The sequence below is a fragment of the Pungitius pungitius genome, chromosome 6, assembly GCF_949316345.1.
Source record: "Pungitius pungitius chromosome 6, fPunPun2.1, whole genome shotgun sequence".
Classification (NCBI taxonomy): Eukaryota; Metazoa; Chordata; class Actinopteri; order Perciformes; family Gasterosteidae; genus Pungitius; species Pungitius pungitius.
Window position 1 is genome coordinate 1,287,239 of NC_084905.1, and position 72,089 is coordinate 1,359,327.

At 41.6% G+C, this 72,089-nt stretch overlaps 1 protein-coding gene across 6 annotated transcripts; it reads right to left on the reverse strand.

Annotated features, from left to right (window-relative positions):
* Nucleotides 1-6,225: 6,225 nt before the first annotated feature.
* lrrc4ca (leucine rich repeat containing 4C, genome duplicate a) lies at nucleotides 6,226-42,776 on the reverse strand. Of its 6 annotated transcripts, none has more exons than XM_062563025.1 (4): nucleotides 42,072-42,776; nucleotides 41,468-41,548; nucleotides 22,394-22,457; nucleotides 6,226-11,192 (listed from the first exon to the last, which is right to left on the reverse strand). In XM_062563025.1, the coding sequence occupies exon 4, from the start codon at nucleotides 11,139-11,141 to the stop codon at nucleotides 9,195-9,197; it is 1,947 nt and encodes a 648-aa protein (XP_062419009.1). In that variant the 5' UTR covers nucleotides 11,142-11,192; nucleotides 22,394-22,457; nucleotides 41,468-41,548; nucleotides 42,072-42,776; the 3' UTR covers nucleotides 6,226-9,194. The 6 variants fall into 6 exon arrangements, with proteins under 6 accessions (XP_062419009.1, XP_062419007.1, XP_062419008.1 ...); XM_062563023.1 differs by adding an exon at nucleotides 11,584-11,653 and having other exon boundaries at nucleotides 41,468-42,776; XM_062563024.1 differs by adding an exon at nucleotides 20,026-20,094 and having other exon boundaries at nucleotides 41,468-42,776.
* Nucleotides 42,777-72,089: the final 29,313 nt, after the last annotated feature.

Consider the following 72,089-nt stretch of genomic DNA (forward strand, 5'->3'; position numbering starts at 1 on the left):
TATTCTGAGCCAGAGGCTGTCCTGGACTTTAATTAACAGGAGTACTGTATTTTGTTTGTCCCCCTTACTGGGATGGATGGATCCCCAGACTCTGATGAAATTGAATGCATCACTTAATTAGTTTTTCTTGGACAATGCCATGGGCTGTAACATCAACTATCAGTACAAGATTGTGAGCATCCATGACATCTGTATTTATGGTCTAGTATGATAAAGGCATTTTCACAAGTGTATGTGTGTGTGTGTTCTACCACAGGTCACTTGTACTGTATTGGATTTGCATTAATGCAGTTGACACCTGAATATCTAGACTGAGTCATTGCAGAATCCAGCACCATTAGCGTTTTGAGCTGCATCCATTCTTCTACACAAACCTGTCTAGTAAATATTATTCACAGAGTAAATTGCTGTTAACCCTATGAATGTCTACTTGGCTTTTAACTTGATATTGCACTGCAGCAAGGAGGGAAACTAAAGGGAAGCACTTACTGTTAGAAAGATAAATTACTTAAGAATATGGCGCAAAGGCAGTTTCCCACCAGAAAGACATTTCGGAGAACCATTACCTATTATTGTGAGCACTGATGTGTACTTTGATTGATAAATTTCAGTATCTTTTGAGGTTATTAGATTCCTGTGCAAAATGTTAATTTAACTTACCAATCAGCTTTAATTTAAGGTCATGCTAGAGAGAACGGGTGGCACCTTGGGATGCCAATCAGATTTCAGAGGTTGTCTTTACCTCCCTGGACTCGAGCTGCATCTCATTTTGCCGGCTGCATCCTTCAGAGGACCCAGCCTTTGCGGTCAGCATGGCCCGGGTCCTTTGGCGACCATATAGGATGCACCAGGCTTACTCTGAAATGAGACGGTGTATTAAAAAAAATCGGCCTCAGGAGGATTCGGGGCGATGGCTTCAATGATAAATATAATTTTCCCTAATGTGTGTACTTGACAACAAACAACAAAGAGTTTCTTCTACATTTTCTTCTGCAATACACCGACATACATGTCAACAGAAGTCGGTAAGTATAGGTGTATACCAGTCATTCAGTCCTTTTAATCGCTGCAGTGAAAGGCAATACTCCCATGATCTTGCAATAACTCTGTCCAACCTAAAAAGCTAGAAAGGGTTTTAATCAAGCCTTATGTTGCCCCGTGACCCTTCAGAGTTGCCGCCCCTCTTCCTGAAACAAAACTTGAGACTCAGCCGAGCCGCATATCAACCCCCCCCCCCTCCCCTGTTGGCTTGTGGGAGAAGCACGCTGCTGTTCAAAGTCTGTCGTAGTGTTGAATGTGGGTCTTTGATTTTGCCTGACTACAGAATTATGAGGATTGTTTTTGGTCCTGGCTAGCTGGGTGGGTGGGGAGATTTATTATAGCCAGCTGGGGAGAAAAATACATTTACAATCCATTACATTATTAGCCAGGCTTACTTATAGTGCAGAACAGAAAGAGGCCAGTTATGGGTGTGAAGTGACACTGTGTGGTGAGACCCAACTCAGCCCAATTTCAAGTATTAAATGTAATCATTTGTGTTCAAGCAAAAAAAAGGCTATAATTAGGTCAACTCCATTTCAATAACTAAGGTTTTCATATTAGATTAATAAGGGAAATATTACTTTATAACCTCAAATTATACATTGCTAACTACTACATTTACTGAAATAGTAATTAGATCCTCTTAATTGTGACCCATCTGTGCGTTTGGCCAAAAGTTTAAATCTCATCGGTAAATAGCAGATATGCCGTTCAAATGTATTTATTTCTAACTGTAAAAAATGCATTACTTTGCCTGTTTGGAAGCAATGCAGCCAAAAGGAGATGTTGTCTGGGAAAAAGCATGTTCAGAGCTGTTTCAAATTAGTCATGTGAATCAATACCGAAGTCAAATAAGATGTAGTGAACAATTCTCACGGTTTGGTTCTTCTTGCTGTTTTATTTTGTAGTCTCTTGTCTCTTGTGTCCCCGGGTTAGCTTCACTTCCTGCCTTGTCCTGTGATTGCCTGATTGTTTCCACCTGTGTCCAATCACCTGCACCTCCCTGGTGGATTAAAGCCCCGTGTGCGTGTTGTCCCCTGTCGTTGTTGAGTTTACCCGTCGTTGGTGCACGTCCTGAGTTTTGGGATTAAAGAGCATTTTCTTTGAAATCCTGCGTTTCCATAAATTACCCTTTAAGTTACAATTTCAATGAGCATCAGAATGCAATCATGATCAGGAATGGTTTAGGCATGCTAGAGATTTGTGTGAGTCTCTTCAAATTTTAACATTTTTCACAATTACCCTGAGATTTATGTGGAAGAACAAAGATACCAGCAGCAAATATATAATTATGTGTCATTTAGCTGACATGGAGCAGCTAGGGTTCCCGGTGCATCCTCTTCACTCCATGCATCACCGTTGCTCCAATTACCTGATTAGTAATAGGAGTGTAATATAGCTCCCTCCCTTGGAGCAGGGCATCGATTTTCAATGCTATACCAATGGCGTGCTGTTCATTTCCACACCACCCAGTGCTTTACTGCATTGATCACATCAATTTTTTAATGTCACAGAAGTCCTGTGAGTTGCGCATTGGATATATATACTAATTGTTGCTGTAGCTGGAATCTAGAAAGAAACATCCATCAACAACATTTGGAAACAAAGTTTGGAGCCTTGAAGCCGACTCTGAGTCGTGATGTGCACATAAGAGCCAACATCGTTTCGTCTTCATAATTTGAGTAATGTTACTAGAGTCCACGAGTATCCCCTCATAGCAGACTCTGAATGACCTCATGCCTTCCTCACTGGCAGATTTGCTTCCTTTTAAGAACACCGCGATACATCCAAGAAACACGATATTGACCAAGAGCATAGTAGCAAAGTACACCCGTCCCAAAGTAAATGAGCCATTATTTCATACATCAGGCAGATGATATGAGCATTTCACTCGCACAGCAGGCACAGCTCTATGCTGCAGTTTTTACTTTACCAATATTGTTCTCCTTAATAGAATTTAAAAACTGTTTAGGATAGTAGCCTGTGATAGGGAGACATAATATATATATATATATATATATATATATATATAATAAAAGAAGCTGCCAGGTGTTGTGTTGTGTGGCACCAAATCTGTAAACCATCCGGCTTTTGAACTGTGCTGCTGTTCTTTGGCCAGATGTTGTGTGGCAGTGATTTGGTGTCGATGTTATTTACCAAACAGGCTGCCAGTTGACCTGAGTGCATCATAAGCCAAATAGTTTGTAACAATCACTTTTGTATGGACATGTCTTCTTTCTAGAATTATCAGTAAAATATCTCGTGGCCCAACTGTATTTTCTTTACTAATTAGATATGGATTATTTTATTATATTTTGCTCTTTTTTAACTTTGATTCAAATTCATATTTGTTGTTCTAATTTATTGACCACGCTGAAGTTTTTTTTTACTATACTAATATTCCCTGAAAGTTGCAATGAATTAAATGTTAATTTGATTAAATCAACTAATAACAGAATCTAAAGTAGTTGGAGTGAGTTAAATGAGGCAGATTTTTTTTAAAGCAACGGTGTTTTGTGCATGATTAACTCTTGGTGTTCCAAACAGGGTCAATTAGTGCATCCTACTATCACGGTTTCCACGGGAACACGGGCTCGGAGCACTGCAGCAGCCCACGCCGTCTCCAGTGATCGCCCACACAGAACAAAGCCAGGCCATTACCACGTTGTTGTGTGTATTTGTTGGCATGTGAGCACATAAAAGATGAAGAGAGAGGGAGAAAGACGACCGAAGGGCCGTGCATCTATGGCTGCAGGTGCATTTACTGCAGCAGTGTGGTTGCTTTGCTGCATTGCTGGTAAGTTTAAACATGGTGAACACACCCCCCTGGAATTAACTCTCCTTATATTTTTTTATACTGCAGCACTCCAGGAGAGCGGGGGGGTTGAGGGGGGGGGGGGGTGTGACAGTGGGTGCACTGTGCCTCTGCTCAGTGGTATCCTCCAAGAGACGTGTTCTGGTTGTAGGACAGAATCTCCTGTCAGACGTATCAATTGCCTGCCCTTCATGCAATCTCTAAGACTACTACAATGTGGACCTCAACTTTGCCTGCTATGCTATTATAATGTGCAACCATATACTACCAATGCACTAGTACTACCATCAGTACCGAATAATTTGGTTCTAATTAAACCTGTTGCCCTTGAACATAATAATGTGGGGTTTAATGAAGTACGCTCTGCTCCCTTTTTGCTCTTCTGTATGCCAGCCACCTTTTTAGGCAATTAGCTTAAAATTAAAGTAATCTCAGGCCCACATGGTACTTTTCAATACAGTATTTAATTGAAACTGAAATCTCAAATGCTTTACCTTTATATTTTCTTTTAGTAAAAAAAAAAAGAAACAAACTATTTTTCCGGGGATTGTGGATTTTAGAGAGATGCTTAAACGGGAGGGATATCTGGGACCTGTGGTCAATTTCTTTAGTATAAACGGAATTGATGTTGACACAGAACAGTGAATTTGCCATTGCGTTCTCATGTGGATTACATAAAGATATCTTATACCTTTTAGATTATTCTTCTGAATTTAATTTACTTTAATGCAACTGTTCAATTATGATCCAATAACATCAGTGTAATTTTGTTCATTACACACGTAATAATTTGAATGAGATTTTCCTTCCTTTATTCCACTGTGTTAGTGAAATAGAACTTGTCTCTTCAATCTATTATAGTATTTTATATCTGAATCATGCTTATTGCTTCATTGTTTGAGATGGCTTTGAAAACCATCTCAAATGCAGGGATTGCTTTTTATTTCTGAAATGTCTATTTTCAGTTTAATTGAACCTAAGTGCAACGATGGCTGTTGCCTTCATACGTATATTTCACACATTTTCACTCTATTTGCTTTTATGAAACAAAATATTACACACATTAGTCAAACACTAGCACGCTGAACACCACGCAGGAATTAAGCACTCATTAATTTATTTGAGCCTCGGCAGCAGACTAAATAAGGAAATGAGGAGCTTAGTGGTGTGTTAGTCAAAAGCCAGTGGAGGAAGCCCTGGGCCTGGTTTTATAAACTGTAATAAAAACAAACCTGTCATACGCTTAAAAGAGCAGGCTGGTTGGAATTATTCATCGTATTGGAATGTTTCCTCAAACTCAAGAATGTATGCTTTAGTCTGTTTGTGTTTGGATGACAAAAATGAGCAGACATTAATTATTATCTCAGAAAATACCAATGCCATTGTTGAACGTTTGTTTGAAGAACTGTACGTTCCTACCCAGTACTACCTGGTAGAAGAGAATAGTGCGTGTTCTTTCCTATTCCTGCTGTTCAAAACAGTCTGGCGTTAGTGGCAGAATTCAACAATAGAAGAAACTCCAAGTGAGTTCTAGTCCATTGTTGTACTGGTTTGGGCCTTTTCATGGATCCAGACTCCAATAGAATTGCAACAAACCAAATGTCCATGTAAACAATCAAAAATGCAGCAGATACAAGGGCCTTTTCATTGCTGCTTGCAGCTTTGATTACGGCCAAGTTATCGTCTGTTTCTATGTTGCCATGGTTACGTAGCCGATGATTTTAACAAGTTCCTTACAGCATGTGTCGGACGTGACTGTCCTCGATCCCAGACAACTCCAATCCGCACAGAAGACATGCTGATCATTTATTGCCGTCTTCTGGACTCCAGGTTCTGGACTCCAGGGGGAATATGCCTTATCCGACCCCCCGTATCCCTTCCCCTGGACTATCCTATGGCAGGAGGGAGGTCCAATCCCCAAGGACTTGGCACAATTCATATTGTGTTTTATAAAGTTATTGTTTAATTCTGATGAAGTTTTGCCTGATTGTAATGTTTTTGTTGATGCATTTTTGTTTGCTTGTTCTTGTACTGTGTTGTTGGCCCTTGTATGGTTATTAACAAACTCAGACTAAATCAGTAAAGAAACAGTCCCTTGTGAGTACTTTATCAAACGAGAATACTCTCAACATGAATATACATTCAATACCCATGGAGAAAAATGACAGTCATCTATTAACCAAGCCCTCAAATGTTTCTTTCCACTTCCAATTATGACTGGACACAGTTAGAAATTAATATATTTTTTAATAAAAGAAAACATGTTGGTAGAAATGTGCTTTGATTTGTAGATAACGACTTAATACTGTTAGAAAATCTATCATGCTCTTGAAAGCAAGAACCAGAATGAAAGCAAGAACCAGACGATGCAGAAAAACAACAATAGTTTATTTAACCATATTTTGTGTAACTACAAACTCTGGTCTCTATAATCAATCTCCATATCTTTTTAAAGGTCTTGAAAGAATGCTAACATGAAAATCAACTCTTACTCTTTTACAGCATGTTTCTCTTTTTCAGTTTTAGAACAGGTTGTTGGCACAAGTAAAATCATTATGTATCCATTTTTTTGTTTTATTTTATTCTAAAAATGTATTTTTATATAAATCTACCACTAAAACAGCATTCCCTCTGAGAAAACATGTAAAAAAAAAAGGAAAATTGACAAAATATTTAGATATCTTACATACATGAGACAGCTTGACTAAAATGCAACAAATTGACCATGTAAATTTTCAGACAATTTACCTCCAACAAAAGGCAAAAGGGAGAATGGTTGAAGTCTCAAGTAAACTGAGTACAACTGTGATTATCCAACCATTAGCAACTGAAACACAGAAAAATGATAGAAACCCATCTCATTCTACAGAAGTGCAATTGTGGGATACGTTGTGTCAAGGGGTGACAAAAAAAATAATGATAGCAATATATCCCTCTGGCTGGACTAAAAAGATCTGGGGACTAAGAATTCAAAGTGGAATTAAACTAGTTTACTAAACAACTCCAGAATTAACTATCGTTCTTATATTTCTAGCTCATTTATTTTCCTTTTTTTTCCATAATTGAGACATCAAGTTATCGGAAGCAGCTTATTTTTTCACACATCTTTTTCGAGGATAAAACACTCCATCTAGTATTGGCTTCAATGGTGGCTGTAAGTAGTTTATTGTTTGTCTTTATTCTGAAATGTGGGAAGTGAACTCCCGTAAAACGTATCCAGCTACTCTGCTTTCTTTAAGAATGTTCAGGGGCTAGCAAATGTAGTTCAGAGTGAATTTAGCCAGATAAAGGACAGGATGAGTGCTATAATAGGCTCTACCTAAATGGACACCCGATGAGCTTGAAAGTGTTTTTGTTTAAACCAAACTGTAAAATTAAAGTTTAGAAAAACAGGAGCATGCACGTGGACAGTAGAGATATGGATTATTTAACAGGAGTAAAATCCAACCATTAACCCAAGATGAAACTAGTATTGGATCTTTGAAAAAAAAAAGCCATATACTTCTCATAAATATACCTTTTTAAGTCTATTGAGGAGCATATGAATCGTGAAATTTGGGCTTCAAGTTTAGAGGAGTGAATGGTGGCTCCAAAAAAAGCGCATGCTACTATCTGTAACCGTATTTTTTAATGAGCCATTGTCTTTTATACATGTCCTTATTGACTAAAGCAAGAAAGTGGCCTAACTTTCATATATATATTTTCATGTAAGTGGAGAAAAGACTGCAGGTATCTCATAAAAATATTCTTGGGGGCCCGCTATGTAAGTGTTGAATCTGACAAATGTCTGCCTAACCTCTGAATTGATGTTGCCCGCTGCCATTTTCACAACGGGGACTTCGAAATGGTTTCCAGTGTATGGCTGCGTGCAGAGCTGCGTTCATCCAAAAGCTATGAGCACATCAATTAAAATGGAAATTGCGTCGTTTCAAAGGGAGAGGGATAGACGCAGGTGCAACCCAAACATCTGGTTGATGCCCAATCCCACACATTCACTCCTAAAGCCTCTCACAGCATAATCCCTGCTGCTCGGGGCCAAGTCCTGTGGTTGGCAGGGGCAGGGTGTGAATCTGGAGGTGCCAGGCACTGCCCATGTGAAAGTGTGGCACACAGATGACAGGCAATGTGCTCAGGCAGCTGTATAAAGGGTTTAAGCTCTTTCGTCTGCTCATCAGTCTGCTTCTGACAGCACTCAGTCCTGCAGTATAGCAGATGAGGTAAGGGGTCCCAGCATGAAATAGATGCCTTGAAAGCAGTCTCCTTTTAAACGCCACACTACAAAGCCCTGTTATGTAAAAGTGAGGTCATGATACATTGAAAACATTTCGAGGCAGTGAAATTTTGCCATAATTTAAGATCATCTACATTCTTCACAAGACTCTCCTACATTTTTATTCACAATTATGCAGATTCTAAAGTACCAATTAATGCTGTTCCTGTATCATGTCCCTCTGAATCCAAATTGGTCTTTTAATGGAACGTTCTCTATAATGGTTAGAATACATCCACGAGAAGCTGGTAACTTGAGTCAGAAAAGAGGAGATTGGGGATAACATTTTGCATATTCATCAGAAACACAAAAACAAATGTGAGACTTTTCATAGTTAATCAACATAAGTGAATTTAACTTAAATGCGCTTCTAATGCCGAGCGTCTATTTTTACAACAGCAGAACAAAAGGACATATTCCCCACGATCCTCAGTCTTTTGATTGCAAAACAGAGCGTGCTTAAAGTGTATCTGACAGATATGATTAAATAATGAATTATGATCAAATTCTGACATTTACGTCACTCTCTGTGAGATATTGAACATGGATGTATCTTCCAACTAATCTCAGTGATGAAGATTTCATCACTTTATCCAGAGCTGGAGAAAATCACTAATGTGCTCTGATAGATAGGGGAAATTAAGTCTGATTCAAAGGTTGCAGTTTATCCAGAAACAACATGATGAATGATTTTTTTTTTTTCAGTAGGTTTTCCCCAACATGTGTTCAAACTGAGTTTGAAAATAATCCAATCTCTTGAAATGAGAGGAAGGAGAAGAAAAAAAATCAGTGCTGAAAAAATAAATGCAGAATAAACTTTTTTTCTTGATTTAACCACAATAGCTTTTTTCTTAAATAAATAACTTCTGTTATGTAAAGACACTTTTTTTTACCCTAATTCCTAAAGTCATTGAATAAACATCACCAGCCACAAATTTGCCAAAATTCTGTTCCTCCGTTTTTGAGCCATAGTTCTCAAAACCAAATAGTCTGTTATGTCCCGTCACTAATGACTTCATGTCATTCCATTAGTTAAATGTCACATTTTGAAAAAAACAAACAAATGAATTAGATTTGGGTCTCCTGTACATTGTCTTTTGAGCTGGCCCGAATTAACAAAGGTTCGTGGGCTGAACTGTGTAGAGAGTTGATAGTGGAGACATGATTGTATGCAGTCTTGTAGGCGTTGTAGTGGTTGAGGTGCTCATGCTCAAGAGGAGGCAGGGTCAGGTGCCCTTCCATGCCCTGGCCCCCAGTTACACAGTCCTCGTCCACATTGATGATCTCAATGGTGCGTGTGGGTGCATGGTGGTTCTGCTGGTGGTGCTGTTTACGCATCTTGTAAAAGATGATCAACATGACTGCTGCCATGAGTGTGATTGCAACAAAACAGCCAATGATGATCTTGGTTGTCTTCATGACCTCATCCAAACCATTCAGTGGACCATTCCCAACCAGTTCTGTGACTGGGACTGTGTAAGTCTTCTCTGTGGTGCGGGTGTAGAGGGGAGTCCGGACTGTTGTGGTTGTTGTAGAGGTTGGCGAAACAGACTCCCATGTACCAGCTGAAGGGGTGGGCCCCACCTTCTGTTGCACAGCAATGGTGAAGGCTTCATTGTGTGGTGATTCTATTGTCTCCACTGTCACTGTGGTGAAGTAGCTGAAGCTGCTGTTCTCAGTGGAGGACACATTGAGCGTGGCAGATGCTGTTGTGTTTCCTGCAGAATTACTGACCATACACGTGTATGTGCCGGTGTCCTGCATGGTAACGTTGGTAAAGTTCAGGGTGCCATCGGTAAGCACAGATATTCTGATTTTGTAAGCTCCGTGTGTCATGATGGAACCATTGGGTGTAATCCAGCTTACCGACGTCAAAGAGCTGGCTCTGCATTTCAACTCTGCAGCGCTTCCTTCTGTCACATTTAGATCTGCAGGAGGCTCCACAATAACAGGAGCATAACAGTGAAAGTGGTTCTGGTCCAGCTCGCCAATGTATCGTCCTTTGTGGTGGGTTGGTGAGCTGCAACGGGCACAGCAGCTGGTGTTAGCTGGTACCATCTCCTTCAGCCACCAGCTGAGCCAGAGGATGTCACAGTTACAATTCCACGGGTTGTGGTGCAAGTGTACCCTCTCCAGGTGATGTAAAGGAGTGAAGAGATCATGGGGCAAAAGGGTAAGATTGTTATGGGCTAGATTGAGCTCCACTAGTGACTGCAGGTCATCAAAAGAGTTCCTTTCTATTGTCTGGATTTGAGCATGCATCATCCATAGCTTCTGCAAATGGATGAGCCCCTTAAAAGAGCCAGGTCGGATAACTGCGAGCTGGTTCCCTGACATCTCCAGTTCATCCAGCCTCACTAGGGGAATGAGATTGGGAATTTCCTTCAGATTACACATTCCCAGATTTAGGTAGCGCAGATTGCTCAGCCCTTCAAAGGCACCCTCAGATATGTAGGAGAGCCGTTTGAGCTCCCCAAGGTCCAACCGGCGTAATGAGGGCACTCTGTTGAAAGCATAGGAGGGAATGCTCTCTACGGGGTTATTCCTCAGCCAAAGCTCCTTTAGTTTGGACAGGTACTCAAATGCCCCGTTGGGGATAGTGGTGAGGCGGTTATCAAAAAGCTCCAAGGTATTGAGGCTGGCCAGTCCATTAAAGGCCCCCAACTCAATTTTGCGTATGTGGTTTTTGCTCAGCTGGAGAATCTCCAGATGTCTTAAGTGCTTGAAACTGTCCACCTTTATCACCTGAATTAGGTTTTCTTGCAGGTTCAGGTATCGGGTGTTGGTAGAAATGCCATCAGGGACATCTCGCAGGCCTCGCCGGGTGCAGATGACTTTGCTGAACTGGTTGCTACAGGAGCAGACAGAGGGGCATGTCTGCGCACGCACCAGCCCTGCCACCACCAGCAGCTGGAGGGCCAGAAGCAGCACAAAAAAAGGGTCGGACAAGGCCCGGTTCCACCTAGGACCTCGCATCATCTGCTGCTGCTGAGAGGAGGTCATCTTGTTTAACATTCATAATTCATTGACTGGTTTTGCACTCTTTGGAATGAGGATTTGGCCTCGCTGAAATGAAAGAGAGAGACAGAAGAGATACATCAGATAATTGGGCTGTCATATGTCACTTCCAATCATTAGCATTAAATTACTAAGTATAGCAAATTTGAAATCTCCAAAAATTAAATGTGAGGGTCTGTGGGTCACATAATCACATACATAGAAAATACAGATATAAACTTGTAACTGTGATGCGCCTTACATCCATCTGTGTTTATGGGTACACTGTCCTCCATGCAATCTCAGTCACATAAAATAAAATCACAAAGAATATGTTCTTCTGTGCTGGATCTCTGTGGGAGGAGGACGGGAAGGGAGGAAAACCAGCTACTACTGCTGTGTTGAGTCAGTTCTATTTGAGACTCGAGAGACATAAATAACAAGGAAGCTTGCCACCCACCAATCCTTCGAGTCAAGAAATCTGGGTACGTCTGATTGCAACTCTCAGTTCCTCAAAGGCACGTATGTGACTGGAATGTCAAACAAGAAAGACAAAAGTAGTGCTGGGGAATTTGTTTGTGTGACTCTTTATGTATTTCACCAGAGGAAACTGCAGAAATACAAACATTGTAGATTTAGTTAGATTTACTGTGTGCGAAGAGCGAAGATGATGATGATGATGGTGCTTATTTAATTTATTCATTCCATTTTATGTTCCTGTGTTCTATTTGCTACCAGTTCATTTAAAGTTGCTTATGTTTTTGTGGTTGCACAATACGGTTAGAAAAGGTGCCATTCATATAATAGGAATGAAAGGTAGAAAGCAAGGAAACACTGCAAAGGATGAAGGTATAGCTATAAATAAAACCCTCCAGTGTGAAGAAAAAGTGTAGTCATATACAGGTGCTGTGAGTTTTAAAAGGGAATCTGGCATTCTCATTAACTGTTGGGATACAAAAGATGACTTCATAAAGACACAATTTAGTCTTTATCAGTTATTACTAAGTGAACACAAGAACATCGAGTAGTTGTAAGTTATTGAGTTATATATATGCGATGTGCATGCTAACTGAAGCTGTCACAATAATGTTTAGCTGGTCACACAGCCAAAAAAATTCATTCCAACATTATTTTGAATCATTGCCATACAAAAATAGATTCCTTTCACTCTCCTGAGAGAAGTTGAAGAAGAGAAGTTGAACATATAAAATCACACACACACACTATGTGTAGCAGCATTAGCATGATAGTTGATTTCTAAACAGAATCAAACACATTAAACACGTGGGCAGCTGTTGTGGGATCACAATGTGTTTCGTTTCTATGCAGTATGTTCAACGAACAGCCTAATCTGCAACAGACAGCTCTTAACTTCATGAGCAGGCTATTACTGTAACTACTGATTAATTGCTTGATTACTGACTCCATTTATTCTTCCATTACAAAATTTAAATTCCAAGTAGCAATAGCCTGAGGGTGGAGAAAGCATGTGTTTCCATGCTGGGGTCCAGGCAAATTTGACAGGGTTCATAGTGATCACATTTCTTTATTGCAGCTTAAATTTGTTAGAAATGAAAACCTTGCATTTAACAATTGAGCCTCAGGAATGAATTATAATAAAAGTGAAACCACACGCTTTTATTATTCTGTCAAATTCAATGCTTTTTCAAAGAGACCTTCCATCAATAATAAGACCGAATACAATGCACAGTATAGATTTTTGAATCATTATCCCCAGATAAGGAATCCGCATATCTCATCTCACTATCTACCCATCCTCCTTTTGAACAGATTAAACTGAAGAAGATCTAAATTATGGCCAAAACAATGCTTCCTCATGAAAGCAACACAATTAGATTCAATTAGCAGAGTGAAGGAATTTTGCCCTAACAGATTACGAACTGTCAATTGCCTTTATGTCTGGTGGAGAACAGAAAAGAATGACCCAGATTAGTGCAAAGTTGAGCAAGATCTGCAACATTTGTGAATTCATTTCTGGTATATGAAGTGGAAATAATTCACACTGAATCCAAATATAAAAATAGACTCTTCGTGTGTCTATGCTGCAGCATAGATGACAAAAAGGATATATCGTCAACATTCAATATCAAAAGACGTCAATTCAGATGATCTATATAAATGTGTTATGGTAATGAGGACAATCTTTTAATAGAAGCATTACATGATACATTTACTAGAACATCCATATTTTTGAATTTAACAGATAAATATGTGTTTCATAGCAATTGCTATATCTTTAGTCGAGAGCGTGATATTTCAATTTGAGAGTATGACCCAATGATTTCGCTTCAGATTTTGTAGTGCTTTCTCTGAAAAATCCTGTTATTACTCTAGTAATGACAGTCCCTACTTGCGCATGGATCTGTTTTTTTCGGCTCCAACGGTATGCTTGCACTCAGATATATCAGCTGTTGCACAGATTTCCTGTGCTTAAGTGTCAGAGTGTTCCTTCCACACTAAGGCTGCTTTTGTGTGTTTTTGAAATTCTTGCTCTGAAATGTCTCCCCTGCTCCTGGATTTACACTCTGCTCCTGGATTTGTTTGAGAGTTAGTTTTTATTCAGTCTCAGCTGAGCTACTTCATGCTCATCTAACACTAACTCTGTAGCACACAGCTATATTTTGTTGAAGGTCTTACACACTGGTAAGTATAATTAAACTCACCCGCAACAAAGCCGAGATCCTTTAATTGGTCAACAAATTTTTTAACTTGGTTATTGTACCAAGCAGCTTTTTTCCAGAAACCTGCCATTAGGCCACTTAAAGGTAACCAATGGGAATTAACTGTTCCAGCCGTAAAAACAATGTATATCTCTTTCCTTGATACAACTAATTAATACTCATACTGCATAATTTCAGGGTCAGTCTTATTCTTATTGATATTGGTTAGCTATCCTTCTGATTCATAGTACAGACTCACGGCATGCAATGACCACGCTTTCCAGCCCTAACACTCTCACATTCAATCCTAAACATACGGAATGAAGATGTATCATAAATATTAAATAGAAATTAAATATAATTCATTATGAGATAAATACAAAAAATGTCAACTACGTTTCCACAGGCAATTGAGAGCATACAGCTGTTGATATTCACAAACTGAATAAATTCTGCTGGTCTGCTAAAAATGGAATATCTGCATTAAGGGAACTGCATGTTATTGCCTACAGCGCTGACCCTAATGACATCCCATAATTTGCCAAGTAGCTGACATCTATTCAACTGGTCATGCGTGCCTCTACACTATTTTCATTCTTTATGTATTTTATGCATGCATAAATCCCATTTTTCATCAAACCACTCTTTTATTTTTGCAATCAGCCAGAAAAGACAGAATAAATTATTTAGCAGTGCTAAGGGAAATTCTTCTTGGGCGAAAGGCCCTTAAAATAGGCTTTTCCACTGCCGGGTAAAAAGCGCAGCAATTTCTTTCTGTTTTATTTTCCTGAGCAATGGCCAACAAATTTTTTCCTGTCTTTGCCGATAATTCATGCTTCATTTGAAAGGTAAGAACTCTCCATCAATCTGCAAAAACTTCCCTAATACTCAAGAACCCAAAACTATAAGTCTCCTGTCTGTCACTCCTCTTTAGAGTTCAAACACATTGAACACGAGGCATGGATACTTTAGAGTGAGAGATGTGTGTGGGAGTTGGCATATACGCTGGAAAGAGTGGAAGAGAGAGTGTTAAAGAGGAAGAGATTAATGAGATATTAATCAAATTAGGTCACTCCTTGATAATGCCAGAAATCTTGCTACAGTTCCAAATATAAACCAGAATCCTTTGTGGATTCCAGTGTGCAAGGAACGCACCTGCATACAAGCCCTGTGCTCTTTTCCATCTCTCTCTGCTCTAGCATCACCGGATACACATGCAGAACACTCATTGACTACTGCAAAGAACGCTTTAGAAGAAGTCAGCTATCCTATAGGGATATTATGCTTTTTTCAAGTGTTTGGCCAGTGTTAAAGAATTTGACGACACAGCATACTCTCCTTGAGCCACTGTCAGGCACTGCTGCGTATCTTGTGATACATTTGTGTTAGCTACTTTGAGACTGAAAACAGTGTGTTACTCAACTGCTTACCTGCTATATTTTTAATTAAATATATATTAATGGAAGTCTTTTTTTCTATTAGTTTGGCCAAATTTACTGGTTGTTGCTGTTTCCGAACAGCTAAAAAATTACTTGTGTGAGGTTATTAAAGAATATTTGAATTTCATTTGTATTTAGCTTTCAGTATTTACATCTCACCCTATTAGTCTTTCATTAATTTATTTGTCACTAATACTTCTTAACACATACATTAAAATACATGTGAACCAAATGATTACACAATTTAACTAATTTAATCACTGTTCACCTCCAGGCCTACAAACTCCACCAACAACAATACAGAGATGCCCTCAACACCACTCGTTCCTCTTATTACTCCCACATCATCAAATCTGGCTCCAACAACCCGAAAACGCTTTTCTCCACCATCAACCTCTCAAGCCCATCGACATTATCTCCACCTCATTCACCACCAGCAAATGCAACTCATTTCTATCATTTTTCACCGATAACATAATTGCAATACACAACCAGCTGGCTGTCCCACCCCCCCCACACACTGCCCCTGGTCCTCAAAATGAATCTCCCCGCCTTCCAAGTCACTCCTTCTCATGCTTCAGCCCAATCACTGAAACAAACGTTTCCTCCATAGTCTCCAGTGCGAAGTCCTCCAACTGTGCCCTTAACCCCCTCCCCTCCTCCTCTCTGTTAGAATGAAAAAGAAGGAGCGAACGTGTTCAAAAATTGAAAGCCTGGATGGGGACGTCTGGAAGAATTCAGCCGAACAACTTCTCTCGTTCTGGGAGATTTATTTGTCAGATCACAGGTCAAGTAACAGCGCTGCGTTTGCGAAGGCAGGAGCAATCCTGTCAGCCCGCAGGCCGGAAGAACAACTAACTCAAATCAGGAAGAACATCATGTTTTATAACCCTTCTAAGACAGGAAATGGAAAGATTTCTATTGGCCCTAAACTGGTGTAGAGGGGGAGCAGGTTCTTCCCCCACCACACAAGACTCAGTCACATACGATTTAAGGGTCTTCTAATCGTAATGTAAACAAAACAAAACAACCAAAGTGTGTGTGTGTGTTGTATAATACTTGATGTGTCACTAACCTCCATCCTTGTCAGACTTGTGTCTGCCTGCTCGGCACATCCTGCTTGCCCTCTGACCTTGCATTCTTCAACCAAAACAGGGCAATGATTCTCTAACTTAGCACTAAGAAAAAACGTTTGATTATCATCTCCCTTCTCATCACTAACATTATCAACTCCTCACTGTCCTTTGGTTTCATAACCCCCCCTCACTTAAGCTCGCTGCTGTCACCCCCGTGCTGAAAAAACCTGGTCTCGACCCTGACATCCCCAACAACTACCGACCAATCTCCAACCTCCTGTACCTGTCCAAAGTTCTTGAGAAAACTGTGGAGTCCCACCTCAATCACCATAATCTTTATGAACGCTTCCAATCCGGATTCTGCTCAAAACACATACTCCATACAAAATTACCTACTCCTCTCTGCTGACTCTGGCTTCCTCACCATCCTCATTCTCCTTGACCTCAGCGCTGCCCTTGACACAATCAACCACTCTATCCTCCTCTCACGTCTCCAGTACTCCCATGGCATAGCTGGCACTGCCCTCTCCTGGTTCACCTCATATCTCTCAAACCGATATCATTTCATTGCCATAAACAACTGTAAATCCTCCACCTCCCCAGTCACCCATGGTGTCCCACAAGGTTCCGTTCTTGGTCCCCTCTTTTTCATCATCATTTACATCCTTCCCCTTGGATTAATCATCCATCGTTATGACCTCAACTTCCACTGCTACGCCGACGACACACAACTCTACTTCTCCTCCATGAGCATCACCGCAGTCACCCACTCCAATCACTGTCTGTCTCACTGACATAAAATCTTGGATGAAACAGAACTTTCTCAAACTCAACAATACATCTGAAATCCTCATCATCGGCCCTACCACCGTCATCCGCTCAGCCCAGACCTTCGCTCTCAACATTGATGGCTCCATCGTCACCCCCTCCAGCCTCCCCCTTAACCTTGGTATCATCCTCGACCCCACCCTTTCTTTCCTACCCAATGCCAACCACATCATCAAGACTGTCTTCTTCCACCTCAGAAACATTGCACGGCTCAAACCATACCTCTCCTCTGCTACCACCGAAATTCTCATCCATGCCCTCATAACCTCCAGACTCGACTAATGCAACAGCATCCTCTACGGCTCTCCCAACAAAATCCTCAACGAACTGCAATGCGTCCGGAACGCTGCCGCTCGACTGCTCACATTCACACGCCGCCATGAACACATCACCCCGGTCCTATGCAACCTTCACTGGCTCCCGGTAAAATACAGGTTACAGGACCAAGCATCGGACCTGGGGCGACAAGGCTTTCTCAGCTGCTGCACCTCCCCTCTGGAACACGCTGCCCATCCAAATGCGCCAGGCTACCACCGTATCATCAATCAAACAAGCCCTCAAAACCTACCTCTTCAAACTCGCTCTCAAATGCTAACCCCTACATGACTCATTCTCCAGTTTTCTCCAGTTCTATTGTCTTATCATGTTTATCACTATTGTTGGTCAAGTCTGGTCAATTTTGTACAATCATACATTGCACAGTTTTGGCCCTTTAGGTATAGTATATACTGTATGTATGTAAATACTGAAATATGTGTTAGTGTGTGAATTGTGTACAACTGCCCCCGTCTTTTCCTCAGTTCAAGCGACAGATCAATCCTCTGATTTTGAGGCGCAAAATAAAATGTTCAGGATGGCTGTGAGTTAAAAAAGACAACGAGGAATCATACTGTATTTCTTTCTTATTGTCTTAAGTTTTGACCGGCCAAGTGAAACCGACATGCCGAGTACTCTGTGAGTGAGACACACCGACAGCTGCTCCCCGGCCCACAGCCTGACATGGTGCCATTCACAGTTTGTAGGTCTCATCTATAACAAGATGGTGAAAATAATTTGATTAATCTAAGAAACACCAATTCAATCGTCATTCCATGCATATACATACATATATTAGGAAGGTACTTCACAATTGAAGCATTCCTAATTTAGAAATCACACCTTATTTGGTCATTTCAATCATACTCACAATCCCATAAGTGGGTAGTTTTTGCCTGTTTCTTGACCTCAAAAACATCAACCCAATTCATGTATTGTGTGTATTTGAATGTACTTCTGGAGATCTGTGTTCAAGTAGCTTTGTTTCAAGTTCTTAACTTAAACTGCAAATGGAGGTGAAGCAAAGTGTGATCATTGAAGGAACGGTTGGTTGGAGGGGCTGGTTAGAAACATACAATGGGGGGGACGTAAGTAGAGAAAAACGCAATCTAATGAACAATTGTACCTTCAGATATAAAAAATCATTTTATGTGTGGCAAGCTACCCCTCTCAGCTCACAGTTACCTTCCTATTCTAATAGCATGTGTACTGGCATTCGGAAACTGTTCAAGATGTGTAGATTCTCACATGAAGAAAACACTTTTGACCTTTGTGTCCTGTCTTTTATGCAATATAATAAGAAAGGGTATGTGGAGAAGAGTGGTATATCATCATCATCATCGAGTAAAGTAACTGGGAAGGTTAAGTTTTTGTGGTGTGGGTTTTAAACACATGAACAAAGAAACGCCTCCAAGCAGTCTGACTTATAATTATCACTGTACCCAGACATGCTCATTTCCGGCAAGCTTCTTTGTTTTTCCATCTGCTTATTAGACTGCTCATTTAAAAACCTGAAACTCAATTGTTTGCTTCTAAAGGGTTGGTAACACAAATCCATGGAGACAAATTATATTAAGGTATTCATTTTGCCATTATTCAATAAAAACAATAGTACAGTAATTCTGAACCTGAAAACATTAATGTGGAACAATGTAACTCTCAGAAATACTGAGCTGCATTATGAAAGGCACAATTAGTTAGATTAAGACATAAGAATATTAATATAAGCTTAAGGGAATTTATTTGTATTTCTAAGTTATTCATTTTTTAAACATTAAAATCGACTGACATATGACAAAGAATTATCATTGGAGTTTGCTCAAATGTCCTCACTACTTGAGTAGGTTGCAAAGTTGGCCACTGTTTGCTTCAAACTTGCTGTGGGTTAAGCTTCTAATATGAGTAAGAGATTTTGTCACCCTGTAAGTGTTAACCGTTTCTTTTTTTAATATCCATTAGCACTACATGCAAACATAACGCATCGTGCTGTTTTCAATGACGTGTCTTTCTCTATTTTTTAAAATATGCCATTGTCGTGACGCTTTGATTGTGAGTCAATGTTCCAGTATCTGCTTTAGGAAGCGGTTTGTCACCAGTGTGTTTGAGATGATGTGTCATTATGGCACCTCGCTTGTTATTCATGTATGGGCCACTTCTTTACGGAGCAATTGGCCTCCCCCTCAGAAGATGGCCCCCCCAAGCATAACATTTTCCTGATAAATAAACAGCAGTAATTTCAATTGGCCTCTCAGGACATGGAATGTCCGACCAGGGGTTTATTTAGCGTGCAAGGATACAAACACATGTAAATCTGTAAAAGCTTGTAACAACCCCCCCCCACACACACACACACACACACACACACACACGGTGATGGGGATTACTAAGGCTTAAAATAGCTATTTGAAATCAATCTAGTCCATTCCGCACAGGAGCTATTTGGCTGTCTGTTATTTCTGAAGAAGGCGAAGACGTTTTTTATTTACGTGCATCTATGATGTGTGCCTTTTAGCTTGGGCAAATCTTTACAAGCTGTGTACATGATAACATGTCTGTTTCTGACATTGGGGGTTTGTGGGTGACAAGAGGCATTTCTTGAACCAATTTCCATCCTATGAGCATTTCCGGGAGGCTGTGGGCAGAAAATGTCTGTTACCCTTCAAGGACGTGGGATAAAGGAGTGTGTCTGTAATACGGCTGTCGCTCAGGTGCCCGGTTGAGGTCGGGGGTTAGCACCAATCACTTTCAGTGTGACCGAGCCGAGCAATGGTCATTCTGAGGCTGCAAACCCGGACATCCAGGCTGCACAGTATTGAGTCTAGGGATTGAGAGCACATGTGAGATAAGGGGGAGATTGGGAGCACACTGATGATATCTGCAAACTACAGGCCAAACCGGAAGCTGTGGTATCAGTTAAGATTAAATAAGTTAAGTCAGGGGAACTCAAGTTTACTTGTTGAACACTTATAATCCCTTTGACCACTTCACCTCAACTCAGTGTGAGCTCACAGCCACATTGGAGGGCAAATTCACAGAGCAAAGGGGAAAAAAGGGGGGTTTAGGTGTGAATTTACTTAACAACTTTCTATATTGCAGTTAAGAATATTACATAAAACAAACCATCAAGGTATTTTCCTATTAATGCCAGTATTAAAAGAAAAGATAGTGAAGCCCACACAGACTCTGTTGGGAGGTGTATTACACAATTTTAGTTGTAATAGGCCAGTCTTAAGGTGATTGTGATTTTGTCCCTCAATGTCTGTATAGCATTAAATGAAGGGGTGTTTGAAGTAAATGACTTCAAATGAGACCAATGCAACAGAGATTTGAATTGTATTCAATTGATTGCGTGCAACTCTTACATTTCCAACACAATCTAAAATAACAGACGATGAAAGATACCAGATAGTCAGTGCCTGATCCTGCACCAGCAGGAAAAAAAATGGTTTACTGTGGAAAAGATAATAGAACCTAAAATAATGACATATGGCCAACATAGACCAAGGCATTGTCGGCCTAGAGGAACAGTGGCTGCAAGTAAAAGCTCCCACACACTGTGACAGTAGCTCACACCAAAAGTAGAACAGATGTGTAGTGAAAGGAACATGCATGAGTTGCAGCAGGGTTGTTCACACCAGAGGCGTTTTTCTGTGCGCTGTCCAAAGTACCTCTTTGTGAACAAAACAACGAAATATCGCCTGACACAAAGGTGAAATGTCTGGTGAAAATGGAATTCTTACAGTCTGAGGTACTGAGAGTCATAACACTCTTCCCATTTTTATATTTGGGTGAATTAGTATCATACTTTCCATCTCATGCATCAGCGCAGCCACGTGTCATTTCTCATTTAGTGCAGTACTTTGATTAGGTAAAACCCACTGTACGACCGACAAGGCTCCCTCTGTACTATCTTCAATTAATCATTTTCAAGCACTTAAAATCCTTCAATGAGGTAGCTCATGTTCGTTTGCTATTTAATATTTCACAAGAACAATTAACAGTGCATTTATTGTTTTTAAATTTGATTTGCACATTGCACCAAGCATTGCCAAAATGATGAAGGTGACAAGTTTAAAATTGTGGGTTAAAATTTCAAAGCTATTGCTTCGGTAATTATTCAACACAGTCATGAAATAGACTCAAATATACTAGCTCTACTGTTGCTTAAAAGCAATACTCAACACTGTAGTTAGTTAATATTCTGGCCTTGGATGAATAATAACAGATACAATTCATCATCATGTGCTTGATTCTAATAGAAAGTGTAAAAATTCCTAGCTGAAAATTCAAGTCCTATATTTAGGTGGCAAAAGCTTACATTTTAAAATGATGCTAATTTTTCTGATCCCTGCAAACCATCAAACATATGACGAGTTCAAAGGCACATAATGTAACTTCGATCATCTTCAATGGCTCAGCCATGAAATCGCTCGAATAAATGATAGCTAAAAGCAAAAACTGTATATAGCTCTTTTATTTAGACATTCATTTACTTTCCCCATTAAATCCTTTTCACAATCACAGATGTCTGGAAGCTAATCCCAGCATCCAAAGGACAGAAGACACAGAAACATTCTAGTGATTTATAGTTTCCAATCCACTGAGAATTAGAGACCTTTCGACTGCGCTGTGATCCCACGCCTTATGAAGTGTGGTTTACCGAGAACATCAGGATGATTTATTTAAGCTGAAAAGGTCTTTTTTTAGGGTGAGTGAATAAAAAGTATTTTATGTATTGTTACCAAAGTTACTTTCACTCAAATGTCTGAATATCTTTTGATGATCAGTATTACATATGCATGATTTTACCTTTTCGATAATTAGATTTCAGGTTAAAAAATACGTATTCTACACAATTAACAAGAGCAACACACGCAATTTGTCCTGGTGGTCCAGGTATTGCTTCTGGCTTTGTCTAATTTAGTTCTTACCTGGCAATTTAATCACAGTTCCAAGGTGTTCTGGTCATCCCTTTGATGCACTGTAAAGCTGTCCCTGAAAAAACAAAAACAAACGGTAAGAGTATTATATGAACAGATAGTAGATTTACAGTATGTTTTGGAAGGATTACTACTCCACTATCAAAAATGCAAATATTGAACCCCTAGGTTGAAGTCTAATTCAAAATTTTACTTTTACTGTTTCTAAATAGTCATTGAGTAGTTTTCCTTTCAAACGCTTCCTTGTGACTCTTTGCTGATGCTGATATTTTAGTGCCTGTAAGAACCTTTATCTAACTTTAAAATACACCACTGTAAGTCGGAAGAGATCATTCCCCAGGGACACGGACACATTCAAAGCTGTAATGCCTCCCAAACAAACACACATGCACACAAAAGGACAAACCTTGCTGAATAAATAATGGTGGACAAAAGCAAATGAAGATACAGCTCTGTCTTGTCTGCCATCCATTAGTGCAAAGCAGGAACTATGGATACAAATAAGAACCTTTGATCCACTATGACATTATTGTTGGAGTCTGTCATGACCCTGACCTTTGTTTAGAGACACGGGTTTGCTTACTCCGTCTCATTTATGCAGCATTGCCAGTGAGTATTGTTTTCAAGTTGCAGTTGCATTAATAAGTAACTGGATATACACAGCAAATACACAGCAACAGCACCTTGTGCTTTTGATGATGAAATGGAGTCAAAATGAATTAGTCTTTTGGAGTGGAAGGGTACAGTTCTGCAGGGGTTGTCTTAATCCCTGCATGTGGTTATGCATGACCTGCCTGACTAAAACCAAAAGAAATGCTTTTATGTCTGTGAAAACTTAACATCCACAGTTTATGGCAATTTTCTTGAACCACATCTGTTCCTTTCAACCAAATATTTAAAATCGAGTCACTATTATATTTGTGTTTAAAATTATTCTCTAGATATTAACGTAAATAATGAATTTGGTCATGATTGTTTGATTTACACAGGACAATAATATCTGGGATGGACTCCAAAAAAATAGAAAAGTGCTAATGTTTCCAAGAGTGTGAGTGTGGCTCACTGACACATTTTTTACTTTTGGATAATGGAGGTTTTTTTCTTTTTCTTGACGAATATCACCGGACTGAAACGTATTGCCTCCACTTTATTATTTTTGGGAGACCTCCGTCGGACTCCCAGCCTTCTGAAACGCTCCTTTTGTTACAGCAATGCATTTCGTAAAGAGTTTATTACAACCTCATATTTTGCATGGACACCAGAGGAATATTTATCATCTCGTTAGATCTACTGCAGTCAGTCCAAATACAGCAGCCATTTTGTCTTTGTTCTTTTTCTTCCATGTACGCACAGAGATCAAGACGTATAGTCCAACACATTTCGACTAAAATCAATGACTTATGGTCCAGATCGCAGCATACTTTGACCCACAGGTCACACTACATCATCCACTTGAAATGACCAGAAATGCAAGTCAGTCTGAATCAATTGGCTGCACAGCCACTCGTTCAATTAAGATCGTGGGGGGGGGGGGGGGGGGTCAGTGTGGTTTGCAGAGTGGTGAGTACCGGCTCCCAAAGGAGCTGTAAGTGCTGAAAACAGCTCAGCTGCATCTTCCATTTGTCACTATCTAATGGTAAATCCATCTGTATCTGGTAAAAGACTCTCGCCAGGCCAGATTGCTAAGTGAAAAAAAGGGACATATTGATAAATACATACAAACGGTTTAGGTGCTGAAATAAACTCTTGATGTAAAATGTGTACTGTATGGCTATCTATTTGAGTTTGTTCAAAAAGCAAGAGATTATATCCATATATTATGAAAAGATCTTTGAAATCTCTAAGGGTTGCTGTGACATCATGCAAATGCACACAGAGTGATATTATCCTTTAATAAATTCTAAGGTATATGATGGTGAAAAGATAAAAACTATTAACGGACCTTAACACGGGCATCAAGATGAAGTAAAATCATGCAGAAGAAAGAATGCAGATTTATAATTATCCTAATTCAAGGAAATGTGTCTTAGTTCATTTAGAATATATAGGACTTCAATAGGATTTCAACTAAATGAATGCACATCTTTTCTGTCGGATGGCTTATTTTGATAGCATGTGTTTTGTACAAGAACTGTTTGTCTGCCTGTATAATGAATTTACAGTCAATAAACACTGCCACGGACGTCCAGAATCTTGAAGTGCAGACAAATGTGCCGCCATAATATCCTGTTCAGCCAAAGTGATTTGGAAGGAGTGTCGCGAGCTTTTCATATTTGTAACTGACAAACTCGTGCAAGATGAGGTCTATTTACTCTAGATTAAGCTTCATTCTTCTTTCTGAGATGACACAAAGCATGGCTATCTACACGTCCAATGGAATTGAAATGGCTGTAGGGCTGAATGATAACAGCAAAACGTTACGCAACATAAGCTGCCGGATGTTAGCGTGCTTCCCAACATATGGCCTCTGACATACATTTGCTGTCAATACGTAACGTTTTTTTTAAAGAAGTGTATTCACTGACCACACTCGAGGCAGAGTGGAATTAGTGCAATCAAGGGAGATATGGAGTTAATATGTCAAATTGAAAAGCCTGAATCAGCATTCTGAGCCCAAAGAGAGTTCATGTAGGGGGAGGAATAGTTTCTGCATGGAGGATGAAAGGCTGACAAGCCTAAATAAAGGAAACATGGAGTAAAAACAACTAGAAGTGTATGAGAACTGTGATCCTGTGGCTCTTGGTTTCTGTGAGACCAGTCTATGATTATTTTATTTTCAAAAGAATGTGTTCCCTCTCTTCATCTGCCTGGGAAATTGATGTAGTCCTCTCTAAACCTCTTAAGTTTTCACCAGCCTTTAGCAGTTCACGACGTGGGGACATGCCGACCCTGTCATTAGGGATGAGAGAAGTACACAAAGAAGCTTTCATGGAGAAGAACATGTTAAGGACGGCACAATGGACGTTAGCATTGAGAGGGAGGGAAGTAGGGAAACAATGCTGACACTTAAAAGGGAGAGGGGATAGTAGGCAAAGGTAGTTTGAGGAGAAGCAAGGAAGATGAAAGACGCAGATTGCATGGTTAGCCCTGGAGAGAAAGAGCCAAGGAAATTACCAATATGAAATGTCTCCCTGACTCTCATGTGAAAGGCTGGCAGAAGCCTGTGAAGAAATATGCATGAGAACGGATGCCATGCTACCAATAAGCATATGCAATACGAATTAATGTGATAGCTACCTGGCAGACTAATATAGAACGCTAACGGCATGTGCGGTGCGAGACTAAAATTGACCAAAAGGATAGATCACTTATTAAAAGTGTGAATCAGAGGAGAGAACAGCGCAAAGTGTGTCATTCCATCCGGCTGATTGTCAGGGCCTAAGCGGGGAGCTCTGGGTGGAGCTGATCATTGTCCATTTGCACAAACCACCCACAATGCAACAGTACAAACCCGATTTGATGCCAGTTTAGGCAAAACGAGTATGCAGACTAAATTGCGCGAAAGATTTTAGTCATTTGTTGTGTTGGCGCCGCAGCACATTGTCTGCTGACATCTTTCAGTGGATGACTGCACAGCAGCTGAAAACCAACCTTCACAAGTCTGAACTTCCTTCCAGGGCTGTCCCACCAACGACCCCATCCCGGACCGCTGGGCACCTCGGTGTGACAGTCGACTTTCCCCTCACTGCCAAAAAATGCAGCAGCAACACGTCTCCGTAGAGTCGTGCTGCCAACGGCAGGAGGACACGTTCCCTTCTCGCTCGGGAGGCTCTGGTCATCTCACTTCTTGACTGTTGTAACTCCCTCTAAGCAGCAGCTGAGCCGGTGTTTAGCCTGAATTCACACCACTCAGCTCCTCCGCTCCATCACTGGTTACCAGTGGCTTTTCAAAAACAAAAAAAGGTATTTGTGTGCTGTGCGGCCCCCGGATCAGGTCCACACCACAGAAGGCTTGGAGAGCCACCTCCACCAACTATAGCTGAGCAAGGTAGCACTTTATTAGCACTTACTGAAAGCACTTTAGTTTGGCTTTCTTGATTCTTGTTGTTCTGGGTTATGCATGTATTTGTAAGTCGCTTTGGATCAAAGCGTCAGCTAAATGAAATGAGGGATGTTAGTTGGGTCTGTTGATCAAGACCAAAAACCTGATAACCACCGACTTGATTCGCTGACATTTTTTTATGGATATTCACGGTGTCCAAATAATGCTTTAAATTATTATTATAGACCCCCTCCTCACCTTTTTACGCACAATTACTATTAAGTTAAATATTGCGTTTGCGCACAAAGGGAATTTTTTTGGTGACCATATAAAATTGCTTGCAAATTATATAAATGATATACTATTGAAGGTTGCTTTGAATAAAAGCGTCAGCTAAATAACATGTTATGTAATTGCCATGATAGATAGAAAGCATATATATATATATATATATATATATATATATATATATGGGAACCCCCTTCCTCTTTTTTCACTGTATGAGTTTCCATCTCATGCATTTCAACATTTACTTTGCATATCTGTTATGCCCCTAGAATGAACTCCTCACATTTGCGGTTTTGTCACCCTTGCACCCTTCCTTTGCAACAAAAAGAAATCTCTTTGAGGCATACTGCAATAAATGTTTAACACATTTTTGGTTTTGATTTTCAAGATCCTGTGACCCTTTCTGTCACATTAGCCTTTACTTAAATTTTACATTTGATCATGTTTTTCTTCATCAAATATTTAAATAGCTCTGTGTAATTAGTATTAGATACTCTTGAAACAGCTGCGGGGCTCGAGGCGCGTGTTTGTTTTTATGCCTACACTGGTGTGTTCATTTTTGTCAAGGCAGTAGACATTACAGCATGCATGGGAGAGCAAATGTTTTTTCGAATAAAAGCCACAATTTAGCTTTGCACAATTTTACCTTTTCTCAGCCTAAAATGTGGAAACCCAGTTCACAAGCAAGCCGGCATAACACCCTTGTTTTGTTTCCACATGCTGAGACCATTCTTCAACCGGCTTTCAGAAAATCCATGTGGACACATTTCATTGTTTTGTGCAAAATCGCACAAAAGACTTGTCATCAGGCTTCAGCTACCACCATGTAGAAGAGTGAGCATACAGGAGTGCAGCTACCCCATTCCCAGCTGGATTTAACACTTGGGATGCTAAGCGGATTTAGATTGCCTTATCGGCACAAAGCAGAGCGTTCATTACAGGTACCAAAAGTTGAAGTTGATAGTGGAGTTGAGAAAGGAAATACCGACATGATACTAAAGGAAGGATGTAATACGAAAGCCAAGTCATGAAGCTAGGTATTATTCTCCTAAAGGGAGAAGACAGGAATGGGACATCTGCAGTGTTTTCCCTACCATTATACCAGACGAGTACTATGCACGCACTGCCCATCCCCCCCCCCCCCCTAAACCCCCTCGGCCGGTCCGCATCTGTATATGTGAGGACTATGGTAGCCATAAAATGTGCAGATGAGCAAAATGTTAGAAATAGGAACTGGCCCTTTCCAGCTAATAATAATACTGGAAGTACAATTATTTGTCTTTACAACACGTGGACACATTGGAGACATGGACACCTCTACTCAGCTTTTTGCATGAAAGCCCCGGGAGAAGCATCAGATAACGGGGATGCCATACACAATCGGGTTTTTTTTTTTAGAAAACTCTTACGTTTTCATGTCTTCTCTAGACGGCAACGTGTTTACAACAACAATTATTTACAGGCTGCATCATTGATATGTTTTTTTTTTTTTTATTGAGATTCCATTGCAAACATTGACTTCACAGACCCTGCACAGTACATTCCGGTTGTTACTTAGTGCCGGATCCTCAACACAAACACTTGGTACTGAAATAGATTATTGTTGGATGGGTGGATTATTGAGAGATACAGTAGATAGACTGTTAATGCTGTTCCCTGATTAAAGAAACATGTGTGCTGGTACCTACCGAAAAATAAAACTATTAATGGTAACTTGCCTGTTATGATATAATATTGATTTCAGAAGAGAACGGTTTATTCTATAATTAGTGTGTTTTCACAAATACACTACTACAATCCATCCACTTTGTAAATGAAGTATGTATGCTGAGTGTAATCAGAGGCTAATTGCAATGATGTGGACGGATAATTCGAGGCCTGACCACATAGGTTTGATCTTTTTAAATGTAAGTCTCTGAGCAGATTCAAGCAGAGGCCTCAAACCAGCACATGTGCAGTGTGAGAGCTGACAACCGGAGTGTAGTAAGCAGTGACCCATGCTGAGGATTCTGCTTCGATAATTAAAGTTCATTGCTTTTCCATTGGGCTTTTTTTTTTTTATTTATAGCGTAATTTAATTTGGCATGGAGGAGACAAAAAAAAAGTGCACTTTAGATTCTAATTGATGCTGGTTTCTCCCAGTACTGCATCCTCAGCATTCTTTCTCTGCAGCCATCGAAGTTAGTTAGGCGCGGGATGGAGTGCAGAGGAAGATAGAGAAGTGGGAGAAAGGTGAAGGGAGGGACAGGCAAAGGGAAGGGGAAGAAAATAAGGAGGCTATTACATAAGGGGGGGGGGGTGCAAATTTGATTTTCTTCTCCATCGATTGCTCGCTGGTGGCTTTGAGAGCCAGCGGAAGCAGGGTCCATTTTCTTCTCACTGTCGTGAGGGAGATTACCAGAGGCTGCGCTGGTTTTCTATTTGAGGAATAATGAAGAGTGTGTCACTATACAAAGCCTACTATGGTCTTGCAGCAGATTCTCTATGTACCGCCCCCTCCCCTTCCCACATGGCCTGGCTCTCTCCACCCAAAGAAATGGAAAAGCTTGTGATGGTTTGCTTCTCCCCTTGTTGCGCGGCAGTCGCAGTGCAGAAGAACGTCATGTGGTGAAGGACAGATCATCGGGGACAAAGCCCTCGTCAGGTGATTAGCTTCATCCTCCACTGTATCAGCAATGTCTGAAACCCTGTACTCCTCCTTAGATGTTACAAAAGGTTAAGGGATCGTCTCAGGCTGAAAGTATGGTTTCCCCTGCAACGCGCTTATTTTTAGCGTCTTTACTTTTTGCAACTATGGGGATCCTCCCAAATGACCTGAATGCGAGGATGCATTTGACACCTTTGTTCATTAAGAAAAATAGGGAGCAGAAAGTCAGCCTTTCGTGAGCTCCCATGACAACATAAGTACGTCTAGAACAGACCGTGGAGAGGCAGCCTCACAAAGATTATGTAGCCCCACTTCTCTGCCCCCCAATATTTCACTCTGGTCCTGGTGGAGTAAAGGTGTCAGCGAAGACATTCACACCACCGGTTCACCCAAACGGAGAAATGGAACGATGAAAGGAAAACACCAGAGGGGATGGGGGAGGACAAGTGGCTTTTTTAATGACTTGTGTGTGATGGGAATGCTGTTAATGAGGAGGGCTGGGATAAGAAGTGGCGCTTCCCACGTAGCAATGAAAGCCTGGGAGGAGCCTGAAGAAGATCTTGGCTCGGTCGGCTCCACGCAGTTACAGCAGAGCTCTGCAGACCACAGCAGCGTGCGATGAATAGAGTTTGACTGGGAGGCAGGGAAAAATGGCAAAGTGATTGAGCTTCTCCTCTTGCCCCATCTCCCAGAGAGACAGGGCAGCTCTCCAGTGAAGATCAGTAAGGTGGGAGATGGAAAGTGAGCGGGTGGGCAGAAAGAAGGCAAAGCGAGGGACAGAAGCCCCAGGAGGGTTCATCTCCAGTCAGTACTTCCATCGGGGCTCTCCCCACTGCTCTTAAGTCTCCATCTGCAGATGAAAAATAAATAAACTCTATAGATGGCCTTCATCTCCTCTGAGAGAGAGAGGGAGGTTTCCAGGGAGCAGTCTTTACTTTCCATGTAGTTATCTCTCTGTCTTCCATCTTCAGAAGAGTGCTTCTTCACACACACTGTCACATGTTCACTCTGTCCATATACATATATTCCAAATGTAAATGACCACAACACGTTCACGTCACATCAGGAAACAACACTTTGCCCACTCTCACTACATATTACCTATATATATATTATATATTGGTGATGCGCAATGATTCAAATTTGTAATCACGAATAAAGCTTGTTCTTTTTCTTGCTTGATTAGCATACACAGTGTAAGCAACCAAAGAGATCAACATACTTTGATATTTTAGCACAGAACACCAGACACAGTGGAAGCAAATTAAACATGATAACTAAGACAGTATCCCCCCCCCCATGTGAATCGCATAGATGGTGTAATGCCTGTCAGAGACGCAGGGAGGGGAGAGAAAATGAGAGACAGCAGATGTGACTCCACTCTATTAGTTTTTGGGAGGACTGCCAGGTCAGATGGCATGGCACGAAGGGACGAGAGTTAAAATGTTACTCCCGTTTGCCAAAGTTTATCTTTCTATTGTGCAGTGTAAATTCGGACCTGCACTAAATGTGAATGTTCTGCATTGGATGCCAATCAATACAGCGTGGATTAAATGTCCAATTATGTTAATTTTCCAGTTTAATTATCGTGTTACTGTTTTTCTTCAGTTTTAGTGGATGGTTACTAATAATAGAACGCATGCAAGGATGTCTGTATGACTCAATTGGGAAGTGAAGAGATATGAAGGTCCTTACCTCATATCGCCACTTATTTAACTAAAACTCATATCGCCACTTATTTAACTAAAACTAACAGTCACTAAAGAAACTGTTTCAATGAGCAGAAAGTGAATAATATCAAACAAGTTATCCCTCCTTTTGCATTTTCACACTCATGCATCGACCTCTGATTTCCTCTTCGAAATGGGCCTGTTATACAACTGAATTTTGGTGAATCATCACTCTTTAGTGTCGTCTCCTGGTGGTTCACATAAACAGGATGTAATAGAACAAGTGAGTGAATGCTCTCTCACATTACAACAGGTGCTGCCTGACCAAGGAATGGTTCCAAGGTTTGTAACACTATTTAGAGAACAAGAGAGAGAGAGACAGAGAGGGAGAGAGAGAGAAATGAAATGAACCGAATAAGCACATATCCCCTGCCACATGCCCGCTTTTCACATTGCAGTCACAGGCGCTTTGGCCTCTGCGGTTACACAGATGCAGAAATGTCTCAAGGGCTTGTGCATTTGATACGGCACCAGAATGATCCAAACAGCAGAAGAGAAGGCTTTGTTTCAGATTTGCTCATGAGACATGGGACTGTTTCACTTTGAATTCAAAAGCAAATCCCATTACATTGGAGGCAGGAGCCCCCTACAAGTGCCACGAGCTGTAGACAGCATTGTCAGAGAGTGTGACTTTAGCCGGTAATGAGATATTTCTTACTGCATGTGTGAAGAGACCCCACAGATCCAACCACACACACCGTACTACTAGGTACCTTGGATGAGAAATGGGGAGTAGAGAGAGAAAGAGAGTGGATTTTAGATCGCTACAGACTCACTGTTTAAACACACAACTCATTTTAATTTCTTGATCATGATTAAAAACACATGCGCTGTAAAATATGGATTCATTAAACAAGTGTGTGTTTTATATGGAAATACTGAAATGACTAGCGGACCAATAACCGAGCTTCAGCTGGACACGAACAAAAGCCCGACTGAGGGACGCTCTCTGTGTGTGTGTGTGTGTGTGTGTGTGTGTGTGTGTGAGGGAGAGAGACCCAATGTTAGCAGTCACATCACATCACAGTCTGCATCCACATTGATTAAGAGAGTCACCATGCAGACTAATTTCAACATGAAGCAGACAGAACAATTACCAGCAACGGCTGATTTCACGTAAGCACATCAGAAGACTTTATTGGTGGTTGAACTTTTATATCCCCATACTCTCAAGATATTTTCTTCATATTTAATGGAGCTTTAATTGCTCCGTTATTATCATTTATTTAATTCTTAAATAATAGAATAGTGTATTCTGTATGAGTACACTTATGTGGAATCCTATATTTCTTGGAGCAGGGGAATTGATCATCAGTATGTTGTGTGGTTGTGATTCGATTATTGCTTTCTACTCAAGATAGAGCCCTTTGAGAGACTTAAACCCAGAGCTACTAAAGGACTGCAAGAGCCGAAGCCATCCATCAGAGCCGGACGATGCAAACAAATTAATTTCAGTATTGCTCGTCCGAACCGGTCCCGCGACACAGCAGAGCAAAATAAGATGTTGTATTAGGAGAGGTGAAGGGATGACATATAATAAGCTGGATATCAGAAAACCCTCTCGTGGCGGCAAAGCAAAGGGCAGGAAAATATATGGATAAATGAGAGCGAATTGGTTCCGCAAAAATGAGACGAGGCCAAGGCAGAGCATTAAAACTCTTCACCTCTTTTGAAGTGCGTGGTGCTGAAGACAGTGTAGCTCTAAAGATCTGTGGTTATCCTTCAAAGGCTCTGTAATGACTAGAAGTGGGTGCACGAGAAGCCGGCTGCGCACAGCTGTGTGTGTTGCTTTTAGGCGCCACTGTGGTGCCGCCGTCCTCTAGGAATGATTAACCCAGAAGAGCTTAATATAGAAGGAGAGGAGAAGAAATAGATGGAAGAGAGGGAAAGCGACAGAGGGAGGGAGGACATCTTTGTATCCCGTTGAGAGTCTACTCTCTACCTCTGTACATCAAAACATGTTCACCGCCCTTTTACCCAATTTGTCTGTAAATTAATCGTTCACTGTAATCAGTCAGAAGCCCTGAAATGCACTTTGTTGCTACGGTTGTGGGTACACCATGTGTGCAACAAGCAGACTGCTGGTCATTTACTTTTCCTGTGCACATGCCATTAAGCTCATTTAGGGTAAAATGCCTGTGCTGCTCTGGGAAAAAAAAAATAAAGCTAAAAGTTTCCTGTATTCTGCACTATTAATGTTAGCCACAGAAATCAGACCAATGAACAACGGATATAGTGAAAATGGATGCAGTATTCATGATGCAAATGATCTCCAGAGTGGTAATAGCACGTTGGGGATGGATTGACTGCGTTGCCACCAGGGCGAGCAATCATGTCTGCAACTATTCCGGCTAATTGTGACACGGTGGCAGTTGCAGCGGGGGTGGGCTGGGTTCGCTCCCGACACAGAACACCAGCCCGGCCTGCTAGTTCACATAGAGCCATCAGCCCTAATCTCCCGCTATGTCCTAACAATAGCGCTGATGTGCTTGCTTTCTGGAGAAGCTTTGCTCCCCCCCCCCCCCTGCTTTTTTTTTTTTTCTGGGTCTCCCAGCAGCCAGCAACCCTCTTTAGCTTTTCCATTATCAAGGGAACAGTAAAGCTGAAATCAGCCGGGCATTGTTGCTCCCGTGGAACGGATGGGATGGAAGGCGGACAGGTTTCCAGATTTGGCGGTTACACGAGCTTGGAAACGTGGAGGATGTGAATAAACAGTTATCTAAACTATTAGCAAAGGAGGATAAATGCGCCGGATGGTGTGTACGTGAGAGGAAGATACTCAAGAGTTTAGCAAAGTGGAAAAAATAAGAGAGAGAGAAAGAGAGAGATAGGGGCTCAAAAACACCCTTCAAAATGAGGCCGTTCAGAAGACAATCGTGATGATGATATATGCGGAAAGAAATCATTTCAAATCAACTAGAATCAATTCTCTTTTATTACTAGGGGTTCTACTAGTATATGGCCAGTACCTGTCCCATTTGCTACTGAGCAGCTCCATTTTGACTTTCCTAAGGCTACCAGATGATGTTGAATAATGGATACAGCTTATGGTTTAGAGTTTTCAAAACACTTTGTGACTTTCAGAGAAGTAAAAAACATGTTCTTTCTTCAAATGAAACTATAACATTTTAAAAATAAGCCACAAACATAGGTGTCGTCGATTCAGTACTCCAGCTAATTCCAGTTAATGTTTGCAAACTTAGATGTTAATATCTGACTGACTAGGCTTGGCCAATGGTTATTCTCCATAGCTTTGTGACATTCCACCATGGTTGGCTATGTGGTTATACACAAAAATGTATGTCAATATTTCCCAAACATATGTATGTGTCACGGCAATACTTTACGGAAATGATAATAATCATGTGTCCATGATCCAAGGAGCACACGTTTCTAACAAAATGTTGCTCATTCAAAAATAAAACCAACAAATAAAACTCTCCAATTCTCATTGAAGCAGAGAAAAATAAAAGATCTTGTGAGCATTTTCCAACATTGCTCCATTTATTAATTTGGATCGGGTCCACTTCACAGAGGCTGTAATTACGATGCAGCCGATCCTTTGATGTTGGAACAAATGGATACAGAAATAGCAGGATGGTCTTTATTCGACATTTCACCATAAAGAACCCTCAATCTGCCCAAAGAGAGCACACTTTGTTTCCCTTACACTGATTTTGTCACGTCCAATAGGATGACAGATCGTAAAAAATAAAACTCACTTTCACTTCACTTTTTTTTATTTTTGACACTCATGGGTATTCTCCCTACATTGTAGTATACTTTATGACTTAATCATCTCATTTGTCCTTCACCACCCCTTGTCCTGTCTTATCAGTCAGACACTAATGTCCACTGGAAACAAGGAAGAACTTGTTTCCGTACTGAAGTTGTTCACCTGCTGAGCCGTCAGGGACACCTCACATTCACCTGACCTCTTTTACTCCACATTATAATTCAACTGAATTGTGCTTGAGAGCAGAGGAAAATACAATATGAAGGCCGGGAGATTATGGGGCCTTTACAGAATAAAGAAACAGCTAGAGATGAAGCCAATGAATACAGAACAAATCACACTCTCTTTTTTTGCTCTTTTTGTGTCATGCAAATAAAGGGCATACTGTTGGGGGTGCAAAGAGGAAGGATTGTGTGCCAGTGACTGTCGGGGTCCCACCTGTTTCATCAGGCCCTTTTAACCTGCCCTAAAAAAAGTCTCCCAAATGGCTTTGTCAAAACAGATGATTTTTAGCATGATTTCCCCCCATGTATTTTTTAAAACTAATGCAAAATATAAAGAGCAGATTAGCCTTCAACTTCAAATCAGATGGAGATTAAATTCCACTCAAATCTGTTGATTTGAGTGGCACTGGGAAAAGGGAGAAACCCACATCAGAGAGTGATAAATTGAAAAACAGCTGTACATGGTGATCAACCTTTGTTCCCTAAACTCACACATTCCCATCAACATATGAATGCTAATGTTGTCTCTCTCTCTCTCTCCATGAGAAACACCCACACTTAAACAAACCTCACAGTCCCACAGAGAAAAGGCATTCCTCACGACTTATAAATATTACAATGAGCCGGATTTGGGTCATTAACATGACACACTGGTTACACAGGAGCCCAATTAGCAGTCAACACACAGCCTAGAATGTTCCCCTGTTGCTACACATAATCACGACATCCCGGCAACAGAATCCAGTGCTGCAAAGGATCAAACCACACACACACACACACACACACACACACAATCACATTCAAGAGATATCAAGGACTCTACCGATAGCTTGACCGGATGAGGAGGTCACATCTGGTTAAGGGTGTTCACTTTAAGACTTAAAAATTCTTTTATTAAACATGTCTCCTCCTAAATTTAAATGAACAGAATGAATGCAGTCAACATTGGGATGACCCATTTTTTTTAATTCAGTCAGCTAGAATAGCATAGTCAGCGTTATACTTTTACAGGAAAACGGACTGGATATAAAATGTAAAATATAGTATAAAATAATTATATTTACTTTGATCAATGATGTACTGTACATGTGTTTCTATGGAAACTTATCAACCAAAAGATAATTTATTCGCAAAAAAGGAAATGATATAGAACAGAGCCTTGAATGTTCTCTCCTCAGTGACAGACGGGCTGCAGCCCAATGCTGTGGAGTCTGGCACGGCTACAGGAGGCTAGTTAATGTGCTGCAGTCACACAAGCACACACAGAGATACATGAACACACACACACACACAGTCTCTCCTCCCATCCCGCATGATGCCAGCCTTGACTACTTAAAGCCATCAAACTATTATTCATGACAAATATTGTCAGACAAACATTTTTAATTTACATGATATGTCATTTAGCGGACGCTCTTATCCAAAGCGAATTAATTGATAAACCGTCAGTTATAAAGGGACATTTTACTTAATTGCGTTTGTTTGCTTTATATTCATTCATAAAAACCTTCAATGTGACATTGGCGCTTTTTAATTGAGCTATCGTGAATGGATTTTGGGGTACTTAAAGATGAACTGCCTGTTTGGCATCTGCTCAGGGTCTATTCTTGTTGTGTATGAGGGAAATGACCCATTAACCAGACATACATGAGCTCACTCCATTCACCCAGGCCTTTTGGCAGCTTGTGTTTTAAAGCTCCAATCATGTCTTTTCTCTCTCACACATGCAGCAGGGCAGCGGACTGACAGCCCCTGTCACAAGGCCTTGACCCAAGCAGTGAAACAGACTGGTACCTCGGCAGACTCCATAGAGACAACTTGGATTAAATCAAGTATAAGTCTATCCTTGTCAGATTAAGACTATCATAGTAGGGGACGGTCTGCCTACATGCAGGTGCTAGAATGAGTGACACATTAAGGTCAGAGACTAAAAGGGTGAGAGTGAGAGATGGAAAACACTATATACGCTGACATTACTACACAATCCAATAAACACATCATGTATACATGCATGCACGTGCACTCCTGATGGAAAACAGATTAAATAATTGTATGTATGTCCTGAAATTGTATTTTGTTTTCTCTTTTTAAGGTCTTGTGTGTGTGTGTGTGACATATTTAACAGCAGGATTTGTAAATGTTGTGCACTGGTGGATCTTTTCATGTGTGAGAATTTTCTTTTTCCTTCAAAAGAATGATTATACAGTATAATGCCTGCACTCCACAGTCTGAGAATGTGTGAGTGCTAGATGGGTGCGACCACGCTGCGTTGTTTTGTGGGACTTTGACTGATGACCAAATTCCTGCTGGGATGATGAGCTGAGCAACCATCTGATTGCCAGCCTGATTGGGTTTAGCAGTTAAAAAGCAGATCTCGGAGACAGACGGTAAAGCTCGACCCAGATGTCCAGATTCCAGACACGCATTCTGCACCCCTGGGTTGGCAGAAGGCACCGGTTCAGGGGGGGCTCACGCATGCGCGTTGACACCCACACACACACACACACAGGTAGACACTACTGTAAAAAGAAGTTAAAAAAATACTTCAGAACAAATTGGCAGTTCCTTCTTGTATGTACACGTGCTACTCTGACACACAATTTGTCTTCGATGACTGAGAGAAAATACCTAGAAAAAAATCCTAAGGCGGCAGGCTTATGGTCTATGAATTTAAAAAAAGGTCTACTTTTCTTTGCTTTAAATCGTCAGAGGCCGTGTGTGTGAGAGAGAAATAGAGGGAAATGTGTTTGAGTAAATTTGCACTCTTTTCATGCAAGCTGTTACTAACAGAACCTTCACATCACTCCCACTTCGGGTAATATCACTGTCACCGGGACATTGTAGGCAGCGGAGAGCAAGGTGAGAATCACTAAATTGAAAAGACACAATCATCACAACTGGCAAGGTGGGTGATGTAAGCCGAGTGGTGAGTAATGATGCACCCTGAATTCAGGTCAGTGCTCTAAACTGAAGGAAGCGAGGAAACAGGGACAGAGTGATGGAAGGGTTGGAAGAGTTCCTCATTTCAGCTATGAGTCAATGCAGCAAAAAATATTTAAAAAACGGTAATGTTTCAAAATAGCAAAAACACGAGCAAACACCTTTTAAAACTACGCATGGCTGAACACACTTATCTACTTTCAGTGTAATCCCCTCCTTTCCCTCCTGCGAGAGCGGCAGTGGGACGGGACGGGAAAAGAGCAACGCTCTGTGGCCTCCAGAACCACGGAATGGCACTTTTATGATGTCTCCCAGATTATTCCCTGGGATGGATGGGCTGAGCTGAAACACCAATTGATTAATCCATCGACTGGCGGGAATGTGCTGCGGCTGTCTCCCTGCTCAGCTGTTCTTTCCCCGGACGGAACATCGAGCCAGACATGCCGGGAGAGGATGACTAATGAGTGGGACCACTGCAAGTACCGTTTGTGTCTGTGCGCTCGGAATGCTCGCTTGTGTCGGGTCAAAGTACATTATACGGAACAGACATGAACAACGTACAGTACTGGGTTCAGAGCATCCACAAGGGGTACCTCACGTTTCCTCTCTAAATACTATACTGTGATACTTGCAGTGACAGAACGCTGTTGAGCTGCTACATGCTTCGCAGCAACCCAAAACACTCTCTTCAAATCAGTGCATCATTCATCAACATCACAGTTTAGAAGAAACCTAAGGTTGAGGTTTGAGGCTGGGCTGAGACAACATGGAGTCAATTCCTTCATTTCAGAACACTCTTCTCGCCTACCTCTTGAAACATGCAGGATTATTATAGGTCGAGCTTCTGTATCTAAGCAAAATTCATTAGCGGTGACGAAATTTTAAAAAAAAGAAGGCTTCAAATCACATATAGCTTTTGCACCAACCCCAAAATCTGTGCAAATGCTTCCACCTAAGGGTTAATTACGAATGGAATTAATTGTGTCTGTTTTGATAATCCGGACACATTGGGGAAGGTATTTTATGGTTTTGTTTCTTCTGCAAAATGTATACTATCACTTAAGCAAGCGAGATTTGAAAAAAATTGTGGTGCTGAAACATTTGAATTATCACTGGCAATCAGGACATATGCACATTAACCTTTGCTCATTACAACAGAAAAAGGCTCTGCATGCTATTCTTGTTATATATCACAATAGATAGTGTTGGCTTTGAAATCAACGCATTTTGGAGTATGTTGTCAGCCTGGTCTTCATAAAAAAAGATTCTTTAATATCCAAGACCCACTGCGTCGCACTGCTGCATGGCCTCAAATACAAAAAGCGAGGGAGTAGATAACAAATCACTGTGACGGTCCCTTTTTCATTGAATGAAACCCCCTGAGAGATTTTATACCCAGAGAAGATCAAAAATGTAGGGGTAGCTCCATTATTGATACAAGTACCCGGCAGTGAAATAAAAGAATGCTAATGGTGTCCTAAGCCGGGCTTTGCAGAGATTAATCCGATTTGAGAAATTAACGTTTTATTATATGGCACAAAGTGCTGGCCCTGATCTGAACTGAGTCACAGGCTGAGGAGGAAAAAAATGACAAAGGGAGTGTGGGAAGGGAACATTGGAATAAAGTCCGCCTCTTTGCAAAACCCTGGCACCTCATTTCAGCAGTGCCCTTTTCCAGCTGACAAGTTCATTAATTTTCTGACACGGCTGGTTGGAATGATTTTTAATAGATAAGTCAGACAACAATGGCAGGAGAAATTGGAAATAAAACAAGATATCTACGGTAGCAAGATTATCAGCGGAGGACAGGCTTTGTGTGAGTCTGCTACACCTGCTCTAAGGCTACTTCCCCGCCACTGCTCAGATGGACTAGAGGGACCACACGGCTGATGCTACTACTGTGGTCCCTGTTGCAAAGATGAATAAAACAAACACTACTAAGATACAATTGTCAGCTCCCTACGATCCCAAATCTACACCCCGCATTCATTGTGAAGACCATTGCCACTAGAATGAGGAGGTTTGAGTGTGTGTGTGTGTGTGTGGGGGGGGGGGGGGGGGGGGGGGGTGGTCTTTCAAATTGAAACAAATCAAGTGTTTTGACTTGTTATCTTTAAACAGTGGACATAACATCATTTCAGAGATATTTGTGGACGCATACAAACATTTTTCCTCAGAACAGGCAACTTGCAAGCCCTGTATTAGCCCTGTATTATTGGTTATCATGCAAAGTGTTGACAATTGCGCCTATCCAGTTGTACAAATAAGTCCTTTTCAATGTGAAAAACTGAAAAACTATGAGAATCATTCTCCATCAGTTCCCAACAAACAACTGCAATCTTAGGAATATGTAGGGGGGGATTTATCATCTTAAAGCCTCTGACAGAGAAAAAACATTAAAATCAGCAGTTCAATTTGTCTCCCCAAGGCGATGTCACTCCATCATATCGTGGGCTTTTCTTTCAGCCAGTAAATAATGTCTGCCATGTTTCCCACTTTCACAGGTGAGAGATGTAATTCATTCTTTGTCTGAGGAGAGACAACCACTTCTATTAATGCCATCACCACCAACAACAGTTTATTGCCAACGTGACAGGCAACTATTTCTTACTTTGGAGTTTTTCAACTAACCTTTGTTCACACAGAACGACACATGGATGGATGGATGGATGGATGGAAAACTCATGTCTCCTCATCAAGCTAATCCGAAATAACTGCAGCTCACATTTTAACTTCACGTACATCACAGGCCTCAAAAAAGGTTGCTCCTCGTGATGCTGGCAACAGATTGTACTGAGCCGAACAGGAGCTCAGATGGTTGGACCATGAACTACAACAGCCACGTCTTCTCCAGCTAAGCAGAGGCGGAGCAAGTGCTTCAGATTTTCATTCCAGCACCACGTAAGAAGGTCAGTGAACAAGGGCCTTTTTGTGTGAACCACCGCAAGAAAAAGAAAGGCCTACAAGGACTAGCATCTTCAAAGATAGACGATAGCATGCAGAAAATTATTTCTCAAAAGGTCAAATAGTACACATGCCCGTGCTAAAGGCATTTTCAGATACTGAATATTGGTTGAGAGCGTGCAGGTTCTGTACTGGACGGATGGCAGATTGGTGCATTTGCCTTGAGCGCATTCCCCATGTGAACATTTTTTTTACGTAACCTTTTCTTCACTACACCTTTCGATAGATTTTTGCCAGATTTTTCGGTTTTGTACAACAGCTAGAGTATATATTCGTTATTGGCTCGCGATCTCACCTCGAAGGGCGCGCAGTGAAAACCGGAGCAGGTCCACGCGGGCACGCGCATCCTCTCCTACAGCGTCAAGATCAGCGCACGATTAGACGTCTTTTTGGTTGGAATGTTGTGTCCCTGATTAGTTCACATCACTGCAGTCATCCCGGAAAAGGTGGACAATCCGCACATGTGAACACATCCCACGGGGGGGGGGGGTAGACGTGGTAGTTATGTTTAAGGAATGAGTGAGTCAATCAATTTTTTTTTTTTTTTAACTTACTTGTTCACAAAGGAGCATTTGTCCGCAGAATCTCTCACTCGGGCGGATATCGGTCCTTTCCCCGCTTCCTGCTCCCAAAAACTGCCTCGAGAAAAAAAAAAAAAAAAAAAAAACATCCGCAATTCTCAGAGTATTTGGTCGGCAACGTGATGATATTTTCTTGACATTGTGTCCCCTCTCTCAAGACGACGTGGTAATCCACACATCACTCTGGATGGACATGCGGCGATAATTCATCCGATATTTCCTGCCCCCCCCTCAGTTGGCACACCACACGGAGACACCCACAAGTGCCATTGTTGAAAGTACTCTCGCGATGTGGTCAGTATTAATGCAGCTAAGATCTAAATTAAATGTTTAAAAAAGTAACCTCTCCCAGTACGGGGAGGCTCTTAATGGTCATTTTCACTTCGTTTTTTGACCTCGTTTTCAAACGTAACTTTTCTTCAAGTGCCTATTACTTCTTAGTCATCAACCCAGCTGAGTCTGATTAGATTTCACCTCACAACCCAGTGCGGTATTCGAGAAGGCTTATTTCTATTTCCCTCCCTGGTTAAAGCCCCCCCGCGGTGTAGCCAGCGAGTAGGTTCCAATGCATCGGTACCTGGAGAAAGTTCGAGGACACACCAGTATTTATCTCTTCTCTTCAGGTCGCCGCGTTCTCCATTTCCCAGAAGAAGAAGAAGAATTAGAATGCGTTAATCTGAGGGTGCCACATCGAAAAAACATCCAGCAGGTATCCTCAACAAGCCTTTAAACTCCCGTCCGTGTGTGTGGAGCAGCCTTCGTTGTTGCGCACCGACGACTCAATTCTTACATGCCTGCTTTTCTCTTACATGACCGGACGCGAGCGGCAGTTCACCAAAGGGCAGCGATCACGTCTGCGCGCTTCTTCCATCTGCCGTTTGCCTTTTCGTCAATGCGAGCCTCGCGTGGTTGTTGCGACACACGCGGTGATGGGGAAATGACTAACGGGTTATCATCCACCCCGGCGCCGCTCGTCCACGCCCCTTCTCCGTTTCCCCCCCTCGTCTGCAGTGTGTTTTAAACCGCTTCAAAATGCGCCGGCTGTATCCATCGGTGCGCTTTACGGTTACCCAAATGCGCTCCGCATTACCGGTTCCAAAAGGCGACGCACGGCGCGGACGCTGAAAGGATGAACGCACTAGGGAGGCATCACGCAGGCTACCTCCCACTGAGCTTCTCAGGTGGGACTGTTGGCCGCTGCAGGACTGTAGTGAGAGAATATTTTTTTCCCCTTCACATGGCTCTGTTGGAACTTCTAAAGCCCCCTACACAATGTCTGCACAACGTGCGCGCGCTCCTCTGCACCGGATCCCACTCAGAGGACTGGCCTTGATTAGGTGATTCTTGACCTTTGCCCCCCCCCCTTTCATTGTTCAGTCTTAATAGGGGCAAACAAATGCAAATGACTGCTCACGCACACACAAGTGGGTGAGAGAGGGGAGGGGAGGGGGGGGGGAGGAGAGATTCCGCCCATGTGCCGCTTGCTAATGGGACACGACTGCCACCTACCGACTCCCCTTAGCCTGCTGGCTGTGTGAGAGTGGCCTCGGGCTGATTACCTGCCCTCCCGTGACACACTGCGTTTGGTCTATTTAGGATTATACGGAATACACGTGTTTGTATTCTAACAATAGGAGAAACGGGCTCTCGTGACCGATCGTTGTGTGTAAACACACGGCCACAAAAATGGGCCGAAACGTCAAGCGCGAGGGAGCGGAGTCACGCCGTTCAGAAGACAGTTTGATATGTGTTGGAATCTTTCCGAGGCTTCAGCACTTTAGAGCCCATTTATAAATGCTGGCTCTGTGTTATGAATTATGAAATGCGCGTTGCAGATTTTCAGGCATGGCGGCTGACACAGGAGACTTCAGGTCTTCACAAATATTATCGCTTGTGAAACGTTTATCTCAACCTGCTGTGAGGCACATTTTCTGCTGAATGTGGGCATACGATACAATAACGGAGCTTAGAAAATCCAGATGGGTGAGTGAGAACACGTCTGTATGGGAAGGGGAGGCATTCACAGATCATGTGATAGATCTGAGGTAAACGTTTGAATGCCAGACCAGGGACGTGTCCATCGTGCTGTCAACATCTGATCTCATTCCCCCCCCCCCCCCCCCCCCCCCGCGCTGAAGGCGTTGCATCATTCATCTGTCTTCATAACTGTCGACCTGCCTGTCTGTTTTTCCCGGCACGTGGCAGTAAAGAGCGCCGCCCTTTTGCTTCCCAGTCGAAGGGGACATCTTTAAATAACTCTTGTTTTTCACTCCATTCCGCTCGCCTCACATTTTCTTTGGGTTTGGGCGTGAAGGTGTGAAACCTATGAATGTGCAAACCCACTTTGCTCTTTCACATGGTCGAGAGTGTGTGTGGGGGGGGGTTGTTACCCTTTGAATCTACAGTTACATGTCATTCACATGGAACTGCTGAGGTCACTCTTGAAAAGGTTGCTCTCATTTATTAATGCGTGTGATGTCGTAACGTGCCTGCCTTGCCTAATGGTTTTGAATTGAAGCTTTACTCGTCTGCGAGTGTGTGTTTGACACCTCTTACTTCAGGGTTTTTTTGCCATGTGGGACCCATCACTGGTGGCCATACTATTTATCTTAATAAAGCTTTTGACATCAATCTTAGCTGGTAGAAACACCTCTTTCTTTCAAAGTTATGCTTTGGCAGATATCTGAGGAATTGTTGCAGGAATCCATCACTTTAAACACACAAATGTATTCGCAAAATGCTGTATTCCACATCCTTTCATCAAACATGACACGTTAATTCCACGTTTTTACCGATGCGGGACCTGCGCACTACATTGAAGCATTACATTAAAGATCACTCTGTCCTTGGAGATTGTTGGAGAGATGTTGTGCTGCCATCATAAACAATGTGACCTTGTTCCCTGAAAGGCGAAAAGACAAATACAAGACTCACAGGGCCAGTTATTTCTGGAGTGGCAGGGGCGGGTAAAACATCTTACTTAAGGGAACGCTTGAGCATAGATTATTGGCTATGCTTTCAGCATCCTCGTACAAAATTGCTTAACGTTAACCATGTGAATTATGGACGAGGTTGTGGTGTTGGCTTTTGAATAAACATGTTTACAACACCATGATCTCCAGCATCACTTTGTCGAAAACCATCTAAAAAAAAAAAAAGCCGGTGTTTTGACAGAAGCGATGGAAGTGCAGTTAAGTGCTATTCAGAGACGGCACACAAATCTCTTCTTTTCCCAGAGAGTATTATGTTATCAGAGCCTCAGTAATACATGTTTTTGGATGCAATTAGATAATGTAATAACTGTGTTGGGTATGCCGTGTAAAAAGGAAAATACACACCACACTTCATGACTACTCAGCATCGCTATTTGCTCTTTCCAAGATTCAGTTTGAGCTGATGGATTCAAAAATGACAAAACTGTTTTTCCTCACACTGCCGACGACAGTGATGTCATTTTATATACGTCTACAATCTCTGCTTCTAGCTCCGATCTACACATGTTGATTTGCACTCCTGAGACATTCTTCTCCCACTTCCCACTTACAAACTGAAATTAACTCAATTTGAAATACAAAACCTCTCCCTCTGACTGATGTTCAGCGTGAGAAGGAGTTCTGTGGAACCTGCAGCCGCACCTTTTAAAGGACACTCAGAATATATTAATAATGGGTGATATTTATTTTGAGATCTGGGTATTTATTATTCATTATGATGTTTTTGGAGAGTATGAGACATCACTACTGATATACTGCCGGCCTTTGGGGCAATGCAATAATGTACTCAGGTGTGTTCGGAGAGGTAAGATGGAGAAGCAGGACTGTTGGCCTGTGAATGAGACACGTTGCTTTTTTTTTTAACTCTGCTCCATCAGTCAAAGTCCCACCTCGGGTTACATATTGTGCTGTAATAAAGCTCCCGGGCCAGCGGTTCATATCCCATTTTCATTTCTTTAGTTGCCAGGTACTTGCTGTCAATTAGATGTTAAAATCACCTCAGTGACGATTTTTAAAGCAAATCATGAAATTTCACGCACTTGATAATTCGCTGGATCAATGTGTTTCCCCCATCCTATTGAATCTACACTTTGATTCACACTAAACTCCAACATTACTTATTATCCAAGGCTGAAAAGTAAAGAATGAATGTTAAGTTTCAATAGGTTACTTTTGTCTCGGGTTCTGGATTCACCCCATCTGGGGTAAATTAAATCATTTTAAGCATGCCTTCACCATAATAACACTCTCTAAGCTGCTTCAACTGCACAAAGAAATGGCGAAGGAGACTGGATGACTTAGTTATTCGATTTTGGCTGCAGCTCAAAGCAGAATCAAGAGATGAGACACTCACTGAGGGGAAAATCTGTTGATAATTATAATATGATCAGTATATTACTTTTTGATCATGAATGATTATCATATGTCAGCGGTGTTCCTTAACATACAATTGCACATATTATATTATAACACATGACAACTCAAATATGTACACGGTGAAATTTCACTTAAATCAGTTATTTTCTGCCTGGTTAAGCCAATTCCAGACTTAAAAGTATATTCCTATTATTTATTTCTTGATAAAAGAAGTCAGCCTCTACTGGGTCAAGATTAAGGAATGGTCAAACAGTCATTAAATAACAAAAGAATTCATTTTTTTTCCGTTTTAAAAATGTATTTTGCCGAAATACATTTAGCAGAAATGGCCTGGTAACCATGTTAGTGCCAGAAGTGGCCCTTTGAGTTTTATGACAGGCAAAGCATAACAAAATGACTAATGATGATCAGGTCTGCTCAAACATACCAACGGGTAATTAAGTAAGCCGCAACTATTATGAGCCACAATAAATACAGGAATATATGAACTAATCATTACCTGATGACTTATCATATCGAATCTGTCTTTTCTCTAAATTGATGTCATTGGGTGCTTCCCATTTTTTTCCCCCCTCACTCAATAATAGTTTCTACATTTCTATGTAGTATATTATAAATCATTAGAAGCATATCTGAACGCTTCAATGTTTCAAGCCACTGAGCCCCACGTTGGAGGCAAAATTGCTCATCCATTCAAGCGTACTTCCAACAAGTAAGGTACGCATCGGAGGAAAGTGTCCTCCCCCACTGCGCCGGGGTCCTTGAGTGGCAAATTTAAATCTTTAATGTTGCTCGGTTCAATACAACAGATGAGATCTCAATTTCGGCAATATCCTTGTTTCAGAACAAGCACAATGGCAAAAAATGTGAAAAATACTATAAAATAAAATGACAACAAAATATTGTACATTTTCACTTTGGATATAATATGTAGATATCTAGTGTTATAAAAATGTGTACTGCTTTTTTTCATTGTACAGCATAAAATACATTTATTTAAACATAATCTCTAAAGGGTATTTTCAAAGCAGTGGCCAGAAAACTTGCAAGTGTACAAATCGGGTCTCCATGCAATACGTTGACTTGGAATGTTTCTAAACCAAAAATACGTGGTTGTCATTGAATAATGATTAGGTTTCAGAAATTAAGGACAGTAACGGTCATGTTACCTGGCGAATAGGCTGAATAATATTCAATAATGATGTCTTAGTGGTAAAAAAAAAGAACGCGAATGTTACCATTTGAAAGTTTGCCACACTATGACCGTACAGTTAAATACTGTGCGATCAAAGATGATCAAAAGAGCCTCTCAGACATTTGGTTTCCAAAAGGGTTGGGATTTAAGAAATGATGTGTTCCTTTCAGGCTGTGTACAACATATTTTGAGTGAGTCATGACTAAGTGCCGGCATCAACATAATGTGATGCAAACACAGTGTGGGAAGTTAAAAAAAAAAAACTGTAAAATTGATGGAGAGGGATTAGGGGGAGGAGATGTGTGCTACAGAACATGAGGAAATGTTATTTTTTTCACATTTTCACAAATATGTATCTTAATGTCTGTTGATCATGCAAGCTTATCGTTTTTTTCTCACCTCACTTGTTGTTAGTCTGCTCACAGAAAGGTGCATGCAAAATACAAAACATACAGTACATGTACAGGATCAAAACTGAAATCCAAATTGAGCATCTTCAGATATCCCTGTTCAAATCAGAAGTAGCATATGTGACATAATCCATAGGTTTTCTGAGGAAAAGATGAGAATATTTGGGTAAGTGGCAATTGACGCAAGCCTTGGTGACACAGCGGAGGAGGCAGCCAGCAGCTGACCTGGAATTGTCCCAACCTGCCACTGAAAGAAGTTTGTTCTTATGAACGCAGACGTTGGCTGTAGACACAAAAGTGTTACGAACTTTACAGCACAGAGAACAGTTGGTGTCTTTGGCCCATTAAATTTAACATTGAGATCCGTGGGGAGTAGTTCATTTTTGGTGCCATCTTTGACTGGCTGTTTAAAAGGACTTTTTGTCCAATGTCTCGGCACTGGAGAATGCCATGTGATTTGATTTAATATATCGGATATTTGCAAAGTTTTTAGTGGAGAGGACAATCAACGCGCTGCTTTGGCAACAACCCTGAAGATGAAAATGTGCCAGAAGCTACACTCACCATAATTAAATACATGTTGTATAGAAAGATCAGACCAAGCTACTTATTATAAATTTAGTAAGTATTGAGGACTTAAGTAATGTCTTAGGGGAGCCGAGTCGGAACATTCCCAAACACTTTTATTGAAATTAAGGTTGAATTTACTGGTCATTAGCAGTATCCTCAATCTCTCTTCAGACTTTTCATATCCTCCAATTAATTATTTTAATGTCCTCCGAGCAAAATGTAGACCGTTGCCACCACATTCATTTAGAAATAAGAAATATCAAATCCAAACGGTTATGCATTAAACATATACATGGTTTATGTGAATATCATTATTTATTATTCATTTAATTTGACAAGCATGACTGTCTGCCTCCACTACCGGCGAACAAAGGCTGCAGACTATGAACACAAACCGATCAAGGATTATACACACAGGTATAGATTTTCAAGTGAAGTGGAAAAGTATTAATTTAGTGTAATTATGGTTGAATATTGACGGATCTTCAATGCATGCCCCGCAGCAGGAGATTTGCCACAAAAAGCCCATTGTGAGCTGCAGCTATGCACACAGCTGATTCAGCATCCGTATGCTGTACATATTTTGACAACTCCCATGTTCCCGGTATACTTGTACACTAATGCATAAACATTAAGGTCTTAGGGGCAGATGAGGTTTTAAACCTCGCGATCCTGGATCATAGCAGGTGTCGACTGGGTATAATCTCACTTTCAGCTTGGCTATCTCCTTGGCTGGGTCTCTGTTCATGCAAAACAAGCAGTGCCCCAGACAATGGAATACCTATTCACATGTGTGGTAGGGAACAGATTTGCAGCATCTGGATATGACAGCCGATCCGCTCTCTCTCATCCTCCGTGCAGTTGTCTCTCTTCTCAGACGCAGAGGGGATTGAATGATCCATCCGTTCACATCCTGCCTGCCATGGGGCAGAAAAACAGAGTCATCAAGCTGGCATCGCATGCTCATACGGTCATACATAGTCAATAAGACACATGCATTTAACTTGCTGCTGTCTGCTTTTTGTTAGCTGGCAAAAAAAAAACTACACTGCTCACATTATAGCTTGGATGCAGGTTGAATATTCCCCAAAGTAAGTGGCTCTTCAGCTCTGTATGAAAAAATATAAAAGGGGGAAATGTTTGCGAGCATTAGAGTTTGTGATGAGTTGTGGATGGAAAGGAATATGTTATTTTTACATTGTCTTCACTTTATGCTGTGCAATTTAATCTATAGCCCTGGAGATACTAAAACAACCCTGATAAGGATTGTTTGATGTGTTGATTATAAAAATACATTTTCAGTTGAGGAAAACCAAAATTATAAAAGCGATATTTTGACCTTAGTGTTGCTCCGGTCATTGAATGGTATTAGCTGCACCTCTCTCGTTCAGCCAATATCAGTATTAGCAAACATGGTCTTACCAGCAGAAACATGTTGAACCACAGTGCAACATGTTTTTATTTTACGTAACACAACAGATGACAACTAATTGGTTTTCTATATAATGCACAATTCTGTTCGTTTTAGATGTAACTGAAGGGTGATTTAGAGAAAGTATATGTTTGAAAAAGATAAATTAGGATTAGTTTGTCTATTATATGCTGTAGCCCATGATTTAAGAGTTCAATCATCTTGACAGCTGAGGCAATTGCTGCATTGCTTGTATTTGATACTGGTTACATGTATATAATCATTCATTTTTAATTTACAACACTATTGGCGGAATTTCTGTGCCCATGGTCAACTATGCTCTAAACCTGAGAGGCTCAAACTATGAAACTGTGTGTTATCAGACTTGTGTGTTCTATGTGGAGGTCTAAAAATCTTTAAAAACATTGTTTATAACAAAATGAACATTAACTAAAGGCTGTATTAAGGTCTCTTCATTTTTGCGTTTGACTCTCTGTGTCTCTGCCTGTCAAAAACCCCTTTGAAATGTCCTAATGAAGAGTTAATGTGCTTTACTTCTTACACTCTCTCCCTTTCTCTCTGTGCTCAATAACCAAAAAAGAGATACATCATGGAAGATAATGGCTCTCCTCTATAGACACTTATTCATATCCTGACCAACAAAGTCGGCCAGTCAATAATCACTGCATGGTGTTGGCAAACACTACCCAGAAATCTTCCCGAGGGACAGAGGTTTGTGTGTAACAGGTACAGCAAATCGATACCACCGAATAGCAGCTTGCAGATCCCACATAATTAGACAGAGACACAGGGAGAAGGAGAGAGTACCACTCACACATTGAACTAGTGCTCTCAGCTTGCCTCTTACCATTTTTCACCATTCATTGCGTTGCTATCAACTGGCAAAGCTAATCTCCTGCAAAGAGTTGATTGGCAACTTGCATTGGAGGAGATCCAAGATACACCTAAACAAAGCAGCTTAAAGACAGCACAAAGCAGGGTGGTGTAGCACACAGTGCTAATGGACATTATAAATACAATTTACTGTACGTCTCCTCTGGAAATTGTCAAGTGAAACGAACACAGAGAATAGATCATTTTTTGCAAACAACATTATCGGAGATGAAATAAGTTACTTTAAAAGACGATTTGTTTTTTCATTTTGAAGTATAATTGTGGTCAAAGCATGGTTGTGATTGGGAAGGAAGCTAGTAAAGTTGGAAAAAAAGAAAGCAGCAATTGGAAAAGGTCCTAGCTATAACAGAGTTTAACACAATAGTCCTTTGTGGGATATTTGTACAACATAAAATATGTTGTAAATTGTCTGACCTTAAATAATGTGTTACTTTTGCAGATCTGAAGAATAATAAGTGCTTATCTTGGCATTCAGCTTTACAAATGTAGATGTACTGTCTGCAAACTGGAAAGGTGTTTTTTGTTAGGCCTCTTGAAACAGGTAAGTGGTGTATAAAAACAATCAATTGGAAAAATAAGACAAAAAAAATATATAATCCGCTGCATGGGAGCTTCAGAAAAAGGTTATAAATACATCTTTAATAAAGAATACAGGAGAAGCAAGTTGGACTTGCACTCATAACCCTCCCATTATAATAATATTGCCCTTTGGAGAAAATTACCTCCATGTTTCAAACTTGACAAGCGGGTTTGCAGCTAATGCACGGATTATTCTCTATTTCATTATTACCTCCATTCTCATTCACAGGACTTTAGTCATCGGCAACATTTTTTCCGCTATGTCCAAATAGAGCAAAAGCCCACAAAGGGACACACATAGTGTGTTGAATATATATATATATATATATATATATATATATATGCATTTGAATTGGGAGGAAATTGGGGCAAGAAAAGATGCCTTCGATATAATGACAACATGAGCCATTCAATGCAGCACAGATCTTACAGATGAAAATGTGTCATTGAAAAAATGTGTTGATATTGTGCTTGAATCCAAACTTGTGTTTGGGTTGCGATATAATACTGCCACTGAGTAAACCAATTATATATATACACATACACACACACACACACACACACACACACACACACACACACACACACACACACACACACTGTAGCATGTTAAAGCAATAGGTGAATTGGTAATGGTAACACCTAGGTAATAATATTTTGCTCATGTCTTCCCTTTGTAAGAATTTTTCTACAGGTTTTTCCAGGTGTTAGCCATGGGTGTAGCACCTAACAATCAAATTTGTTTCCCAATTGTCTTACCAGAGGCAGCACTTTTTGGCTGTCATTTCTTATTTGGAAAAGGGAGGACAGGGTAGGATTTGATTGGAACAATACTGTTGTACACTAAGCAGGGGCAAATGTCCATCTTGAAAGTGACTGCTCGCCTGAATGCAGCTAGAATAGAATTATATATATGTTAATTATAACATTTTTTATTGTGTCACACCAAAGGATATGAGTTGTGATTGTATGGCTTGTGTCCAAGTCATCGACCTCAGGGCCCCATCTTGAGGACCCATTCCTTGATGTATCTCAAAGCGTGAGGATTAAGGAACGAGGGAACTTTAAACAAGAACACTTGTATATACTTTATTGAGGTATTTTTGCCAAGCTAGATACTATCCCATTTTTTAAAATAATAACATACACATTAAATTGATTTATTATTCAATTTGGATCATGATCCATATCCACGTATGTTCCTGGTTGAACACAGGAAACACAGAGGGCAGACTGGGACATCCTTTTCTAAAGAGCTACTGCCACACTAGATTGATTATTCAGTCTCATTGACATGATGTCACATATTCCTTATTTTATCATACAGAGTTCAGGCAGAGCAGATGGTATCTAGGACTAGCATGTTCTCATTAGGTGGTCTCCAATCTGCACATCTGAAAAGGGAGGAGGGTGGGTGCGGTTAAATCCTCAGAGTTTTGGCACAGATCAACTCTCTGACCTTCTGTCCAGTCTACTAGCCGGCAGGCAGGTGTGAAAAGATTGAGCAGGGGCGGGAAAACGGACAGCCTCTCAGTAACAGAGAGCCCCAGATCGGAGTCGGCCTGATCAGTGACCACTAATATGTTGCATTCACCTTTCCCAGGGCTTTTGTTACCAAATAAAATCGATAAACGCCAATAACTCTCCGTAGAAATGTAAAGGTTGGGTCTCTGCTGTAACAACATTCATAATAATCACAATGGCCACAATACTGGAGAATCTTTGTCAATCATTTAGAGGGTGGGTGAATGACACCACTCCTCCTGTATAATTACAAGTCATGGAAAATGGAGATCAGTGATCTCATTTCCACAAGAAGATCATGTAAAACAATGTTTGTCTACCTAACTCTACCTGGCAGCTAAATGGTATAGCATGTATCACTGTCCGTTTTTTGTGTTTCTTGCAGTAAAAAGACACTATAATATTGGAATGTATGGTAGGTCTGCAGCTTTGGCATATCGGTCATGCCTGTTTTCAGTGGGACTTTGATTCTAAGGCTGTGCTTTGTTGACTCAACTTCCATTGGCAGAATTGTGTGCATCATTTGGGCACTAGATATTGTTTGTTATTGCCATGGCTGGATTGCATCTCTGCTTTTTGCCCATCAAGTGGTTCTGTTGGCTTCCGGAGTCCTGCAATGTCCGAGCAGGTATGGGCACTTTCCAGCTGAGTGATGAGCAATTAGGATGTGTTGTGCTTTCTATCATCCTTTTTCCCCAGCGAAGCCTTTTCTTTGGGCATAACAAGTACACAATAGACAAATCCGTGCAGGAGCTTCAGTTGTACAAGTCAGGTCACAGTGGCTTAAAAAAGCCCAGCATAAAGGCATAACTAACATGATTCCAACACAATCTGTGTTACCACAGGCATAGCAGTAAATTAAAGGTTGTAATTATTGAGACCGTAGGATGAAGAACCAGACTGACTTGTCAATGCAAGTTGTGTATGTTCATTATTACAAACAATTTGAGGAGATTTTAACATTCTGAAATACCCCAGAGAAGATATTCTGATTTTAGTAGGAATGTGAACGACACATGATTACCTGTTTGCGTTATTGGCTGCAGTCCTTACTTCAGTTGAAGATTTGAAGAGCTAATTAGGATCAATCCTTGGCACTCGAATCTTTGAGGGACAACTCAAACCACAGCTGTGCAATGTCCCGCATTTTGATGTGATAAACCAATCAGGGTTCAATTAGTGCTTAGGCATCCTTTTAGAATGTAAACCCTAAGCATTTCACTCACCCGCATACACACACACCTGTTTGCTTTTTTTCTCTTTTCTTGACCACACAGCCTCAGGCTCAAGTGATGCGACTTTATGCCCTGAGGACCCGCCCGTGGGGTAGTGGCATTTCAAAGCCCTTGTAGTCAATCTGTGTTACTCAGTCTCGCACACATGAGCCACAATGACAGCCAAAAATCTCAAGTTCTGTCTGGTTTCATATTCAGAAGCTTTGGTGCTAACGGGCCAAAGTATGAACACTGCTGCTGAATGTAGGGGAGAAACCAGACACCATAACCATATCTGACATCTTTCACATTTTTGGAGAAAAATAACCTTGAAAAAGCCAATACTTTTCATGGCCCACCACAATACGGGTTTGCATTGTTCTCCCCGTGTCTGCGTGGGTTCCTTCTCCCACACTTCAAAGTCATCTCCGGGTACTCCAGCTTGCTTTTTTTTTTGCTTAGAATGTCATTTTGCATGTTCTAGAGATAACCTTTAATGCTCAACCGTGTCTAGATGCAGCCTATATTAGACCCTTAATCCAAACCCGGGGTATTGTTTGAGCGAAAACGCTGAAAGAATTGTAAAGCTCCCTGAAATGTCTTCCATACAACATTACTGTCAGGATCGGCTGGTGCAGGTTGAAGGCAGGCAGGCAGGCAGGACTCAGACGCAGGGTCTTCCGACAAAGTGCAATTTATTCAAACAAAACTCAAGCAGAACGTGCACCAACGAGGACTGACATGGACAATGACGCGACCAACGACAACTGGCACACAGGGCTTAAATACACAAGGGAGGTGCAGGTGATTGGACACAGGTGGAATCAATCACGCAATCACAAGACAAGGCAGGAAGTGAAGTTAACCCAGGACCACAAGAGACATGAAACTTCAAACTAAAACAGGAAGCGAAGCCAAACCGTGACAGAACCCCCCCCTCAAGGACCGAATTCCAGACGGTCCTAAAGGGGAGCAGAACCGGAAAAAATCAGACAAGGGGAGGGAGGGTGGGGACCCGACAGCTAAGGTCCGGCGGCCTGCCGGGGCGGCGGCCAGGCGTGGGGTGCTCAGGGGGTCTGCCGGGTCGGCGGCCGGGCCTCAGGGTCTCGGGGGGTCTGCCGGGTTGGCGGCCGGGCCTCCGGGTCTCGGGGGGTCTTCCGGGTTGGCGGCCGGGCCTCAGGGTCTCGGGGGGTCTGCCGGGCCGGCGGCCGGGCCTCTGGGTCTGGGGGGGTCTGCCGGGTCGGCGGCCGTGCGTCGTGGCGGGGGGCGCCGAGCAGTGCGGCTCCGGCGTCGTCGTGGCTTGGGGCGCCGAGCTGTGCGGCTCCGGCGTCGTGGCGTGGGGCGCCGAGCTGTGCGGCTCCGGCGTCGTCGTGGCTTGGGGCGCCGAGCTGTGCGGCTCCGGCGTCGTGGCGTGGGGCGCCGAGCTGTGCGGCTCCGGCGTTGTCGTGGCGTGGGGCGCCGAGCTGTGCGGCTCCGGCGTCGTCGTGGCGGGGGGCGCCGAGCGGTGCGGCTCCGGCGTCGCCGTGGCTTGGGGCGCCGAGCTGTGCGGCTCCGGCGTCGTGGCGTGGGGCGCCGAGCTGTGCGGCTCCGGCGTCGTCGTGGCGTGGGGCGCCGAGCTGTGCGGCTCCGGCGTCGTCGTGGCGTGGGGCGCCGAGCTGTGCGGCTCCGGCGTCGTCGTGGCGGGGGGCGCCGAGCGGTGCGGCTGCGGCGTCGTCTTGGCGGGGGGCGCCGAGCGGTGCGGCTCCGGCGTCGTCGTGGCGGGGGGCGCCGAGCGGTGCGGCTCCGGCGTCGTCGTGGCGGGGGGCGCCGAGCGGTGCGGCTCCGGCGTCGTCGTGGCGGGGGGCGCCGAGCTGTGCGGCTGCGGCGTCGTCGTGGAGGGGGGCGCCGAGCAGTGCGGCTCCGGCGTCGTCGTGGCGGGGGGCGCCGAGCAGTGCGGCTGCGGCGTCGTCGTGGCGGGGGGCGCCGAGCAGTGCGGCTCCGGCGTCGTCGTGGCGGAGGGCGCCGAGCAGTGCGGCTCCGGCGTCGTCGTGGCGGGGGGCGCCGAGCAATGCGGCTGCGGCGGCCCAACCCCTGACCCCACCCCCCCCTCAAGGGCCGGATCCCAGACGGCCCCCAGGGGTGGGGGGGAGAGGACCAAGGGATGGGAGGGAGGGGGCACGATCAGGGGCCGTGGGGACGGGCCAGGAGACTGGACTCTGGGGGCCGGAACGGGCGGAGACTGGACTCTGGGGGCCGGAACGGGCGGAGACTGGACTCTGGGGGCCGGAACGGGCGGAGACTGGACTCTGGGGGCCGGTACGGGCGCTGACGGGCGTCTCGGCGCAGGAACGGGCGCTGACGGGCGTCTCGGCGCCCCCTCGGGCGGAGACGGGCGTCTCGGGGCCCACTCGGGCGGAGACGGGCGTCTCGGGGCCCACTCGGGCGGAGACGGGCGTCTTGGGGCCCACTCGGGCGGAGACGGGCGTCTTGGGGCCCACTCGGGCGGAGACGGGCGTCTTGGGGCCCACTCGGGCGGAGACGGGCGTCTTGGGGCACACTCGGGCTGAAACGGGCGTCTTGGGGCCCACTCGGGCTGAAACGGGGGTCTTGGAACCAGGACGGGCGGAGACGGACGGTTTGGACGGCGCCGCCGCTGTCGGGTCTCAAGGTCCGGGAACCAGGGCTCGTGAGTGGCTGGGGGGCAAGCGCCCCGCCGAACCACCTTTGGATTCCTGCGGCAACCCGCAAAGGTGACTCGGGCTCCCAATATTGGGTGTACCCAATCGAACCCTGCTGAGTCCTTCCATGGTCGCGTCATTCTGTCAGATGAGGAAGCTGGTGCAGGCGGAAGGCAGGCGGGCAGGCAGGACTCAGACGCAGGGTCTTCCGACAAAGTGCAATTTATTCAAACAAAACTCAAGCAGAACGTGCACCAACGAGGACTGACATGGACAATGACGCGACCAACGACAACTGGCACACAGGGCTTAAATACACAAGGGAGGTGCAGGTGATTGGACACAGGTGGAATCAATCACGCAATCACAAGACAAGGCAGGAAGTGAAGTTAACCCAGGACCACAAGAGACATGAAACTTCAAACTAAAACAGGAAGCGAAGCCAAACCGTGACAATTACTACTACTATTGATAATAATAATAATAATAATAATGTATTATTTGATAGCATATTGTTGGAGTAGTACTGCCGAGTGAATCCTGCTTTTTGCCTGTCTTATAAAAAGAAAATAATTCAAGGGAAACTTAGACATGTCACTCTGCCCTAACTGCATAATTATGATGGCTGTGATCAATACTTCTGTGGTTTGTGTTCAGCATTTTTATATCCCCACTCTTCATGGACAAAAGATAAAATGATCTGCGATTCTTTTTTGTGTGAAAGTGTCATCTTTGTGTCCTTCTTTCTAAAAGAGTCAATCGGTGCATCTTGTTTCGGATGTCGGAAGAAAGTCTATAAATTATTAAGCTGCATTATGTCTTCATCTTGTAGCCCAGGCGGGATTTGAACAGAATTGTGGCAGCCAGGGTGAAATATGTAAAAACCTTTTTTCTTAAACATGTTACAAACCTTGAATTAGTTCTTATCCCTTAAGCAATTATATATTTGAAAAAAAATAGTACAGAAGAACTAATGTATTTTTATGTACTCGAGCAGGGGTAAAACATATTTTGTTGTCCCCTGTGCTTTCTGTTCCCTTTCTTCCCACAATTTACAGCTGGATCAATGCCAATTCTGATACCACTCCATAACATGTCATCTTGTCCGGGCCAGAGGATGTTTACTGGTGACACATCACAGCACTCGCATAACAAAGTCATAGTACTCTCTGTGCAGTGAATCTCCATGCAGCTCTCAATTGGTTTACCATCTTGCGTGAATATCGCTGACACCCTAACCCTAAAACTTAAAGGCATGTCCTTGCTGAGTGAAAACAAGTATTAACTTTTTTCTTTGGACGCTTGAAGAATGAGTTGCATGCATGGCAGACAATTTTGCTGACCACAACCTGCCACGTTATTATTCATGTATTTCCTCGTCACGTCATCACTGGTTTAATTCAAATAGATCTGGCCCAATTTCACTGACTGAACAGATTAAATCTAAAGGGGTCAGTGTCATGAACAACAAGGAGTTTGGCAATTTAATTGAAATTTAAGGATACTATCCGTGCTGAAAGGACTGCAGGCCAACAACGAGCATGCCGTAGCTTCGATTTCTTAATTTTCAATGTATTATCATAACATGTACAGTAAATATATACAGTAGATGTTCCTTGTAAGAATCTACACAACACAGTAGGGGACCATTAGAAAGCCAACATGACCAAAGCTTATACTGACCTTTGTGGAGCTCCTTGGATTTGACCAAAACCATTAGGCTTCGTGATGGCAATATTTAAATATTGAAAACTGGATTAAAGGCAGCAACAGACAAACACACACAGTTCATCATGGTTTACAGACTGAATGAGGAGGAGTTTTTTTTTCCATGCAAAGTATGGTATTTTTGGTATGATTATGTTGGATAGCTTACATCTACTAGAAAACATAAAAATCACATTTTTTAGTAAACAATATGTGCTTTGGCCAAGGTGCAAGTTAGGAAGTGCACTGTTTTGTTATGGACACCCGGAGGATGTATGTGAACCTTTTCCAAAAACAATGCAACCAGAACAATGTTATGATAATTACTCCCTCTGTGAGCACTACTAAAGGCATGTCCTCTGCGCAGTATTCATCATTGTCCACACGGACCTTTGCCATTACTACAATCACTTTGTCCAGGTTTCACTTAAAAGCATTTCAATGTTGCACTTCTGGTCCCTCTGGATCTTTTGAAATGTGGTAACTCAGCAGAACAAACAAGTAACAGTTTTTCAGTAATAATGTCCTGCAACCTTGTAAGTAGGCGTACCTACTAAAGGTAATTGCCTAGACAATTACCATCTTTCACATCAGTAAAGTTCTCTCACAGGCTTGTTCAATGCTTCCAGACTTGATATTTCTGTCTTTTTTTTATTATCACAGCAGCAATCCTGGGGCATAAATATGCATTAGGCATCAGGCCTTCCTATGAAACAACAAACGTTCAAAGAGGAGAAGTCGACATCAGAGCAACACAAATGGTTTCCCATAGCCATCCAAGGCCCATGCTGGATTTCCAAGCTTTTCACTTTGCTTTGTTGATCTTTGAGCTCATGGAGGAGCTCACTGGAGGGGATGACAGGACTGGATAAATTGGTGAGATTGGCTGACTGAATGGTATATTCCACTCCTGTCCTTCTGGATTAGGGTTTCAGTGAACAGGGACCCATACAAGCAAGCTTTTATGAGCTTAACCTGAACCAAAACATAGTGAAATAAATATGGCAGTGACTGACTAAAAATTGAGTTGACATGACACTCAAATCTCAACATTGCAAGTGGTGAATTAATATGAATGGCTTTGTATTGGATAGTCATGTTAATTGATAATTTATAGGTAATTTATGGTAAGTAAAGGGAGAAACATGTGCTACGCATACAATAATTAAAAGGTATGGATGAGCAGGAATCCCAGCTCAGTCTCATCTAAAGAGACAGGGAGCGTAGGCCCGACAAAACACTCATGCATCCCGCTGCCCATACACGTTGAGCTACATCGGCAGTCCACCACTGCCACATGAGCAGACCACTCCTCCCTAATGAACAGAGGAGGCGAAGTTATCTTCCCGGAAGTAAATATATTTCCTCTTAGCAGAGATTCAGGCCGTGTTACAAAATAACAAACAAACTTGTTGCCATCTTGTTCCTCACCTAATGCCAGCGTTCACACGGACTGCTTTCCAGTTGCATCTGTTTTCTGTCGGCCCTCTCCCTGATGACTTGGCATTCCACCGACTGGATTTCTCAATGCGAGCCGAATGACACGGTTTGCTTGGCTCCCTGGTAATGGAGGACCATCAACCCATGGGGATGGATGGGTTTGTATACTGCCATTTGTGATTGAGGTTTTGGATGGCGTTGACATAGGTAAAAGTTTGTAAGACAAAATGCTTCCTTTTCCCACTGAAACACATGGGTTGTGTTATACAGGTGGTGTCAGGAAGCGGTGCTGGTGTCCACGCACCGGACGCCCCAGCGGGCCACGAGTTTGAGAAGTGTGGCGTGTCCCATTGTGGTCCATGCACACGCTACTTGCAGTGTGGCGGTGTTAACGCACTGTTGTTTGGGTTGATGTTATGTTGCAGAAGGGCATGCGTCATCAAGGACCTACAGTATAGAGCCCATAGAGTCCCGACGAGTGCAGTACCTGGTGAGTTAACGCAAAGGTTACGAATGGTACTCCTAGTTCTATGAGCGCAGAAGGAGTCTTTTAGCAAACAGACTCATGCTGCTGTTTGATGAAGAGGGTGTATGAGTGTATGAGTGCAGCGGCCTTTGTTGCCTTACATAATATTGGGTTCAGACAGGAAATTGCTATTGATTTGTACCAAGATCAAAAGTGTAAACCACAGAGAAAGGATTTACACACACTGCACATTGCTTTTACCAAATTAGTTAACCTTAATTAAGCCCAAAACTCAGTGCTATATAAGCTTAATATTAAAGAAAAGGATGTGAGCCTCTGTGACTCTTAAATGAAAGGCAGAATGGAAAGATGTCAAACGTAAGAAGTACAATTTCAGCTGTGTGTTGCTTAATTAATAAACAGAAAACATCAAATAAATTGTTTGTTTCAGCTCACTCATCTTCCAGAATTAAAACATATACCATGGTATTTTGTTCTTGTAAACTCTATAAATAATATCTCAAAATATCTTTAATAAACTATTTGAGAAAATGAATGTCTGAAATGTACTACTACGATAAAATAACTCTTTGTTACATGTTTTATTGTCACACACACACACACACACACACACACACACACACACGAAGATACATGTTCTTCTTTGCTAAAAAAGTTCTGGCTCCCATATACCGGTACCCAGCATCACAATGTATTATCTGTACTAAAGACACCCATCTGCAGAATTAATCAATCAGATACAAACCTTTCCACCATAGGTAAGACAAAAGAAATGATCTAAGGATGTCTGGGACAATATTGTAGACTCGCACAAGATAGAAATAGGCAACAAGACCATTGGCATCAGCCTGATGAGGAGGGGACCACTGTTTATGTGATTAATCAGAAATGGAAGAAACCGAGAACAACAGAACCAAATCACCAGATTTTATTTTAATGTGCTGCCTCTTTGCAATTATACAATACAATGGTCAGAAGGAAAACTAACACAATTGGCAAAGGATATACCATATATATGGTGACGAGTTGGAATCGGGCACCATGGAAATCGGCCGCACCCCGGTCACGGGTGGATTGCCAGCAGCTGGTGGCAATTAAGAGCACCACATTTAAGCGGCAAGCTGAGGGCAGGCAGGAGCCGTCTCCCGCGCGAGTGACAAAGGTCCCCGCTAAACGCCGCTTTACCGCTCGCCACACAGCAGCGCTTGAGACGCCAACCGCACACCCCGGGAGCTGCGGCCCACGCGAAGACAAGAGGAGCGCCGCCGCTACCGGGCGCTGGTCTGATAAATGGTGGCAGTAACTAATGCTGAAGGGGTCTGTCTGACTGCCTCGGTGTTGAGTAGAATGCAGCAGCAAGCCGGCTGCAGTGAACATAGCTTACGTTGACACAAAGCGCACTCAAACCGGAACATGCATATCAAACTGGGTCCTCTCACATGCACATATGTTCTACATATTGTGAGGCTTTGCTTGTGATTGTGCCTCTAATGCTCATGAGCAAAATTCTGTCCTATATGCTCTGATTTTGTGGTTGTACAAAAAAATGGAAAGGGGTTGTTTTTACCATTTAAACAATCACCAAAAACTATAAATTATTCTTATTTTTCATTATTGCCCAAAATCCTTTCATTTAAACCAAGCAATTGAATGCACAATGTACTCAAGGCACACTCGTACAGTATGCACACAGTCAGAAGGACGGAGAAAGAGTGGGGGATGCACACCGAAGGAACAGAACAGAACAGAAAGGACAGTTACAGAACTGTCTGAATCTAAATTCAGAACCCTCACCTGCCCAAATCAGCAGCATGTTATAGACTTCCTGTTTCATTAAATACGTACATTTGCGTTAATTTACAAAACTGACAACTATGTCTCAAACCAGTATCCAAACAGTAAGAATATACTGAAAAATTAACTAAAGTTTGCTTTTGAAAAGGGCCTTAAACTGACATATTTTTAATTGATTTATTATAGCAAGTGATTCTGGTTTCACTGTCACAACTATACAATTCTTGAAACAGGAAAATGCGGTACAGACACACAAATGGAGACTTGTCAAGCAGACGTACTGTAATGCATTATTGAAGTTTACCAATCCAAATAATTCATGAAGCAATCCACTTGCAGCATCCGCTTCATGAGATAACAATCCGGGGCATCTTCAGCAAATTATCATGGCAGGTGGTTGAAGGCCTTTAACTTCATCTCAACAATTTAACTTGGATATTTGAAGGTTTTCCTTTGGTTCACTCAGTGTACATCTATCGGGCTAATTTCAACAAAAAAATGTTCTTTTTCTTACAATGTTGTTGGGGGATGGGGATGGGGTGGTGTCATATTTCAAAGGCTGTGGTTGATATGGCATGACTCCAGCCTGATAAGAGCACAAACACCTGCTTGCTCTGCAGGCACGCTGCTTGGAGAGCCCTTTATATTAACTTTGGATTGCTTTGCTGAAATACGAAGGTTAATCTTTCTGTTTTTCACCTGCTTTTCCAAATCCTATTCATTGTTTTCTCATACTGCTACATAGTAGTTTTCAGTAAATTGTGTCACAAAAGGACTAGACTAAATTTGAGTATCCTCCAGAAGCAAATTGAAAGGGTGGTGAAATGAACCATGAAATATGAATCAAAAACTGTTGCTAAAACAAAAAGATTCAGTAGTTGTCAGTTAAAGTGATGGAAAACGTAATACATTCAATAAAGTCTCTATAAATTAATTGCACACGTGTATACTAAGGAAGTGGTTCCCATTGTCAGCCTAAATTAGTTAAGGCCGACAATTATCTTATTGTGCTTTAACAGTTTTTTTTTTCATTATAATTATTTTGAAAGTCCTTTGTTCAGTGAATCTGAAAAGTCATACAGACAAACCATGGGTCACAGTGAGGGTGGGATGTTGAACAGGATTGTATTTGAGGGGCTGCAGACCTAAGACTGCTGCTAAGATAAGACTGCAGGCTTAAAACTTCCCCCTGGGTCATTCCCTGCACCTGAACCCCCCTTGGATCCTAAATCTCTACTCAAAATCACGGCTTGGTTACAGTCCTTGTGTAAAGTGTTTATTTATATTTGGGTTGCAAAAACAATACTGTTATCATTGGAAGGCTAGAGGTATTTACTAAAGATTTTAACATTTGCCTCATGGTCAATCTTACTTAAAAGGATGGAGCAAGTCCAAGTTAAGCAAAGGTTTGAGTTACATAGATGAGTGGAGAACTGATGGGGGATAAATTGCGAGACAATATGCTGCATTATTAGTAGTCAACTGAATACTTTGCTTTGCTATGATCTAATTCATAATCATAGTAAACATGCATTTGATGATTATCCACATATAGCACATCTTTGAGTACATGGAAAACAAATATGGGTTTGTAAGCTCAATTTGTCTGAACACATCTGTCATTTATGAGTCAGGCTGGTTAATTTCTGCTGCTTAATTAAGGATAACTAATTTGATAAAAGCAATGTGCAGTATGTGAACATCCTTTTCTCTGTGGTTTGCTCTTGATCTTGGTACAAATCAATAGCAATTTCCTGTTTGAACCCAATTTTATGTAAGGCAACAAAGGCCGCTGCAGTCATACACCCTCTTCATCAAACAGCATAGAAGCCGGAGTCTGTTGGCTAAAACACTTGCTTCTGTGCTCATGGAATTAGGAGCACCACGCCCCACAAGTAGAGTGTGCATGGACACATAATGGGACAGTCTCTCATTTTCCCAATCAAAGTAGTATGAACACACTTCATCCTGGCGACAGGTGCTGCATCAGCCTCACAGGGTATCTGGGGATTGAGCAGGAATATCTTAAGCCCTCCTGATGCGGCTAATAATGGTAGTGTGCTGGAAAAAATGACAGAGCGACACTCCAAGAAGCAGAATCAAAGAAATATTCTTCAGTGCTTTTGGACTTTCAAATAAATGAGAGCAATATTTGTGAAGGGACACGATTACATTTTTGGTAAGTAAGTGTGTGATTCCATGATCATATTCAATCACTGTGACATTTAGGAACAGCCTAAAGTAACTTTATAAATGAGGTTACCAGTTTTTTTCTGTTCTCATTTTGATGGATTAAAAATAATCGTAATTTACAAAATATGATTCTTATATTCCTTTCAGTGATTTAATTTCTGTGCAAAACACAGGCTTCCAAATTCATTTTTAAGGTATATTTTTCAATTCAAGTTCCATGGCAAAACACCATTTCAACCTTGTGAGTAGTCATTCAAGGCGACGTAGGGAGTTTGCTGTTCAGTGTGAGAGAAAATAAACTAAGTAAATGTTTCTGACATCTACAACTACAATGCAAAGTACAATTCTCCCACGCTGAGGCCATTGTACATACAGACACTACAACAATGAGCAAGAATCTATCAACTATTTAATCAATAGAGTGCCTACAATGGTGATGTCAGCATATTGAGTCATGAGACAGCATCATAAACCAAGCAAACAAAACTGTGAAGAATCCTTGATCTTCAATAACAATGTAAAGTACAGAGCTATATAATGAGCACTTTAAGGCTTTTCTTGTGTATTCTTCTGCACTTTACAGTAGACAACTGTTTTATCAGCTTGCTTTTCCCTCTTCAAACCAGCTGATTAATAAAATAAAAGCCAGTGATGGCATCAAGAATGTATACAATTTGAAGGGACTTTTTACCAACACTCATAACACTCAAAGACTATTAATACATATGTTTGTGTGCACCTTCATATGTGCTTTCTGGCCTTCACAAACACTATGAGACTGAACCCGCCCCTGCCACCCTCAAACAACCTCTTTTAGTCTGAGCGTATGTATTCATAGTCTTCTGCCTCTTCGGTATCTAACCAGAGGAAATCCACTGTAGTGACAGTAATCTCTAATCCCTGTATGTCGTTGTGTTCTACAAAACCTCCTTATGTAACACCTGGAGACAAGGATGAAGCCATTCCTGACGGGCTTACCACTATTTCCTCTTGAATTTGCTATTTGACACATGCTACTGCACGCTTGCTCCACGTATACGTTCCATAGCTTTTCGTCATGCAGCGAGTTTGTTCATCATAACCACATTTCTGCGTTTTGTAAAATGTATTAATTGTATGGCTTCCGTATCACGTTATAATAGGCACATTAAGAATCGGCTTGTTCTCCAAAAAGGATTAAGGATTCACATGTGTCTTGCTCGTTGTTTGCAGGTGGCAAACCTGGTCATGTAAAAAAAAGTTAAAGGATAAAAGGCACAAGAAAGGACCAGTTCACTTTCAGAGAAGCAATTACAGGAAGCAATAAAGGCATAGAAGTGCATTCCACAAAAGCAATTTCTGGTACCTTGCTCCCCTTCGCAGTCCACTTATTCTCACTTCTACACAAAATAAAGAGAGAGAGAGAGAGAGAATTAAAACAAAGCGTGGGGGAGTGGAGGAGGGAGTCCGGGGGGGTCGGGGAGGTCAGGCAAGGTGGTCACAGTCTCTGAGGTCTCAGCAAGGCCTGATGAACTCATGCCTACATTGGACACCCACACACATATGTGTGGCTAAGCTGAATGTAATGTTTTTGATTTTCTATCTATAATAACCCTCAACATAGAGTATCTTATATAGCTGTTATGCATTTACATCTCATAACTCAACCCCACATAGCATTAGGTTATTAAATGCTCTGCAAAAAGCTACTCTAGAGTAAGTGTAATATATCTAATCCGTTGGTAATCCGCAGCCAACAAAGCAGTCCGGAGTGAGGAGAATATTTGTAAAACCACCTCTCACTTTCCAGTGTGACTGACCATTTCTACTCGTTTACCAAAATCACAAACCTATAGGAGAAAATGTCCCTTTTCCTTTTTTTGGGGTATAATCTTTAACGCGACAAATATCTTCATCACATACACATGATACTTTTTAAAGCTATATTTTAAAAGGAAATTATCCAAATGGTTGGATTTCTAATTACTTTTAACACGGCAAATAAAAACAGGCCACAAGGAGGGACATACATTTATAAAACCCTGTAAGACAGACAAATACCTATTGGCATGCTCAATCATTTAAGAACATCTGTGGTTGAATAAGATCCACAACAAAATGTACAGGGCTGCATTGAAACTGTTCAGAATTAATTTTTCCAACAGTTTAGTCGTTAGAATATGACAATTTCACAGAGCAAAAACGACATTTCCCAAAAACTAGAAATTACATTTACTTATCATGACATAAAATGGGTAAACTTTTGCTCAGTATGGTGACAGGTGCATAGGAAAATTCCTAAGGTGGATGATATGGAAAGAAAAGCTGTCCTCTCAATTCGAATTGTGAGACATTTAGTGATGTTCACAAAGTAATCTGATTTCTCTGGACATGAAAATATAAACATGCGGTGAATTGTTGCATTTGAGAAGATGGAAAGAGCAAGTTTTTGGTATTTCTTCTAGAATAATAAGTCAAATCATTACTTCATTCTGAAAATTGTTTTTTTGGATCTCATTTATTGACCGAACAACTGTGCAAAACAATAGGTGGCTGTAAAATAAAAAGACTGGCAGTAAATACAGAGAATTACGTTCAGTGGCTACAAGTGGTTAATGTCTGAAGAATTGTCTCTCTAATGCAACATGTGAAAAAACAAGGAATTTGATTACACCAGGAGGGTTGCAGAAGACATTCTTTTTTCCTATTTTCATGTTTAGATTATTATTGTCGAATCACTGAGTGAAAACAGAAATATATATATATATTGTGGTGAGTATAACATTATCCTTTCCACATTCCCTCAGGCTTGTTTTGGCAAGAGACGGATGTTTTTACCTCTTCTTGCACTTTCCCTTTGGAAATATTCATCAGAAGTACCGGCTGCTTTCACTTCATAACCTCTTCCTCGATCTTGCTCTCAGCATCAGTCCCTCTCCCCCCTCTCCCTCTATCACTCTAATGGCTTAAGTCTTCCCTCGGGGGAAAGATAGCCAGGGATGATGCTCATGTGGATGGGTTTAGAGTCGCTGAAGGTCTCTCTTGTATTGGGAACAATAGAAAAATGATAAAGATGGATTTTTCAGGTCTTTCGTGATGTATTTCATTTCGTCAAAGCTGGACAACTGTTTTCCTCTTGGATATGGCCATAGTCTAGGGTTTGAATCATATTCACAAGCTGTCTATCCTAGGTATCCGGTTCTTTATTGGCCTAATGAAATTAAGATGAGTCAAGTGTGGTGGCAACCAACAGTGCAGTAAATGAGTAACCACCTATGCTAACAGACCTTTCTGCAATTTGTGACAGTCACACAATCTGTACTTTTGCTACGTTAACTGGAAAATGCATTAGACATTTTCCAAATGTCTACACTAAATAAAAAAAAAAACAATAACACAAACAATAAATGCCACAGCATATGGCTGTCTTAAAAGCACATGCATACATAATGTACAAAAGGGTCTTCATGAGTAATTAAAAGAAACGTCATTTTGTTGCAGTAGGCTTATTTGGACTTGAATTCAAGCATTTTACTTCAGAGACATTTTGTAGTCTGCCTTAAGCTACTTTGTACTTTTACTACAATTCAAGGATAATCATAATTTCTCTTTAACTATTTTTAATCTTGAATCACTTTTCGGACCAACCAAAAGGATAGATTAATGAATTTCAAAATGTGTGATTAATTAGTTTTTTTTTTTAATCTGTTGACAGCTCTACTTGAAACCAATTCTGGATTGCCCGGTGTTTTAATGGTTGGTATCACAAGGAACCACATTTTCTCCTGAGAAGACCAAAACCAAGAAAGGGACTGAGACAATGACAAATAGAATTCATCTGACTCATTATGAAACTTTGGAATCTTATATGATTATAACATTGAAAGTAGCACAGTTCGATATCATCACCTATTTTCTTATTCCATGCGGATCTACAACCACAAGTGTTCCTCCACAACAGAAAGTCCGCCGCATAACCTTGCCCAGACAGCCTACGTTTTCCAAACGCTGCCTGAGCATTTGAGTTTCTGCACATCAGTCTCAGGGACCCGTCCTGCCATGATTAATGGTCCCCATCTATCACGGCACCATATGGCGTGCTGGCTGTGCCCCGCCAGACAGCTTTGCTTTAGAATAATGGCGGCACTTCATTCCAGTCCCTACCATGCAATGATTGGGCATCTTTGTGATCCACCTGCCGTGCCCCCCCTCTGTCGAAAGGGACAAAAAGGACGGTGCAGGACGAGGGAGGCATCGCTGCACGCCAGTCACGCGTGTATGCAACAGAATGCAGTGTTTCTCCTACCATTTTATCAGGGGGGGGGGGCGCGCAGCAGTTCCGCCCCGACGGGTCCCTGTGCGCTTACGTGGCGCTGGCACCAGCGGACTGAGATCGTCGGCATGGTACCAACCCCCGACAAATCCGTTTTTTGCCCAACCAGTTTGCCTGACTACTACACCCCTCCCCTAAAGTTGTGAACCTAGGGAAAAAACTGTAATCCCTCTTATATTTGCTATTTGCTAGGTGTGCTGACTGATTAAGTAAAATACTTTTTCACAGATGACGCTGTCTGTCTTGTATCTGTCAAACAAAGGAGCAAGAGCCTTCTAGGCATTCTGTCTGCCACAATAAAGTTGGAAGGGAAGGCTGAGCCGCTAATGGATATTCCAACATATGATGTATATGGACTTGTTGTGCTTCCTTGCTTTTCTAATAGTTCAATCAAAATAATACAATAGTATGTGCTCCAATGCATGCTAGTGACCTGTGTAAAAAAAATCCAACAAGCCCAAAACATGCAGCGGCAGCGGCACCGCCACGGTGGATTAAAGGGACTTCTCTGTGTTTCGGAAATCGTTGTTTTGCATCAATATTCTGAAAATAGTTAGCTGCAATTACATGCCATATGATCAAGCGCATCATATGGGCACACTACTATTCTGTCGAGTCAAGATCTCTTCATGCTTTTAAACAAGCCATTCATCAATGTCATGTGAGCATTCTTCTTGATTGCGCTTTTGTGAGTCTTAATGCAGGCAGACAGGAGAACAAAGACTCCCGGTCCCTATGCAAAACATACAAACGTGGCAGAATTGTCTTTCTTTAATTGAAAACTTGTTCATAACAACAATGATTAAAGAATCATCACATGGAAGCATTTTGCATGGTAAAGGAGCAAGTACGACCACAACAGATCTAACCCTTCCATTGTGGTTGCTCGATATTCCCTGGTATTGTTTTTCAAATGTTGTATTCCTATTGCATTGCCCACTGGGATCAGCGCCATTATGTTCCTGCCTGCTGCTGACATTTCAACCGGCTCGGTTTTTCTGCTCAATCCCCCAAACATCACCGACTGGTCCATTGCTCACGTCAGTGTGTTCTGATCTTTAATCATATCTTTATTGTCTGTTAAAACTCTAACTACGCGATACAAATCGAAACACCTGTTTTGTGACCTAAAGTAATGCTAGCTAATGCTAATTAAAAAAAACCCGACTGACCCCAATCAGTGCAAGTCATGCGATTATGCAATAAGGATGCTGTGAAAAAAAAACTTTGTTTCTACTTTAATTGTTTTCTTGTTATTGTATAATAGATTCGAAGGACTTCAGCTATACAAGTAACATGAACTTGGATGCTTTAAAGGTTTGCATGGTTTTAATCATTGAAATAAGTTTGCTGTTCAAGTGAATAACACTGATATATATTTTTTATTGCAGAAGCCAAACTTAAACTTAAATGAATGTTTTGTTTGTAATAAACAAAGTATACTTATAAATAGTAGTTTAAAAATTGCTAATTTTAAGTAGGCTATTCTAGGTCAAAGGTACACTACAACTCAAGTGTAAGAATACTAAACTAAATTTTTCTCCTTTGGTTAAAGCTCATTTTTATCTAAATTATAATTTATGATGATGATTTTTGAGTACATGCAAAAACCAATGTTTAAAAATTAAGGTAGCATTAATTAGGTTTCTAATAAACCTAATCTATTTAAATTGCAGTTCATTCATTGTTGTTCCTACCAATAATTGATCAAACGTAGACCATTACATATTTACACAGTTGAGTGTATGCCTAATAACACCTTTGCACTGGGAGACAGGAGAAAAGAGTTGGTGACATCAAAGGGAATGCAGACTGGTTTCACACACCTGTGCATGTTTGAGACGCATGCATAATACAACACTGAAAGCCGGAGAAAAAGATTCCCAGGGTCAGGTCCAACAGAAGACATAGCATTCTTTAATCATGTTCCTCATTGTATGTATTTTATTTTATTCTCATTCTACTTATCCTTGATTTAAGTTTAGTACATCATAAGTATTTAAAAATACCCTAATGAGAGGAAATGTCAATTAGTGGCAATATTGAGCAATATCCTTCGATGGGCAAAGCCAAATGACACGTTTATGTATTACACTGATTGTCTGGGCAAGATCCTCCAGCGTCACATTCAAGCACAGAAACCCATGCTCGCCATGGTACCAGTAGTCTGACTTATGCATGTGTTATGCCCAAAGAGCTATCCTAACCCTCACTACTCAAGGTCAATGCCTAAGATTCTTCCTCTACCAGCTACGTAATGTTAGTGTTGAGTTGCGTTGATATGATTTACAGAAACTGTATGACACAGTTTATGCGACAGTTAACACTAGAGAGTGGTATAGTGATAACGGCAATTAACACCGTTTAAACAAAACATTTGTCAGCCTGCAAGTGGGCCCAATCCAGATGCCAATCCTGGATACACCTCATCAAAGGTGGTGTCAGGTTCGGCCCAGATACACGGGCCAGACTATTAAAATCGCTCATATATGTTCATGTTTTATTGAGTTATTATATACATTATTATTGTCCAATTGTAACGAGATGCAAATGTGGATTAAAATTAAATGAATTATCTGTTATGCTTTTGATTTCCTTTGAAATAAGGTTCCGACAATTTGAGGCCTCAGGAATGTGTTGACTTTGACCAGAAGGAATGACATGTTTGACATGGTCATGATTTGGATAGCTATGAGAAAGATGTTCGTAGGGCCTTCACTGGAATCTCCCTTTTACCTTCATGCTAATGCAATGGTTTCAGTTTTAACATAATTGCAATACATTAACCCCTGAAATGTTTATAGGAATTATTGGTTTAATTTGACAGTTCATTCATTTGTGATTTATAATTTTTGCCTCCTCTTCCCTATTCACAACAACAATCCACTAATGGGGCATTCACAGTATGTATGTGAAAAAATGGATGAGCATAGCATCATACTCTATCCCTCTTATCTGTCACTATTTATAGCCCAAACAATTAAGCCAAGAAGACCTTCATTAGCCTGCTGCTATTCGGCGAGACCCTGAGTCGCCTTGCCAGCCAGCCAAACAGGTGTTTCCTAATAATCACGGCTGAATTGCCAGCAACACTGGTTTGCGATTTTTCCTCCATATGTTTCAAGCTGTTGGCAGTCCTCTGCTGAGAAACAAATGACTTTCTAAGCCTCATTACAATACCTTACAGTACACAGGTGGCTGTTGGCTGACAGTTTGACCCTTATAAGACAAACTATCAATGCTTGTGACATTCAGCCACTCTCAATATAACACATATGGCTGTATATATTTCCTTCACACGTTAATACTACGTCAACGGCATGACAATGTTAACTTATTTTCATTACTATACAACTACTTCAACACCAATCTTTTACTTTTAGAAAATGTAGTGTTTGCCCTATTTCCTTTAAGGATGAGAATACAGTATCTTTGTGAAGGATACCTATTTTGGGATTTAAGGATGAGGAAAATAAATGGCAACAAAACATAATGGCCACATTGTAAATGAGAGAGTGAGCTGTATTTCTCGACCAATGAGAGGCTGCCAGAGGTTCTGTAAGTATTGGGTTTGCATCCAATCCTTCAATCTGATACGACTTAGTTAATTTGTTATCGCATTAAGCATTGATGAAATGTTAACATTATAGGTTTTTTATACACCTACAATGCAAAATGCAATGTGAATGAATTAAATTAAATATATTTTTTAATGATATATACTTCTCGTGTTTTATTCCAACTTTTAAAAATATCTTGATCATCGGAAAATGAGCCATTCCCAGCAATATGTGATACCTGTTACTGCACCATTACA

What these genes read in the sequence shown, in the direction of transcription:
- lrrc4ca (XM_037450922.2), bottom strand. Translation starts at nt 11,141, where the DNA reads ATGTTAAACAAGATGACCTCCTCTCAGCAGCAGCAGATGATGCGAGGT.